This window comes from Mustela putorius, unplaced genomic scaffold (assembly GCF_011764305.1).
Source record: "Mustela putorius furo isolate JIRA1106 unplaced genomic scaffold, ASM1176430v1.1 tig00537227_pilon_pilon_pilon, whole genome shotgun sequence".
Lineage (NCBI taxonomy): Eukaryota > Metazoa > Chordata > Mammalia > Carnivora > Mustelidae > Mustela > Mustela putorius.
In genome coordinates, this window is record NW_025422368.1 from 1,532,354 (window position 1) to 1,593,301 (window position 60,948).

General features: G+C 52.1%; 2 protein-coding genes and 1 long non-coding RNA gene across 5 annotated transcripts; 2 read left to right on the top strand and 1 right to left on the bottom strand.

Annotated features, from left to right (window-relative positions):
• The first annotated feature begins 20,822 nt into the window (after positions 1-20,822).
• PPP1R1A (protein phosphatase 1 regulatory inhibitor subunit 1A) lies at positions 20,823-28,761 on the top strand. Its single transcript, XM_004774525.2, has 7 exons — positions 20,823-21,088; positions 24,796-24,856; positions 25,879-25,916; positions 26,269-26,332; positions 26,928-27,083; positions 27,981-28,087; positions 28,630-28,761. The coding sequence occupies exons 1-7, from the start codon at positions 21,005-21,007 to the stop codon at positions 28,633-28,635; spliced, it is 516 nt and encodes a 171-aa protein (XP_004774582.1). The 5' UTR covers positions 20,823-21,004; the 3' UTR covers positions 28,636-28,761.
• A 967-nt stretch (positions 28,762-29,728) lies between these two features.
• PDE1B (phosphodiesterase 1B) lies at positions 29,729-57,569 on the bottom strand. 3 transcript variants are annotated; one of them, XM_045073036.1, is made up of 16 exons: positions 57,401-57,569; positions 57,189-57,311; positions 40,069-40,182; positions 38,998-39,180; positions 38,728-38,794; positions 38,278-38,394; positions 35,888-36,028; positions 35,398-35,498; positions 35,165-35,290; positions 34,928-35,029; positions 33,770-33,890; positions 33,373-33,454; positions 32,933-33,041; positions 32,331-32,461; positions 31,641-31,760; positions 29,729-31,127 (listed from the first exon to the last, which is right to left on the bottom strand). In XM_045073036.1, exons 2-15 carry the CDS (start codon positions 57,296-57,298, stop codon positions 31,657-31,659), a joined length of 1,608 nt encoding a protein of 535 aa, XP_044928971.1. In that variant the 5' UTR covers positions 57,299-57,311; positions 57,401-57,569; the 3' UTR covers positions 29,729-31,127; positions 31,641-31,656. The 3 variants fall into 3 exon arrangements, with proteins under 3 accessions (XP_044928971.1, XP_004774585.1, XP_004774586.2); XM_004774528.3 differs by lacking the exons at positions 57,189-57,311; positions 57,401-57,569 and adding an exon at positions 45,432-45,752; XM_004774529.3 differs by lacking the exons at positions 57,189-57,311; positions 57,401-57,569 and adding an exon at positions 41,983-42,011.
• Positions 33,036-33,627, top strand: LOC123389959. Its single transcript, XR_006604635.1, has 2 exons — positions 33,036-33,134; positions 33,222-33,627. It is a non-coding gene; the product is annotated as an uncharacterized LOC123389959 (long non-coding RNA).
• Positions 57,570-60,948: the final 3,379 nt, after the last annotated feature.

The following is a 60,948-nucleotide window of genomic DNA, read 5'->3' on the forward strand; positions in this document are numbered from 1 at the left end:
CACTCATACCCAAATGTTAGCAGGTGGAGAGTGTCAGCTCACCCTGAGATGAGGAAGCTGGTGAATTTGCTAGAAGTGGAATTCCTATTCAATGCCATTCAGAATCAGTGATGTGCCTTTCAGGTGCTCATAGATTTGGATGCAGGTGTGGGACATCAATTCTGGTCTATACTGACTGGGCAATGGCTCTACCGTGACCTGCTCTGTGTGTTAAGGGATATGGCACAGTGCCAGCTGGCTGTTCCTTACATGAGCTCTTTCTCTGCCCCTCACTCCCTCTATCTCCTCGGTCCCCGCTGCCCAGCTGATCCCTAAAAGGGACCATGTCTTCCTTGAAAACCCTTCTAAGGAAACTCCCATCTCCAGCGAAGAGCTGGGTTTCAAAGGGGAAGGTGTGATCAGATCTACGAGAGGAGACTAACAAATCAAAAGCTCGAGCTGCTTCACCCCATCCCCCAGGAGGCCAGTTTCAGAAATGCTGCCCCTCAGTCAGAAGAAACTACGGAATTCACTCGGAGGGCTGGTAGGAGCCTGGGCGGAGGGAAGAAGCTGGGAGGGAGGCCAATTAACCGGAAAAGGCCGGGGCCCAACAGTGCCTTGGCGGGGCGGGGGAGTTGGGGTTAGGAAGAATAAGGAAGCTTCAGGGGAACAAGAATTAAAGGTAAATGAGACTCAAAGGATCCACTGACTGCCTATGATGGCACCGTGGAAGGCCGTGACTTGTACATGGAGGAGACACAGGGTCACTGGCCTCAACTCAACATTTCTTTCCCAATATTTCCCAGCAACCACCCCAGAGGGAAAACCGGCCAAGCTCAGCCATAATATTGGGAAGAACCTGGTCAAAACCATGAAAGAGACCATAACCTACCCGAAAAGACTACTCCCTCATTCCTATGAAGTCACAAGGCCCTAGTGATAAGGAGGCCCAATCCCAGGCTGGGCGAAAGCCAGTGTCTGCAGCACCCACACTCCACTCACCCTGACTGCCAGCTCTCAGCCCCTCACACTCCTCATTAAAGCTTTGCATCCCAAGCTTGGCTCTGTGGTGGCTCTGTTGGGCAGGAAGCAAGGCTGGAGGCTTGCACTCTCCTAGGATTCTTCCTGAGTTACCCCGTCACTCTAATTTTAAACCTCTCCTCAGCTTACAAACCCGTTCAGGTCTTCATATCCCAAAATATCCTCCGTGAGGTCTTGACTGGCCTCAAACTGCCCCTCCTCCTCCCCGTGCTCCCGCCTCCATGCTCCCTCCCCCTTCTGCCCTCCTTGTCCCCCTGCCATCTCCCTTTTCACACCTGCCAGCCCCAAATCACCGACAGCAACAAGCCTGGTGGCTACTTCCAGTCCCTACTCTCCTGGCTACCTCTGCAGAACTGGACACAGTTACACTTTCTAGAAATTTTCTCCTCGCTGACTTCCAATGTGCTGCACTTGATTGGTTCTCTGAGCCCCCTCACCTTCCTTTCTGGCACATTTCCTGACTGTGTGCTCTATGCTCCTATCCTGTGCCCCCTTGTCTTCTCTCCGCCGTCCTTCCTCTACATCCCCATCATCCCCATCTGTCAGTGCGTGGCTCCCACTGACCCACTCACCAAACATCCACCAAGTGTCTATCTACCACATGCTATCCTCGTCTACCCAATACTTGCCAAACTCCCCCCAACCCTGGCCAGTGTTCACTGTAAAGGCATATAGGACGCAATGGGGAGAAAAGAGAATGGGAAAAGAAGAATATCTTCCCATCTTGCAAATGGAAGAAAGACTGCCCATTCAAGAGAAGATAGGGTGGCAGAAAGGAAACGGAGAGATAACAGAATATAGATATAATGGTCTCTGCTCCCCCCTTCTTGGCACAAAGCTTCAAAACCCTGAGTGTGAATAAAGAAAGACAGGGGCATGACTGAGTTTTTCCAATTCTGGAGGCACCTCTGAGGTCTATTGTCCTACCCCCAGAGCATAGAGAAAGACGTACTCCAAAGACCCAAAGAGTGACTGATATATTGCAATGCAGGCCTGGGGCTGCCCCAGCCCAGGGGAATCTGGAGGTGGAGTAGATAAAATGATCTCCTTCCTTCCTTTGCTTTCTTCTGACACAGAAAGTTTCCACCTGCCTGTTTTCCCTAGTTTACCTACCCTCCCCTCCAGTACAAAGACACATTCACAGCTCCACCAAGAACATCTCCCAACCTAGATGGGAAGTTCTATGATGGGCCTCTCACAAGCTATAGCTTGAGATAAGACATAAATTCTTGCCAAAATAACAGCGGAGGGAGATGAGAGATTATGCTGTTTAGAAAGGATTTGGGAGGAGAAGTTTCCTGAGAAGATTAGATTAGGAAAATGGAAGTGTATTGGAGATTAAAAGCCCCAGACTCATCCTTCTGACCCTCCAGCCTCAGACCAATACAAAAAATGAAATGAAGGTCATGATGTAATGGGGATCAAAGAAAGTATCCCCCTTACTAATGGCTGGACAAATGTTCTATAAACCCATAACGCAGGGCTCTCTGTTAAAACTGGATAGGAGAGAGGCACCTGGGTGGCTCAGTGGGTTGGGCCTCTGCTTGGGTCGTGGTCTCAGGGTCCTGGGATCAAGCCCCACATGGGGCTCTCTGCTTGGCAGGGAGACTGCTTCCCCCTCTCCCTCTGCCTGCCTCTCTGCCTGCTTGTGATCTCTCTCTCTCTCTCTCTCTGTCAAATAAATAACCTTTAAAAAAAAAAAAAAAAAAAACTGGATAGGAGATCCCAGGCCAAAGGGGCCTTCTACTCTGACCCCAACCTCCCACTCTCACCCCATCCCACCTCACCCCACTCCCAATTCACAGACCGAACAAGAGGCAGAGCTGGAGAAGCTATTCAGGGGTTCTCACCCATAAAATCATCTACTCTATCACCAAAGGAAAGTAAGCAACAAATGAGAAAATGGGCTGTGAAATATTCCCTCCAACTTGCTCCTCTTGTGGGGAGGGGACATCTAAGAGGGAAAGCCCTCAACACGGAGTAGCCATCTCTTCTCTCAACCTTTGAGGTTTAACAGGTGGGCCTACAATCTGCAACCAAACACAGGTGTGCCTGGAGGCGTGGGAGGCAGGGGGTGGGGGATGGGTCAGACCAGCTGTGCATCAGAGCAGTCTCCCAATCACAGATATTTGGCCATTTGTGACCTACAAAGTGGCTACATCACATGATCCACTGATTCTTATAGCCCCCACTGTGGCAGGGAATACATTTCCAAACAGGAAATGAAGAAAGAAGTTTCTAAGTGCTTCCCGAAAACCTACCCACTTAATCCTTGCAAAAGACAAAACAAAAAGAAAAAATGTTATCTACATTTTCAGATGAAGAAATCAAGTAACAGTTTCTCACCACTATTCTGTGTATATCCTCCTGGAATCGGTGGGGTGACCAGAATACTCTTGCCCTCCAAGGCCTCTCAATGGGATCCAGAAAGGTCAGAGATGGACTCCAGGACCGTTCTGTGCCCTAAAACTCCATTTCCTCCCTCTGGCTGCCTGCTGAGGACTAAACAAACATGAGCTGGCACCATAAAATATCAAATAATTCAGTTCCAGCAGACAAAAACTGCACTAAATTTGAACCTACTCCCCATCCTAATATCAAAAGTAACAAAGAGCAAAATTTAAATATACTTTCTTTTACATGAAAATGCAAGAAAATGAAAAGTCCAAAATTTTCCCTTTCCAATGTCTATTCTGCTCATTCTTAGCCAGGAGGTCTTACCCCAAAGGAACTTAGCTTTGTTCATTTGCCTGGCCATCTTCATCCTTAAAGACTATCCACTGGCCACCAGGTCAGTTCTCCATTTCCCCCAGATGCCTCCTGTGCTCTGGCTGGGCCTCCCCACCTGAAAAAGTTCTGTGGCCTCTTGGGATGGGATGGAAAGGGTGTCCCTTGAAGCCAGCTGTTTGGTGGAATAAGGTCAGGGTGTGAAGGGAAGGGTCGGTACACACACTCTCCCTGTGATTTCAGCTTCCCAAAGTGTGGGTAGGGGTGAGAACCTGCACCTCCCCCCCTGTCTGGCCTTAGGGGGAGCCTTTCTCCAGACCTGGAAGGGATGGACAGTAGGAGGGACTGTGGGAAGATCTCAGGCCTGGTGAGGATGAGGAAGGTGGTGAGCCTGAGCTTGGTGAGTGTTTCCCCAGAGTCAAGGGCAAGGCTGTGATGTGTGGAGGCAGGGGGCTAGCCTGGCTTCCCCTGACCTATAAGCAGTTCCTCCAGCAGCTCCAAACTCAGAGTGACGGGGACACAGACTAATACTATGGCACCAGCTCCACACCAACAAAACTTAAAACAAAAGCATATGGTCAGGCCACAGGGCAATTAGGTGCCCAGAACCCAGTGCACAAAAACCCTGTGGGTTTTGGGGGGGAGGGGGAGGGACCTTTAATGAGGATTCAAAGTTCAAGAGAAGACAATATGGAAGAGGGCCCCTCAGCCCCAGCAGCCTCCCACGTCCTACATGTCCCATCCCATGGAGAGGTTAATTCATACATTGTTTTCTAGACGTGAGGAGCATGACTACTGCTTCTTTTGTCAAAGCGGGGTGGTTAATACTTTCTGTCATCTTGTGATATTTAAAAATTTAAAATAGTGCTCCCAGTCATCCTAATTTGACTCAGATGTAGCGAGATGGATTACTTTTCTGCATGAACCCGCTTTAGTGTGTGTTTTCATCTTTTCAGTAACTACGTGTGGGGGAGGAGGGTCCTGATCACGGATTGCTGGCCATGTACCTTCAGGGCATGGGCAGTACCTCCTCCAGCCCTCACCCCTGAATAACTGTGCCGCTTTGAAACTAAACTAACAAAAGTCGCAGGGCTCGACACTAACACACACACTCCCTCCCACACACACACCCCCACCCGCGCCAGCCGCGCTTCGCGCTAGTTTCCAGATCGGCGCGCCCTCTAGCGGCCGCACTCCGCTTTGCATCCTTATTAAATCCAACTCACCCCCAGTCATCCTCCCTGATCCAGAAATGAATAAATATTCTGTCTGTTCTAGTTCGGTTTTTAAAAGCACTTAGATGGGGAGACGTTTCCTTTTTATTTTAATATACCTCAGGTATGGCCCCTACGAATTCAACCTCTTTTCCAAGAAAATCCTATCTTTTTCTCCAACTCAGTCAGCAGAACATCCTTCTCTTTTCTTTCCCTTTCATGCTGATTTTTCTCACTCTCAAACTAAAACTTGTATCTCACATGCACCCCATGTCTCCTTCATTCCCTAAGTCTGATGTCTAGAGACACAGTGTTCCAGGTACAAGATTTGCTCATTTTTCTCCTATCCTTCCGGTTTGTAATAATTTCATAGATTTTTTTTTTTTTTCATCCACATTGGTGTTTCCTCCACATAAGGGGTTCTGGTCCTTTTTACCTGCATGAAGTCCACCATATTCATGGGGTTAATCCCACAGTGGGCCCTGAGGTCAGAGGTCAGGGTCGACTTAACAAATGTACAATCCAGAGCCAACTTGAGACTGTGTGGTAGGAAATAATTTCAGGATCTTGTTGGCAGGCCATAAATAAAATCGCTCCATGCTTCCCTCTATGGTCCTAACCATAGTTTAAAACAAAGTAGACAATCAAGATGTGGGACAGCCAAGTGAGCATTGCTCACCAAAGATTAGCACAAATAATCTGAAGCCAAAATTTAACTGTCTCGTGTTCTGTGCCCCCATGAAATCGGGGCAATTTCATTCCCACTTCAGCTGCACCTATAAAGCTGCAGGTCAAAGTTACCTTCAAACCTTTTGCCTGTTAAAATCCACTGCACTGGAATGCCCCTAGGCCAGGCCTTGATTTCAGTGCCAAGGCCCACTAGCATGTCAACCCTTTGCCCCTCTGAATCAGGCCAATGTAGAAGGTGCCCCCAAGAACAGGAGCAAAAGGGAGAGAAGATACCAATGTTATTACTGGCCAGACAACCCATAGCACTCTCACCTCTCTGGCAAACCAAACTAAAGAATGCAATCGAGACACAAGTCCAAAAGGGGCCCCTCTACTTCCTCTCTGCCTGAGCCACTAAACAGATAGGGAAAGAATAGACATGCCCCAGGGGAGGACAGGGCAAGGAAGCCTTGCACAAATTTGTGTGTTTGCATCATGGGAGGACGGCAGAGACTGGAGTGGTGCTATTCAGGAACGTTCCCGTTAACACATGAACAGCACTCCCTGGCGAAATGCATCCAATAAGTGTTCTGTCTCCCCAGCTGCCATACCACCCCACCATGCAAGAGGGACCGGCTGCCTGGAAGAGAAGACCCTCTCAACTTGTAGTAGTTTCCAGATTATGATTTCTAAATACAAATTACTCAAATTTTCTGGCTAAAAACAACACAGATTTATCATCTTGTAGTTCTAGGGGTCAGAAATCCGAGATGAGTCTCATGAGGCTAAAATCAAGGTGTCCAGAGGGCCATATTCTTTTGTGGAGGCTCGGGGGAGAACCAGTTCTGTGCTCCTTCCAGCTTCTAGAGGCCATCCACATTCTACGGCTCTCGGTCCCATTCCCCTGTTTTCGGAGCCAGCCACAACCAGCCAAGCTCTTCTCACTTTGCCATCCATCTGGTACTCTCTCCTGTATCCCTCTTCCATATTTAAGATTCCTTATGATTACACTAGACCCATCCAGAGAATCTAGGATAAGCTCCCTATTCTAAAGCCAGCTAATTAGCAACCTTAATCCCATCCCAAACCTTATTTCCCCTTTACCATGAAAGCCAACATATTCACAGGTTCTGGGGACTAGGACATCTTTGGGGCTATTATTTTGCTAATGTACATACCCTACTCCCATGGGATCAGCTGCCACCCATACCCCCTTAGGCCTTGGTATCACAGGAATCGGTTGCCAGAGGCCACAAACCATCCAGTTAGGTACTAAGGTCTATACTCTGTCCCCACTGTTCTCAGAAGAAGATGGGCAACCAAATCCCTCCTGCCACAGCTGGTCTGTCTTCCTCAATCATCGCCAAGACCAAGCCAAAGCCTCCAGGACCCAGTTATCCAGACTCCCATCTCCCTAACCCAAACTAATTCTCTACTCAGCCTCTCTCCCAGAACCTTTTAGTGTGCCTTCTAGAATTCCTGGCATATGATCAGCAAACTCCTTGGTAGTGACAATGTCTTGTTTTGAGTGTTCTCTCTATTGGCTAGTCTTAAATTTAGAGAGTTCCTGAGAATCCCACAACCTCTACAAGGCTCTCAAGTGGGAGCTGCTTTCCCTCTTACCACCAATTACCTCAGAGCCAGAACGTGGGAAGGGGAGGTTGCTTCTGTACCACTGCTCCTCCTTTTAACTTCTAAACCTCCCCTCCTTGGAAGCTCTGAACACAGGCTACCCCTCCTCTTAGCCCCATTCACTGGTAACCTCAGCCCCTGCTTCCCCCCACCCCAACATTCCTGAGGATGTTCCACATCCACACAGATAACCTCTCCAATACCCTGGCTTCTCAGTCCTTGACCTTTGTACCTCCACTTACACTTTGCCACAGTAACCGCCAAAATCTCCAATTCAAGAATCCCATCTTGTCTACAACCTCCTGACCTCCCATCTCCTTTACTCTAGAAGTCCAGTGGTAACAACGCTAATACAATAAGGGCAAGTTATGCGTGGTATCCTCCCCTGCTCTTCTCCCTCCTCCCTACCAACTAGAATGAGATGAAGAGGTGGGAGCTGGAGCAGCCATCATAGGCCACTAAATGGAAGCCCCATCTTGAAAAGAAAGAGTTACAAGATAGAAAGAACCTGAGTCTCGAATATTGTGAAGCCACCGTACCACTGCTGTTTAATTCCCATTTAAGTCATGGTATCAAGACCTTATTACTGGCACCTGAACTAGTATCTTACTATACTCATCCATCTCATCTTCCTGTTTCATTAAGTATGACCTCATATACTCAATTAAAAGCCAATCTTGATTTCTGCCTTTCCCTCAGTCCCCACATCAACAGAGTCTTAGACTCTCTCTCCAAAATATACCATGACTTCATCCCCCTCCCTCCATCTCTATACCACCACCCAAGTTTCACCAGAACAATCTATCACTTAGACCTCTGTAATAGCCTCCGGACTAACCTCTCTGCTTCCACCCTCACGCCTCCCAACCCATTCAGCATTTAGACAAGTGATCTTTTAAAGTATATCAAATTGCGTCGGTCCGTTTGCTGCTGAAAAAGTCTTAGGTGTTTTTCAGTTGCACATTAAATAAAATCTTAACTCTTTTTTTTTTTAAGATTTTATTTATTTATATGACAGACAGAGATCACAGGTAGGCAGAGAGGCAGCCAGAGAGAGAGGAAGGGAAGCAGCCTCGATGTGGGGCTCGATGCGGGGCTTGATCCCAGGACCCTGGGATCATGACCTGAGCCAAAGGCAGAGGCTTTAACCCACTGAGCCACCCAGACACCCCTAAAATCTTAACTCTTTACCAAGGCCTAAAGGTCCGGCTTGGTCTGCTTCCCACCTATTCCTCCAAGCTCGTCTCATTCCACCCTCCTGCTCAATACCTCATGGCCATGCAGGCATCCCCCATGATCCTGGGACACACCAGCATTTCCCAGCTCAGGATTTTAATCCTTGCTGTTCCCTCTCCTTAGAACCTGGCTCCTCTTGCTCTTTACTTAGGTGACTCCCTTTTATCCTTCAGGACTCTGCAGAAATGGCACCTTCTCAGAGAGCATTCCCCTGGCCACCCACTCAACACCCTACCCTCATCAGTCACTCCTGCCACCTCACCCTGTTTATTCCCTCACTGCACTTACCACGTCCTGAAAGCATCTTATTTACACATTTGTTGACCTGTTTATATACTTTCTATGTCACAAAAATGTAAACTCTATGAAGCCTGGGAATGTGTCAATTATTAGTTAGTATTCATCATTTCTCTCTAGAATCCTGAACAGCAATTACTGGGCAAGTGGAGTTCAGTGAATAAATCCGAATTGAAATTATGAGTGAATAGATGGAAGGAAGGAAGAAAGGAAGGAAGGAAGGAAATAAATTAGCTGCTCCTTTCCTAGGAGGAACAAGTTAGGAACAGAGAGTCTTGAAGCACTCACTGCCACATTCACCCCCTTGTGAAGAAGGGAACAAAGTCCTCTCCTCCAACAGACAGGGGCATGGGGAAGTGGTGGCAGATGGGGCTCCAGTCCTCAGAGTGGTTGGGAAGAAAAAGTCCTGGGCAGCTCTTGCTCAAAGGCCCAGGGCTCCCTTCCCCAGAATCTGTGGGATTAATGCAGAGGCAAGGAGAAGACCACCTTCACAGAAAACATGGTACATATCAGAGGTCCGGACACTGCCATGAGGAAGCATGAGATTATGTCGCAGGAAGGGCTTCTCAATGCATGCCCAGGCAGGGGATCTCCAGAATGGGGACTTTTTTACTGGAAGTCGGGGAAGGGTCTTAAAAAAAATGTCTCCCCACTCCCAAACTTCCAATACAGAAAATGGAGTTCTATCACATGGAGGCAGTATGAGGGACTGGACAATCTTCACAGAGACTCCCACATGCCCTCCCCTCACCTGAGGAGAAAGGATAGCTAAGGCCTTGGGTAATCTGGCCCCAGCCCAGGAGAGTCACTGATTCTCTCCACTGCCAGCTCCATCTCCCCTGTCCCTGGGGCCCTTCAGAGTGAATCACAGAATCTTCCATTCATAGCCTCCAATGCACAGTTTCAGAACAACCTATAATCCCAAAGAATCGAATTGGAAAGAGCCCATACATGTCAGACTTTGGCCCCCAAGGGAGGATACCCCGGACAGTCTCTTGGGTACTTCCAGCCACACGTAACTCCTTACACACAGCCCCTTCCAGGCTTGAGTGGCTCTGATGCCGAGAACACCCTTCCTCCCAGCCAGCCCAAGTCTGTCTCCCTTTCGCTTGCTTGGCTGAACTAGCACAAATAAGTTGCTTGTTTCCATGTGACAACTGAAGGTAATTACCACCCCAGTAATAAATGCTACCATTTAGCCAATGCTTACCGGGGCACTGTGCTAAGCATTTTATGTATATTATCTCAATCCATACTTGCAGTACCCCTAGCATGCAGGGGTTATTATTCCCATTCCACAGATTAGGATATAAGCTTGAGATGTAAAGCAATCAGCCCCGGGTCACTCGGCTATTGGGAGAACCAGGATTCGTTCCAGCACCCATCTGACTCCTTCCCAAGCCCATGCCCTCACCTCTCCCGTTATACCAAAATCACCACACCCCTGAGTCTTCTTTAATTGCAGCTAAACCACATGAATTCCTTCAAACATTTTTTTTTTCTCTGAGAAGCTCAAAGCACCCATCCTCCCCTTTTTCTCCAATCCTCCATGTTCACTAAAATCCTGCCACTATGCAGCCTCAGGCCAGCTTCCTGGAGACTGGGGAGCGGGAAAGGAAGGTCTGCTTCTGCCAGTATCAGAAATGGAATTTTCCCTTGGGGCGCCTGGATGGCTCAGTGGGTTAAAACCTCTGCCTTCTGCTCAGGTCACGATCCCAGGGTTCTGGAATCGAGCCCCGAGTCGGGCTCTCTGCTCTGCAGGGAGCCTGCTTCCTCCCTTTTCTCTCTCTGCCTGCCTCTCTGCCTGCCTCTCTGCCTATTTGTGATCTCTCTCTGTCAAATAAATGAAATCTTTAAAAAAAAAAAAAAGAAAGAAAGAAAGAAAGAAATGGAATTTTCCCAAAGGTCCCTCCCTATACTCCAGACAGCCCCACCACCTCCTGCTATCCTCCACCTCCCTTGTCACCTCTCAACTCACTTGTCCCCCAAGATTTGTCTAGCTACCTGTCCCTATTCTCACCTCTTCTTCCCCAAAGTCTTATTCATCCTTGGGGGGAAAAAAAACCCAACCCAAGGGGTGCCTGGGTGGCTCAGTGGGTTAAGCCTCTGCCTTAAGCTCGGGTCATGATCTCAGGGTCCTGGGATGGAGCCCTGCATCGGGCTCTCTGCTCATCAGGGAGCCTGCTTCCCCATCTCTCTCTGCCTGCCTCTCTGCCTACTTGTGATCTCTCTCTCTGTCAATTAAATAAATAAAATCTTTAAAAAAAAAAAAAAACCCAACCCAGCCCCAATTCCCCTCCTCCAAGAAGCCTTCTCCAGCTCCTGGTCCTTCCTCAGTGCTCCCAAAGTCCTTATTTCTTTTCCTCCCGGCTTTATTGATATATAATCAACATTTAGCATTATGTATGCTCAAGGTGTTCAGTATGATGATTTGATATAGGCATGCACTGGGAACCAGTCTCCAAAGTTAATGTAGTTAGCACACCCATTACCTCACAGTTACAACTGTGTATGTGTGTGCCTGTGTGTGTGTGTGATAAGAACTTTTAAGATTCACCCTCTTGGGGGTGCCTGGATGGCTCAGTCATTAAGCATCTGCCTTTGGCTCAGGTCATGATCCCGGGGTCCTGGTATCCACATCAGGCTCCCTGCTCCACAGGAAGCCCTCTTCTCCCTCTTTCACTCCCCCTGCTTGTGTTCCCTCTCTCTGTCTCTCTCTCCACCAAATAAATAAACAAAATCTTAAAAAACAAAAACAAAAACAAAAACAAACTACCCTCTTAGCTACTTCCAAATATACAATATCCCCAGAACTTACTCATCCTTCATAATGGAAAGCTTGTACCTTTGACCACCTGTCCCCGTTCCCCCCAGCCCTGTTCCCTGGCAACGCCCACATCTGTGTTCAGTACAAAGCCCTAATTTCTGCCTCCCCAACAACATTTGCTGTTCTGCAGCTCATGGTGCCTGTTCTGGGTTCTCCCTTCCTGGCTGCGCTTCTCTGGGGCAGAGAGTATGGCCCAATATTCAGGCCCATTACAATGCAGGTGTTTAATGAATGGCTGTTCCTGCTCAGTGTCGACTGACATTTTTGATACTTCAGGCAGAAGAAGAGTGGTTAGACGGTAGAAAGTCAGAAGGCAGGGCCACCTCTGGGGAACCAGTTGAGATACCAGGAAAGCTGAGCCCCTCCACGTGGCAGACCACTGGGCACTACCTGGCCTCCAGGAACTGAAGGAGAAAGTAATTCCAGCCAGTAGGAGGAAGAAGCCAAGTTTGAAGTAGGATCTGCTGCCCTCTGGTGGCCAATCGGCCTCCAGGCCATTTGTTTGGTATCCTCACCTTCCCCCCTTGCCCGACATAGACAAGTAGCCCCTGTGGATTTTGGAACTGATGCCCCACTCTCCTGGGACAATCTTAACTGTCCCGGGTGCTTTTGCAGCAAGATGTTAAAATTGGAATTTCAAGTAAGCACCAAGATACAATAGATGAAATATTTATTTATTTGAGAGAGAGAGAGAGAAAGAGCGAGCAAGCGAGCATGGTGGGGAGGGGTTGAGGTGTCAGAGGAAGAGAATCCTCAAGCTGACTCAAGCACAGAGCCTGACCTGACCTGGGAGTTGGGGTGGATGCGGGGATCTCCAGCCCCTCACCTATGAGATCATGACCTGAGCTGGAATCAAGAGCTGGATGCTTAACCTACTGAGCCACCCAGGCACCCCCAATAGATGACATCTTTTTATTTTTTTTTTTAAGGTTTTCATTTATTTGACAGAGAGATAGAGAACACAAGTAGGCAGAGAGGCAGGCAGAGAGGAAGAAGCAGGCTCTCCTCTGAGCAGGGAGCCCGACACAGGGCTCAATCCCAGGACCCTGGGATCACAACTTGAGCTAAGGCAGCTGCTTAATCTACTGAGCCACCCACGCACCCCAATAGATGACATTTTAAAGTGAAGGCCAAATCATCATATGACAAATTTCAAAGGAAAACTTTAAGAATTACTTTCTGACTGCCTCGGCCAGATCAAAGATTTGAAAAAAAAAAAAAGAAAAGAAAAGAAAAAAAATCATAGTATAGAGAGAAGGGAGGATCTTTTGGGGAGGCAATGTATGGATAAAGCTATACTATGAAGCCCTTCTCCCCCCTCTCAAGGAAAAGGAAAGGAGCTACGTACCTTAGAGCAAACCCAGTGGATGCTAAGTGGGTTACCCCAAGAGCTGAGTATGTGGCCCCTAGAGCTGAGAGCAGAGTGTCCTGGAGCCTGGGTGCCACCCCAGAAGTTTAGAAGGAGAGTGAAGGACCAAGGAACTTCCATGTGGGCGGGCTAACAGGGCTGGTGCTCTGGGATGCCCTGGGTTCATTTGCCTGAGAAAGAACTGATCGGCTCTGGGTCCTGGGAGAGAAGCAAGCATATCCCCATGCATCCCTTTTGGGTGCTGTCCAGTAGTGCCCCCTCAAGGGGCAGAAGGCTGCCAACAGCTGAGGAAGGAGGCTTAAGTTCCTGAAGTAAGGGAACACAGGTGAATGGGTCTGACAGCAAAGCTCTGAGGGTCCAGGAAAAGGCCCACAAGAGAACAGTCACCACAGAAGACCAGAGAGAAAGGCGCCAGGACAGTACCAGCTGATGGAGGAGGAGGCTGAGAATCACCCCTTCAGGTCTGCCCCACACCACCTCCAAATCCTCCCCAGCACACTTCACCCTACTGAGAAATGGCATACAATGAGAGTGGGGGGGGGGGTGAGAGGTGGTGGGGGGTCTGGCCTGGAAGGGGCAAGAGAAAACATGACAGAGAGACAGGCAAAAGCTAGACACTCGCCCCTTTCCCAGGGTACAACTAAAGCAGGGCCCAACAGGCTGTCCAGGAGTGACAGTAAATAGTTGTGAGTCTTGAATCTTGCACCGGCCTGGTTGTTCTAGTTTCTGATCAATGCTCAATGCCTGTCTCTTATTTGAGCACAACCAAAAAAGTTAAGAGCCATTCCTGGGTTTTTACTCAAGAGCAAGGGAAAAAATTACCCCTGCTCAGCAGCCCAATAAAATAGAAAGGATTGTGTCATGAATCAAACTCACCAGGAAATCAAACTGCAACTTTATTTTTTTAATCACATGACATGTTGTGGTTGTCAAATACCATAGAATATAGTATACTATCTAATATGTATAATAGCACATAATTTGTGCGATACACAATATAATGTGGGTTACACTCTCCCCTCCAATAGTACTAAACTCTAGGAACCCAGGATTTTCCCTTCAAAGGCCCTGCAGTCTTCTTTTCTCCAATCTAGAACACCCCTGCTCCCATCCCTTCACCTCTTTCCACCAATATCCCCCCTTTCTAGGCCTCCCAGAGTTCCTGAGCATTCGCTCTATTTGGGGAGAGGGAGAGGTAGGCGGGGGCCCCAGCACAGGGTAGTTGGGGGGTGGGGGCGGTAAGCACAGGCTCCCTGCCTACCAGGCACTCTCACTATCTGCCATGGGGCCAAGAACGTCTCCAAAAACCTCACGTCCCTGCGGAACCTCAGATGTGACCTTATTTGGAAACAGCGTCCTTGCAGATGTAATTCATTAAGGAGCTTGTGATGAAATTATCCTGGATATAGGGTGGAGCCCCAATCCAAGGACTGAAGTCTTTGTAAGAAGAAGACACCACACAGAGAGGTGCCGCGGGAAGGTGGCCACGTGAAGACAGCCACAGACATCGAGGTGACACTGCCACAAGCCAAAGGATACTGGGGGCCATCAGAAGCTGAGAGAGGCAAGAAGGGATTCTTCCCTAGAGCCCTCAGAGGGAGCCTGGCCCTGCTGACACCTTGATCTCACCCTCCTAGCCTCCAGAACTGGGACAAAGTAAGTTCCTGCCACTTAGTGGCCCTTTGTTCTGGCAGTCCTGGGACACTGATACACCATCTCCTGCCTGTCCTTGCTCTAGCTGCAATCAACCAACCCCTAGCAAGAGGAATGCCAAGGCTTGGGCTGGGGCCCAGCGTGCTCTGCCAAGGCTGGGAAGAGGAATGGGGGAGGAGGGCTGACTATAACTTTCAAATGACCCCCTCCCTCCACACTCCCCTGCTGAGCAGCCCTGAGAAAAAACCCAGGCATCTGTTCCCCAGCCACACCCATCCCCAGCCACCAACCCTCAACAACATGTCCAGATCTCAGGGGGGCCCTTAACTCCTACTCTTGGTAACCTACCTTCATCCTGTCCTATGGCTGGGGAATTTTCCATCACATCCCCAAGTCAAAGTCATTAGATTTAATCATTAACAGGACTGGTGTTAATTAGCAGGGCAGGGTAATCACCCATGCAGATGAGGACACAGGAGGACATCTGATCAGACAAGGTAGGGAGGAGAAGGATCGGGCTGAAAAGGGGCAAGGGATAGCCCGCAGATACCCAACCCCTAATTCTGAAAGCTTTGAAATCCCCATTTTTCTTCCCTGTTTTTCCAGAGCCAACAGAGAAAACATTTGCTGAGATGAACTCCTACCTACTCTTGTCCATTTCTCAAATGCCTGACGGGTGCCAGGCACCGAGCTAGGCTCTTTCTAACAATAAAGCCCTCTCTATAACAATAGGGATCGCTGTGATTTACAGGTGGGAAACCTGAGCCTCAGAGAGGTCATACAGCTTGCCCAAGGTCACAGAGCTATCAGGTGGCAGAACTTGAACCGGGCGGATTGCTGCAGGAACTGGGTGTTTAACCACCATGCTGGAAGGAGCTCATATGTGGGGGTGGGGGCTCTCAGCAGTCAGAGATTATGTTGACCTTCTTCCTTTCTTGTATTTCCCCCTTTGTAATAGTTATCGTTTGTGATTCCTAGGTCAGCCCACCACCACCCTGACCTCTGCTATGCCCATGGACAGAGACTACCTGTTTTGTTCTCTGCTATATCCCCAGCACTTAGCATAATGTTTGGCCCCCAATAGATACTGATTGGAAGAATGAATCCAACCCAACTGTTAGAGTTGTGGTAGAAGAGGCTAGCTACGGGTTGGTTCTTCTGGACCGATGATGATCATAGGGTTAAAATACATCTCAAGAGGTCATCTGGTCCACACTCCTATTTCAGGCTCAGCCATCGCCCTGCCAAAACCACCAAATCTGGATTCTCAGGAAAAGTGCTGGCATGGGTTCTAGTCCTGAGAAGAGCTGCTTCCTCTCTCTGGGCCTCAGTTTCTCCTCTCTAGTTCAAGGGGGATGGATTGATCTTCAAGTTTCTTCCACCCCTGCCAGTGTGTGGTTTCAGAAGACACAAAGCACTTTGGAAATGAGCAGCCCCTGTGTTTGAATCACCAGTGTTGGCCCCGTTCCCAAGAGTGCCAGCTGCAGGGGGGTGTGTCCCTATGCCTGGCAGAGTGGCAACGATGGGCTTTTTCACAGGCAAACCAGGACATACACAGTGAAGGGTGGCGGAGGCTTTCAAGTCATCCCCTGAGAGGCCAACATCTACTCCAGTGGTGCTGCTCATGCCCACAAGAAGCTCTGGAAACTTCTCTCGCGGAGAGGTCTTCTAGATAGGTGTTGGAGCTGCAAGGGACACAGGCCTCACTACAGGGTACCCACACCTCAATTCCTGGTCAAGTTCTGCTCCCCAGCTGGCTTCCCTCCTTCATCACAAGGCATGACCCCCCAGTCGTTTCCACCAGAGTAAAGCCACTCCAAAGGACAAAGAGTCACTCCACAGTGAGGATTTTCAGAGCATATGCCACAGGCTCTGAGATGCTTCCAAAAGAGTTTCCAGAAATGTTTGAGAAACTACAGCAAATTGGTGTGAACATATGGTTTCCTGGGGGGACCACTTGGATGGGGTCGTTGCTCCTTTGGGTGGATAAATCAGTCTCAAGCCTCACCTTGTCAGAGCCAAGTGTGTGAAAAAGTATGAGTGCGTCATGTATCCAACAAGCAGAAGTTCACCCCCACCACAACAGCCAGGTGGGGAGAAATGCAAAGACAGACATATGATCCCTGCCTCTGATTCCAAGCCTGGGTCTGAGACTTCCCAGGATGTGGTTGGAGCACCCCTAACTCAGGATGACAACATTTTAGAATGGGAAGAAACCCACGCCACTGCCTAGTCGCCCTCATTTTACAGATGATTAAACAGAGACCAGGATGCATTCGGTGTAGGGAGGAGGTCACTGCCCCACCACTGTGGCCCAGAGAGTTGGTAGCAGAGGCAGGAATTGACGCTCTAACCTTCTAACCTAGCGACCCATTCCAGCATCAGCTCGCTCTGTGACCTCACCCATAAGAAGTAAAATCAAGATCTAACACAAGCCTCCCTCCAGGTCGGTTGTGAGGTTTAGTGAATTAATGCATGAGAAGATTTGTGGAGGTAAAGAGGACAGCTAAATAAAAGCAGGACGTCCTGAGAACGAAAAGAACAGACCCATCAACCCAGAGTCCAGCTCTAAGACAGGGCTGGGGGGGGGGGGGGCTGGGGAGAGCAGAGATGAAGTGACTGCGTCACCAAGTCACATCCCCGTGGCCTTAAATATTTCATGGAACCAGAAGTGCCCTGCGCGGAACAGCTGCTTCTCCTCCAGCCAGGGCTGTAACTGCAGCAGCAATGGCAACATTTGCACCTGCGTGCCACCTCCCAGCAGGCACCTGCAAGCCGGGGAAGGGATTCGGGCAAGGCAGGCTCCACCTCCAACCAGGGGGCTCCAAGAGCAAGTAGTGGGCCCTCCACGCCTCGCCAGCCCTGTGTGTGAGCAACCCATGCCTTCTTCCACCCACAAGCTCAACATACACTCACAGCCACCGCCCAGCTCTGGGCATGAATGAAGGTCAAAACAGGATACCCAGACAGCCCCATTCTAGCCCATGCAGAGACCCTAGCCCCATAGGCGAGAGCCAGCCACACTCCACCTCCCCGCTACCCACAAACACTTCGCCCACCTGCACCCAGCCTCCATCTCTTGAAGCCAAGCCCATACGCAGAGCTGTCTCCTCCCTCTCCCTGCTCTCTCCTCCTCTGCCTCCGCCCCAGCACCGGCTGCTCCTGGGACCCTTCTCCCCACAAAGCCCTCATCAGCCATCTCTCCAAAGCCTGAGCAACCTGGGCCCCTCTCCTTTCCTGTAGCTTTTGGGGAAAGGGGTTTGGAGAACCTGGAGCTTAAGGAAGCAACATGAAGGGTGGGTGTAGGACTTTGAGAGGCATCTCCATGGCCAGACCACAGTCTGAGGGGGAAAAAAGGAATATGAAAGAGGCCCAGGCAAACTGGCTTTGTGGGGGTCCGTGAAGGTTCTCCTGATGAGAGTCTAGAGAGACGACTCCCCTCACGGCTGCCCTGCTGGGAGATGACAAGACAGTAACAATAGCAGGCACGGATTGATCAAGGGTCTTCTATGTGCCAGGTACCTTAACTCATATGAGACTCAACCCTATCAGGCAGGGTCTCTTCTCCCATTTTACAAATGAGGCTCAGTGAGGGAATTCTGAGGCCCCAGAGATGCAGGGTGTGAGCATCCTGACTTTAAGCTCCACGGTCCTGGTGGAATGGGGTAAGGGATGGACAAGTCACCTATTTGGAAGATATTTGGGACCCTTTCCTGTGTATGTGTGGTTAGGAGGTAGGCAAGTGGGGCAGAGCCAGAGCAAGCGCCTGCATGCTAATGGACCCTGCGTTCCCCTCCCCATCTGCCTCCCCTTGGCTTCAGTGTCTTCATACCCCCTCCCTCCTCGGTCACTTCTGGTTGGGGGGGCAGTGCTGGGGAGCAGCTTCAGGGGAGGGGCTGGGAAATACAACCAGTTGTTTTCCTGCCTGGCCTTGCTACATCAAATAAAGAGTAAAGGCAAAAAGATATCTATCTGCACCCCCATGCTCCTGGCAGCATTCTTGACAATAGCCAAGGCATGGAAACAACCTAAGTGTCCGCTGAGGGATGAACAGATGAATGGAGACAGTTGTGATAGACACAGATAAAGACATAGCTATAGAGATGTATGTGTATATACAATGGAATATTATTTGGCCTTAAAAAATGAGGAAATCCTATAATGTGGATGGACCTTGAAAGGATTATGCTAAGCAAAATAAACCAGATAAAGACAAATCCTGTATGATCTCACTTGTATGTGGAATCTAAAGCAAAAGTCAAACTGCTAGAAAAGATCAGATTTGCAGTTATCAGAGGCAGAGGGGAGGTGGAGGGAAAAATGAAGGAAGGTAGTCAAAGGGTACAAACTCCAGATCTAAGATGAATGGGTGCTGGGGTGTACTGTACAGCATGATGACGGAAACTAACACCAATGTGTGTTACACAGGAAAGTTGCTACAGAGTTAACTCCTGAGTTCTCATCCCAAAGAATTTTTCCCCCTTTTTTTCTCTTCTTTCTTTTTTTTTTCTTTGTTACTGTATCTTATGAGAAGATGAGTGTTGCTGAACTTATTGTGGTCTTCATGTCACAATATATGTCAGTCAAACTGGTGCTGTGTGCCTTCAATTTATACAGTGATGTATGTTGCTTGTTTTTCAATAAAACCGGAGAGGAAAAGTTTTTTTAAAAAATCAGAGGGACCCTACAAGTGCAGACTGAGTGTAGGGGGTCATTTCTAGAGTTCAGGTGACAGACCTAGAGTCAGGTGACTGACACCCAGCAAAATGGGGTCGGTTAACAAGCAAATGGAGGTCTGGCTGGCCCACTGAGTCCCTATAACCCCAGGCCTGCCCTGAGAAAACTGAGCTGGGCCTGATGTGTGTAAAGAGATATGGCTAGGGGGGAGGACAGGGGAGGCTATTTTGGGAGGTAAAAGGGGAAGGGGCCTTGATATCCAGGTCAGGGAAGGGCTGCTCAAGGGAGGAGGCAACTAGGAAGTAAGGCTGAGCCCTCAGAGGAGAGGGTGATCATAGGGACCCCAGAGAACCAAGCATAATCTGTGTGGAGCTTGCCAGTTGCTGGTCTGAAGGCTAAAGAAACAGATCTCTGGCCCTGGCCCTGGCCCAGCCCCTCCCCCAGAACTCCCTGTCCCTTCTCCCTACCTCCAGTCCTTCTCCTCCCCCAGTGATGCACCCAGCCCTGCACCCCCCTCAGGGCCACAGCACCTCTCCTCCCTCTATCCTATTGCCCCCAGACCCTGGCATGGTACCCACCAGATCCTAGGAATAACCTATCTGCCTCACTCACAGGTATTGACTGACTTCTGGTCATATACCAACGTAGTAAGTTCTTCAGGGAGTCTAACCTCCATCCCTTCAGTTACAGCAGATCATTTTCATCACCCTGCCAGTAGCGGAATCAGAAACCAACCCCAGCTGTAAACAAGCCACCCCACCAGGAGCTCCCCCCTCCATCCCCCAGCCTTCTCCCCTTGCAGGCCTTTCACCTGCTTTGCAGCCCCACAGTTTAGCAAGCAGAAAGAGAAATCTATTTCACAAGCATTATCGGCTCCCCACCCCCAACGCTCCCTCTGCTGATTCCCAGATGGTCCTTTCTCCCCGAGCCCTCCACCCACTCTCATCGGCACTTCAAGAGAGGGAGGCTCTGGCCTCTGGAGACCCTTTAAGGTCTTCAGTTCTCCCTCCCGGTCGGCCGAGGGAACTGCCAGCGCCCGGACCGCACCCCTCCCCTCCAAGTTTTCACCTTCGTCCTAGTGTTTTCCTCTCCAAGGAAAGTCCCTCTCCGTATCTAGTCTTCATCCCTCCTGCTGCATGCCTAAATCCCCTTTCCTTCCTCGCTCCATGAGACAACCCGTTTTAAGATCATAAATGAAATCTTCCTCTCGCGTTTGCCGCCTCCTCTTGGCAGCGCCCCTCTCTACCTTCCCACTCATAAAACCTGTCCCAGCCTGAAGAAGTTCTCCGTCCCGCTCCCCACCCCCACTCCCTGCCCGGATCTCTGAGGACACCTGGATGCCGGCAGGGGCCGCCGACCACGACCCGGACCCAGCCACACCCGGCTCGCCCGCCCGCGGGGTGGGGACCCCCGCAGCCGGCGGAGCAGCCACGACGGGGTTAAAGTTCCGGGCTGGGGGAGGGGGAGGGGGCCGGGAGGGGCGGGTGCGGAGCCAATCGGCGGCCGCAGAGTCCCCGGGGCCGATAGCCGGGAGCGCTGTGCCGGGAGCCGGGAGCTGAGCGCGCCGGGCTGGGGCCGGGGCCCGAGTGGAGCGGAGCAGAGAGGGAGCGCGCCCGCCCCAGCCCCGAGTCCCGCCGCCTGCCCTCCCGCCGCATCGCGGGCTCAGCGGCCGCCGCCCCAGCCATGGAGCAAGACAACAGCCCGCGGAAGATCCAGTTCACCGTCCCGCTGCTGGAGCCGCACCTTGACCCCGAGGCGGCGGAGCAGGTGCGGAGCAGGGTGGGGTGGCCGGGGACTCGCCCAGCAAAGGACGAGGGACCCCTGGGCTGAGAAACCTTCTTCGTCTGCCCTTGGCAATGCGCCCCTGTGAGGGCGACCGCGCTCAGTTTGGGGGGCTTCTCTCCCCTCCCCCACCGCTGGAGCCACATCCCCCTGTCTATGCTAGGGCGAGCGCCTCCCCTCGAAGCCTGTCCCTGCAGAGGGTCGCTCTCTGCCTCCCCAGCCCTGGGGGAGGGGGCCTGCATGAGGACACGACCCCTCCCCCCCCCCTTCGCCAGTCTTGCATCCCCCACCCAGTCAGCCCCCGCCAGAGTTTCTGAGCTCGGTGGGGGCGCCGAAGGGTACCGGCAGCCTTGCGGGAGGGGTTCGGGGAAAAGGTAGGTAATGGAGGGGAGCCTGGTGCTGTCAAAGGAGTTGAAAGAAGAGAAATAGCCCTCCGGGTTCCTCCCCTAACCAAAGGCCACCTTGCCTGACTCCAGAGAGTGAGAACAAGAAGGAGCTCAGGAAAACTGAAAGGGCTGGGGCTTTGGGGAAAGGGTGGTCGGGTCCACAGGCTGAGGGTCCCCTCTTCTGTAAGTCTGGACACGTGGGTCCCTATTCCCAACTCCTGCCCTTTGGAGCACAGGGAGTGGGGATGGCATGGAGAGATGGGCCCAGGGAAGCCAGAGGCAGGGGCTTTCTGGGGGCTGGGTGCAAGGAACCCCATGGGCAGGGGAGCAATCCTGTGCTGGCCTTGGCTCAAGGGGTGGGAGTCCAAGGCCCTGGCCCAGCTCAGGGCCTGGTCTATTTTTAGCTCAGAGCCGCCTGGCAGAGGCGGCAGTGGATGAGAGTGTGTGAGCAAGTGTGTGTCTCAGGGAGAGTGAGCATTTGTGTGGAGACGGTGACCCCCCCATGATCACTACTACCGCCCGTTTACGAAATATTTGTTCTTTTGCTCATTGCTCCATCTTTTTTTGTGTTCTCTGTCCATTTCCCTGGACATCCCCGTTCCTAAGGAATATCCATTGGCCACAAGGTCAGTTCTCCATTTCCCCCAAATGGCTCCCAGGACCCTGGCTGGGCCTCCCCACCTGAAAAAACTCTGTAGCCTCTTGGGATGGGATGGAGAGAGTGTCCTCTGGCTTGCTCCAGCTGTTTGGTGGAATAAGGTCAAGGTGTGAAGGGAAGGGTCGGGACACACACTCTCCCTGTGACTTCAGCTTCCCAAAGTGTGGGTAGGGGTGAGAACCTGCACCTGCCCCCCGCCCTGGCCTGGGGTAAGCCGCTTCTCCAGACCTGGAAGGGGTGACAGTAGGAGGGACTGTGGGGAGACCTCAGGCCTGGTGAGGATGAGGAGGGTGGAGAGCCTGAGCGTGGGGAGTGTTTCCCCAGAGTCAAGGGCAAGGCTGTTACACCTGGAGGCAGGGGGCTGGCTAAGATAACCTCAGACTCAAAAAAGGGCCCATGACTGTGGGCTGGTGGGGTTAAGGGTGAGGTGCCAAGAAGGACTGCCTTCCACCAGCATAGACAGGTCTCACAGCCTGACACCTGCATCTGTTTGGTGTTGGAGAAGGCAGGTGTCAGTGTGTGTTGGGAGGAGGAGGGGGTAGGCCAGCTTGTTCAGGGGTCGGGGAAACAGAGGAGGAGAAGACAGTGGTAAGGCGCCAGAGGGAAAAAAGAACTGGGACTTCCACCTGCTTTTCTCTAATATTCTGAAATTGGTGTCCACTAGACCTGAAATTCTACCTGCAGTCTAACTCGGCCCCTCTAGCTGGGTCACCCAAGTGTGTTACCCAATCCAGAAGCTCCAGGCGTGGCAGGAGCTCCTAATCCAGACTGGCATGGGATAGCAAAAGAGGTTAGAAGCTGTGAGTTATGGAGCACAGAATGGCAGCGGGTGGAGGGGTGCCCACAGCTACCAGGTCTTTGGCATGACTGGTTTGGCAGCAAATCAGAGGCAAAGGCACCAGGTGTCCTTGAACACTGGGATTGAAGATAGGTGCAAGAGAAAGAAGAGAGACCATCTATTTGCTACCTAGTAGTTCAGGTGCCTGGAAGGTGCTTTGGGAAGGCTGATTTGACTCCCTTCAACTATATGATATCGAAATTCTCAAAGACTCTTGAGTGCCTAGAAATCTTATCCAAGGCAAGGAAATGGGCTAAGGAAGGGGCCTGTCCAACATCGCAGAGCCCTGCTGCCCTCTCAAAGGCCCTTTCTGTCCTCCTTGTGGTCCCTTCTCAGCCTCCCACCTTCCACTAACATCCCCATCCTCTCCCTGTGTCTCTGACTCCTCCACAGCCAGCATCCCCCCTCCACCCACAGCAAGAAAGACATAAAGAGGAGTCCTCCCCAGGAAGGGATTCCCCTCACCCCACAGATGTGAAGCCCACATGCCAACCTGCTGGCGCCCAGCCCCTCTGCCTCAGGAACGGCCAGTCAGACTCACAGCAGATGTTTGTGTAGTGCCTATGTGTATGTGCATGTGCATGTGCATGCGCGCGTGTGTGTGCACACACACGTGCGCACGCACACACACACACACAGAAGACTGGTACTGCCAGGGACCTTGAAAGGTCACCCCAAACAGATGTTGCTGGAATCTCCAGAGAAACAGTGACCTACCCCCACAATGCCCCCATTGGATGCATCCCATTTCTTTGGGGAGAGTCCCCCTCTCAGACTAACCTCTTGTGAGGGCTGAAATCCATTTCTGGGCATAGAGAAGGGCAGGCGTCTTACCCCACCCCCAATGGTAGTGAAGCTACATAATGGACACAGAAGATAGGAAGTTGATCCTTCAGTATCCTCACCCTACTGCCCTCAGCCCTGGATAATTTTAGCCCCTTTCCCAACCCCTTTAGACTTCCCTCCTCTCTCCTGCCCTGGAGGGAGCTACGGGGACTCCAGCCCCACGAGACCCCTCGCTTCTAAGCCTCTATACCCTCCAGAGAAAGGGAAAAAACCCACACGTCCCAGGAGTCCTTGGACTGACTTCAACAACAATCAACTTTATTGGCAGCATGGCAAAGGAACAGCAGCCACCCTGCCCGCAGTCTGCTTTTATATGTTAATTTCTTAGAACGGGACCCTGGAGCCCAGGATAAGATTTTTCAGGTAACTTTAGGCCCTGATTAGACTCCTGCCTATGGCTCCTGCTAGTATTTTATTTACCATGACAAGGATTTCCCCAGACCGCATTTCCTGACAAATTAGAAAGGCAGTGTACCCAAGGATAGGGAGGACTTTGGAGAATGAGCCAAGGCATGGGCGTTGGCCGGGAGAAGGCACCTTCATCCCTACCTTCCCTGTGCCATTCCCCCAGCCTGGGCGGGGACCACAGGGTGCTCTCCATTGATGCCAGGGCACTAAAGGTTAATGTCTGTCTGGGGCTGTGGGCTGGAACACTGAGGGAAGAGCCTTGGACCTCCAGGGTTATTTCTGACCATTGATCAGGATGAACGGAAGGACAGCCAGCCAGAGATCAATGCATGAGAGCAGATAAAGCTGCTAAGATGGATTATGAGGGAGATGCAAAAACAGAAAGGGGTTGGGGGTCTTTTGGGTCCCCAAGGGAGAGGGGTGGGCCCGAGAATGTGTAGGTTCAGTGTAATGTGGCATTTTTTGAGATGTATTAAGCCAGGAGCCTGGATTATGTTGCTGAGTGGTATTGGGTGGGGCTTCGATGCTTCCACGTGCACTTGACCTCTTCCCTCAGATTCGGAGGCGCCGCCCCACCCCTGCCACCCTCGTGCTGACCAGTGACCAGTCCTCCCCAGGTAACCCCAGGGATGGGTCGTTGAAGGGCATGGGTGCTGCTGCGGACAGCCAGGTCCAGTGAGAGCAGGCGGGCACTAGCGAGAACAAGTGCAGATCCAAGGATTCAGAGAGCTAGCTCCGCAGCCCCCCGGGGATCAGAGTCGGGAAAGTGGTGGCTGTATTAGCAGGAGCATTTCCTTTGCTTTGGCAAGATGGAGCAGTTCTGGGGAAGGGGAGGGAAAGCACCTGGTTCCTAAGCCCCCCAGGAATTGGGGTGGTCAACTGAGTGCTGGTTGCTGCGGCAACAGCTTTCCAGATTTCTCCAGCAACGGAGATGCTGCAGGCCCCCCACCCCCAGAGGCAGTGACAGCTGTGAGGGGGAGGGACCGCCTCCATCAGCCATCTTCCCGGCCCCCAGAGGGGAAGGGGAAGGTTAGACACAGCTCAGGGAGCAGCTGGCATTCCGGTCACCCATGTGCCCAGCAAGGTCTGGAGAGAGAACCAGGTGTTTGAGAATATCAGGGGAGCTTGCCAGGACAGTGGCAGAAAGGCGGTCGTGCTCATAAGTGAGCCTGGAGTTCAAAAGGCTGGAATCTCCAGCCTGCACCCAACTACCAAAAAGGGTTGTTGTACCTCCCTGCCCAGGGGAAACTTGCTCTCCTTTATCCCGTCTTCCCTCCCGCGCAGGATTCAGTTCCTGAATGCTGCGCAGGGTAGGGGGACAATGGTTGGGAGGAGATGGAGGGAAAGAGCCAAAGGACCATGGATTCTACTTCAGGAACCTCCAGGTCCAAGGCAAGGATGTAGACACAGACTGACCACAGAGTCAAGAACAGGACTCCGCGCAGGGAAGAAAGCAGGGCAGGAGGGAGCCAAAGGGAGCGGGCCTGGGGCAGCCATCAGGGCCAGCTTCCTAGGGCAGATGTGAGGGACAGATCGGAAAGCTGGTGACTGCTGAGGCTTCTCCCCTTGGGAAGTCAGCTCCATAGGGACCCCTCGGTTTTCAGTCCTCTTCACATTATCCTTTCCCTGTTCCCCTCAGAGATAGATGAAGACCGGATCCCCAACCCGCTTCTCAAGGTGAGCCGGTCCCTCTCGCTCAGCCCAGCCCAGAGAACCCAGAGTTTCTTCAGAGGATTATTCCTAAGACCACCCCCTCCCCAATCTGTAAGGCCTTTTGACTCCCTCTCCTCTGCCTCCAAGTGAATATGAGCGGACACACACATACACATACACACACCATATCCCCCATACCCAGTCTCCTTGCTCACCACTGTGTGGGGGAGGGGAGCACCCTGGGAAGCAGGATATTTCTCCCCTCACTTTCTGAAGACCATAGCTGACCCCCAATCTCCAATCCAAAAGCATGGCAAGGCACAGAAGGCAGGGGAGAAGGGCTGGCCCCCCCACCTATGCTCTGTGTCCTTCACAGTCCACGTTGGCCATGTCTCCACGACAACGGAAGAAGGTGACAAGGACCACACCCACAATGAAAGGTTAGGAAGACCCCCCCACCTTCCCATCCCTTTCTTCCCCTCTGTGCCTAAGACTGAGCAGTAGACCTAATGACCCCTTTTTGGAGGGAATCCTTGGGAAGTCCTTAAACCCGCCTTTATTATAATCGAATTGCTGCTAGACAGTCTGGGCTGGGTTCCAGCTCTGCCTCCGACTAGCTGGGAGGCCTGGGAGAACCTGCTTCACCCACTGAGCCCTGAGCACCACCTCACTATGGCAGCTAAAGAGACAATGAGTGCTCACCACACGGAAGGTTCTCAAGTATTTCTTGAATCTAAATGGAGTCTTTACTCTTTCCCCCCACGGGAGATCAAGTATCTCAGAGAGTTAGGAAGATCTATGGTTCCTGAAGGCCCTGCCCCTCCCCTCCCTTACTTTCGAAGGAAATGTGTTTTATTGTATACCTTTAGGCCCTCCCTGGTGCCCAGCAAATATCCCCTACCCCCACCCCATTCAGGTCTCAGAGGGTGGAAAAGTCACACAGGATCCACTGGCCCTTCCATGGGGCTGTGGAATAGGACAGTCCACAGAGGAGACTCTGAGCTATCACATCCCTCCCTTTCTCTGTGCCCCCAGAGCTCCAGATGATGGTTGAACATCACCTGGGGCAACAGCAGCAGGGAGAGGAACCCGAGGGAGCAGCTGAGAGCACAGGGGCCCAGGAGTCCTGCCCGCCTGGGATGAAAGACACAGAAGCGGAGTTAAGGCTGGGCTCGTCTGGGAGAGCACAAAGTACGTTCAGGCTGGGGAGGGACTGGCCCAGGAGGAGGCAGACCTTACCCATCATGGGGAGGGGTCTCATCATAGCCAGAAACTGCCCTGAGAATATGGATCCATTTCTATGGACCACACGTGTTTGCCTCTGTTCACGTTGCCTCACTGAATGATCCCAGCCCCTCCCTGCTTGGATGGAGTTGGGGGGTGGTGCTCCCTGCTGGGTGGTGCGAGCCCACCAACAAGGGACCCACACTCACAGGCTGGAAGCTGGGCTCTGTCATTCCACCAGCAGTTTTGTTTTGTTTGTTTGTTTGTTTTTCACTGCCCTCGGTCTGTAAAATGATAATGACAACGCCTCTAGCCTTGGGTTGTTTGTGGAAATGGAATGAGACCCGTTCTTAGCCCAGGAGCTGACACATACAAAGCTTGCAGTAAATGGAAGTGCTGTTAACACGTGTCTGCAGTCCCTTATCCCACGTGGATTCTAGAATCCAGAGTTCTTCCAGTTACCCGAAGGTGACATCATACATGTACTGTGTATTACATACTACCTAGCAGAGCACCCTGTAATCAAACACGGTAATAGTTCTGCAGTGAACTGAATGGTCTCACTAAATGACATCAATGAAGACCATCAGTAGTCCCATACAAAGTCAGGTTTAGCCAAATTGTACCCAAACTTGTTTTAACTTTCCTTTGTTTTGTTTTATTTTTTAAATTTCTGATGGCAAATAAAAAAAGAAAAATGGTCCTATAGTCATAGCTGTGATCAGAGAACACACCATGGGTCTTATCTGATTGCCCCCCCTCTCAAGGGTCACTGGAGTATCAGATGGGGTAAGAGGAGCAGCAACCTCTACCAAAATTCATGAATACTGCCTTTCCCTCCCACCGCCCATTTTCCCTCCTTAGAGCCTGCAGAACCCATCCCTAAAGCTCAGGAGAGGGGCAGTGAGAAACCCAGCAAAGAGGAACCCACAACCCATATACCACCATTGGATTCCCAGGGAGCCAACTCGGTAAGAGCCCAGGACTGGGCGCCCCCGTCTGCAGGAAAGCAGGCTGCGTAGATAACGGCAAGGATGAAGATCTGGAATCAGGAAAAGGGGGAATAAAGGACCAGCTTCAGTCACTGAAAAGCTCTTGTCTCAGGCAAGAAGATTTGGGGGTATTATGTATCCATGGACAAAGAGAAATGGGATTAAGCTACAGGACAAAGGAGTGAGGTTAGGCTCAGTACTAGGGTGTTTGGCTCCTAGAATGGGTGATGGAAGTCTGCCATCAGCTTTCTGAGAAAAAGTATTTGGAACCCAGAGGAAGAACCTCATGTCCAGGCTGTGTGAGCTGTAGTCCTGCCTGGAGTGGAGGCATTGATGAGAGAGCCTTGTGGGCTTTGATTTTTCCAGTTCCTCCCTCCCCTGCATGAAGCTGGACAAGTTGGGGGGACTGGTGTCAGACATTGGAGGTTAGATGCTTGACGATGGGCAGAGCAGCAAGGGTGGGGACAGTAGGCCCTCTGGTCTCTCACTCGCCCTCTCTTTCTGCCCCTCCCCCACAACAGGTCTGAGAGTGGAGGAGGTATCCTGCAATGGAGACTGCGGTTGGGAATGCATGGACACTGGATCAGTTTCTTACTCTTCACTTTTGGGAAAAATCTCTTGTTTTTAAAAAGTGATAAATTTGGTGTTAGGTCCTTGGCATTTTCCTTCTTTCCCGGCATGGAGAATCCTCTTTCCCTCCCTTCTTGTCCTGCCCTCTCTGCAGCCCCCTCTCCTGCCCAGCTCCTCTGGAAAAGAGGAAATAGAGAAGCTGGACGGGAGCCTTGGGGGAGGGGAGAGAATTCTCCCCTCAGCCCTGCCCCTACTTGCTGTGGCAAGAGAGATGGGGGGGGGGCAGTCAGACAGGTGTAAGGACTAACTTCCAGGGCACCAAGAAGGAAGGAAAGGCTTGGGTTCTGGGTTCTCTTCCCTTAATTGAGGAAAAGATACCAGCCCCCTGCAGGATTGTCCCAAAGCTGAGACTTGGTTCTACAGCCCATCCAGCTGTGCCTGTGCTGTGGCCGCCGTCTGCTGGGCAAAAGGGGGAACTGTATCCTGGCCCTTGGCCCAAGGGAAAGGGGTTGTTGAGTTGTGTGGATGCCTCCTTGACTGCTCGCTCTCCAAGCCTCAGTGATTCCCGGCTTCAGGATGTGGTCCCTCCTCCAGAGATGAGGAGACCACCACCCCTATTCCAACCCGATAGCAAAGCTGGGTTGAGAACACAGTGGCTATTAATGACGAGGCCCTGGCTGGGAGCCTCTCTCTCCCTGGTCTAAGACACGGAGGGGCCAGGGCAAAAGACAAAAACCCAGAACAGGGAAAGAAACTTCCCTGGTCAGCCAGGCCTCTCATGCCCACTGCTTTTGATTTTTGCAGGTGGTGGAGTGGGGAGGGGAGAAGGAAAGGCAAGAATCGCCCTTCCTTACAGAAGAAGCACTTTGGCAGCGAGAGTCTCAGGGGTCCCTACTATGTGCCCTCAGGAAAGACCTCACCTCTCCGGGGGGCCCAGCATCCCCACCCACATACACAATAGGGAGAACACCACACCAGGATTTTTTCGAGCTTCACAGAGACAGTATACATGAAGATGCTTCCATCCAGTGAACACGAAACACAACCAGGCCTGGTCTCCCTTCTTTATTGATCTCTGGCTATAGCAGGGTTCTGGGAGACCAAGGGCAGGGGTGAGTCACATGCGTCTCTGCCCCACTTGGGGTGGGGGAGGAGGGACAAGTGTCAAGGTGGTAGGTCTAAGAGACCATGGATATGGACTTCACAGGAACAGGGCCCACTGTACAAATGCATGGTTGGTATTTACAAGATAAGAGGAGGGCAGTCACCGGGACTTAGGCCTTTCCTGGGACAAGGCTGCTCAGAGAGTCTGAGAAGAAGGGACATAGGGCCTGGCAGGCTCTCTTCAGGAAGCACAACAGCAGCAGCCGCAAGTCCCTTCCATCTGCCTTCTACCCACCACTCCGAACTTGTCCCAGGGGAGGGGCCTTTTGGTGCCATCAGCAGTGGCTGGGCAGGTGCTGGAAGGGGGAGGGCAGGGAGTGACCCTCTGAGAACACTACAGGCTTCCTGGATAACATCTCACCCTCCCCGTGCACCCTTAGCCCCAACCCAGCTGGTCTCTCCTGCCTTTGCTCATAAAATGCATCCTGAAGGTGCTTTGCTGGGGAGACCTCAGAGCACTTTACAGACATTGGTCGGATGGGAGCCTCCCAGCCCGAGGGGAGAGGAAGGAGGCAAAGGGCTCAGGACAGCCAGGGTAGGTGACAGGCCCCAGAGGCCCAGACCAATCCCAAGTTCTTGTGGACCCCAGGAAGGCCTCCTCTCTTCCCCCAGTCCACATTTCAGAATGGGAGGGAAGGAAGATTGGGATGCGGAGAGGGTCTGGGGATGGTGCTGAAGCAGTGTAGGTCTGGGGTAAAGAGAACACCCCCTGCATTCCCAGGCCCTAGAAAGATCCCATGCCCTGAAGGAGCCCCTCCCCTCTCTACACACAGGGCTCTGAAAACCCCCAGCTTTCTATCCTATTCCAGCTCCTCCCAGGGGAGGAAAAGGGGGACCCAGACCTGCCAGCTAAGATCTGGGGGGGCTGAGGAAACCCCCTAAAATGTATTGCTTAGAAACTTGGAGGCAAAAAAGGATGGGGGAGGGCCCAGGGGCTGGCATCTCTGACCCTCCCCCCTGGGCCCTGGGAGGCCTCCAAGAAGCTCCCCTCTCCCAGCCAGCCAACTGGCTATAAGAGTGGGTGGGGGGGGAGTCCAGAGGCAGGGGAATGGGCACAGTGACCATTGGGAGCCTGAAGTTTCCCAGACTTGCTGCTGGGAAATTAAAGTGCGCCCCAATGGGTGTCAGGTGGGGAGGGGCCCTTCCCCCAACCCCACAATCTCTGGCATTCGGCCTTTGGGTGGGTTGTCTGTTCCTCAACCTCCATGCTCCCTTGGAGCAGATGGGGGAGCCGGTCCCGATGAATGGTGCTGATGACATCGAACACTTTGGACGCATTGAGGACCTGGGAAAGAGGGAGAGGCCTCAATGCTCCGATCTTTGCCTTATCTCCAGCCTGATTTACCTTCTCCAAGGCCCGCCAGACCCACCCCCCACCCCAGTCCCACACACAGTTGTGCCAACAATGCCTGCACAGGGTGCTCAACCAAGCATTTGAGCAGGGGGCTGCTCTCAAAGCCACACCCAACCGACCTCTCAGAGTCCTGCGCCCTGGCTGGGCCCTGTTCCCGAACCCTCACAAAGGTGCTGTAGCCTTGCTCAGGCCCTCCCTGTTCTGAGGAGCTACCTCCTTCCTGCAGGGACCGGATAGAAGGGGTGGAAAGATTTCCCTGCTTCCCACTCAGGCCCTGGCTCAAGTATGTGTTCACTTCCATTTTCCTCCCTCAGAAGAGCTAGGAAGAACCTTGCATCCACAGAACCCCAGACATGACCCTTCAGAGACTCCATGTTGGACACCCAGCTCTCTCTACTCCCTACAGACTCTCCAGACCCTCCCCCCTCCAGCACACAGGCTCACGTGGGCCAGCCCCAGGCTAGTCCAGATTCCCATTCTGGTTGTGTTCATCCTCAGCGGGGGAGGGCAGGGCCTCTTCCTCACAGGGGGACAGTTCATCAATGGACATCTGGTTGGTGACACCTGCAGGGGGGCATTTAGGAAGTTGGGACCCAGACAAGAAACATTTTTCCCCAAAATGCCAGGAGCATGTGGAGAAAAGTAAAGGATTCTCATGCATCCTCCTGCCTTCAAGATGAGCTGCATTCAACACATGACAACTTAGGGAGAGCCTCCCCAGCATTCTTTCCCAGCCTTGCTAAAATTCATAACCGTCAACTCACACCTAAAGAAAAGAGATTTCCCAGCCAAGGCCACCAAGTCACCCAGATCTACTGGGTGACTTTACAGACCACAGACCACAGACCACCATTTACAGACCACAACATGCATGGGGTCCTTTGGGCTGTGGAATATGGCTGTTCCTATCTTCTCTCCTGTCCCCCGTCTCCTGTCCCTGTCCCTAATCCAGGCCAATCAGCTTGACACTCTTTTCTATCATCTTTAGTCTGATCAGCTCCATTCTCAACTCTGGAAGTCAAAGGGTTGCTCCAGGGGTTTAAAGAAAGTAGACCTGCTCTGGCTCCATCAGCCACCCTCCCCACAAGGCCTCACCCTCACCCCACCTCAACCCCTGGGTCCAACAGCACCCACCACTTGCTGCCCGTTCCTTCCATTTCTGCTTGTTCTCCTGAATGTATTTGGTCCAGGTAGAGCGGAAGCTGACCACATCAGGGTTGGGGTCTCCTACTTCCACATCCAGAGAGGGTTGGCGCCACTGGAAACTAAAGCAGCCCCCCACCCCGACTCCAGAGGTGAGACCAGCCCACTCCAGAACTGCCTTCCATCCCTCAGCGGCAGGGATGGAAGACCAGGAGGAAGCTTAGGGAGACTTATCCTCCCCCTTTCCCACTGCTGGGTACCCCCAATTCCCTGCCCCTTTTCCTATAGCTTCACCCCTTCCTCTCCACACCTTCCCTACTACTAGAAGGAAAATAAAAACAACATTAGCAAAAGGGCAATAAAGACAGAGCAAACAAAAATGGCTGGAGGGGACCACAGGTGCAGGTCACAGCCTTCTGGCCCCACCCCCTCACCCCTTTGTGTGACAGGCAGCAGAGGGTCTCAAGTTTTGGGTAGCCAAGTTTCTCCACTCGCCTGCCATGGCTGTACCTCCTCCCTGCGATCAGTGCTCTCTGAGAGTCCCTCTTCCCTCCCCCCGAACCAGGAGAGACAGCTGCCCCAGCCACCCTCACCTGGGCTGGCTCTTAGACTTGGAGTCCTCATCCGCCAGGGGCTGGACGCTCTTCTCGGCCACATCAGTCAACACAGAGAAGGTTGGCTCCACGATGAAGTCGATGAAACCTGCAGTAAAGGGAGAACACAATGGAGAGTTCCCACACACACACCCAGAGGGCTGGGCAGAGGCACCTGTGTGGCTGGAACGCCTGGCTGCGGGTAAGACAGGGTGACCCAGGCTGAGAAATTCCCAGAGGGGGAAGCCTTTGCAACGATGTCTTTGTGACCCCACTTTTGCACCCCCAGGCCTTCTACCCAGGACCCCAGGCCCCAGCACAAGCTTACTCCACAGGAAGACTGGTTTTAAGGGATGGCAACTTGGAGAGGCCTGGCCTCAGCCCAGAAAGCATCCTGTCCCCTTGCCAGGACTCTCCTCCCCACAGGAGAGGCCACTCACCAATCTGCGACTGTGCCACCAGAGTGGAAGTGCGATCACACAGCGGAGAAAAGGGCAGCCCCAGCTCTGCCTCTTTGTCACCCTGGGGAGAAGACAAGGTGGGAAAGCTGGAGGCTTTCCTCTGAGGCTTGCCTCAGACCACCCCCACTCTGGGGTGCAGCTGGGGGAGGTCAGGGGTTGTTGTGGGAGAAGAGGCATCTCGGTGCCTTTGACCTGGAAATGGACGATACGCAAATGCAATGCTACCACAGTTAAGCTTTTAGGAAAATGACCTCTGTTCCCAGGGCTTCGGGATCAGGTCAGAAGCTACAGGGAGCTGAATGAAGATCTGGAAGTGGAGTGGGAGCCCGGAGAACAAGGGGAAGGGGGGCAGGCATGGGTGAAGATGCCCCGCTACCTGACGGAAGAACTCCTCCATGAGGGCCTTGGTCCAGCGGCTGTGGACCGACCACTGCTTGGTTGGGTGGCTGATGTCGGCAGCATGGAGCAGCAGAGACAGGGCCTTGGACTTGTCAATCCTGGTCAGTGCAGGCAGCAAGGGAAGGGAGACTCATCTTTTTAGGAGAAGAAAAACTGGACCATTCCTAACTTCCCATCACAAGCCCTGGGATCCTTGCAGGGAATTTCAGCCACCCTCTGGGGCAACATGCACACACACATGTGCAAACACACACACACACACACCTATAGAGGTGGAACCAGGCCAAGCGCTGAGAATCAAGGGGCACAGGTTCAAATCCCCACTGTACGTATCACACACTAGCTGTGTGACACAGAGCAAGTTATTTAAAATGTTCATATTGAACTTTCCTCAATCCTAACAGGAAATAGGAACAGAACCTGCCACGTAGCGTTGTTCTGAAAATTCAATGACACGCAACACAGCAGTATTTAGTAGAGTGTCTGGCCCACAGTGCTGACAGAAGATGTTATCTATAATCTCCATCATCCTCATCATCATCATAAGTATTGTCATTATTCCCCAACGGTGCCACACTGCATACTGTCCCCCAGAGACACTGGACATGAACACACACCCTGGGGATCCCCCCACACATAGTCTCCTCTCTCTTACACAGTTATATTCTCCCACCTATCTCTAAGCCACATTCAATGTCATCGAGGCATTTGCTCTGTGCTTTTTTCCTCTAACCTCACGTGACTCTCAGGCTAGCCCTACTGGTGTTGGAAGTGGCTTCGAGCTGTGGTGGGGAGGCCTCTCATTCTCACATGGCACAATAAGGAACCGAATCCAAAAACGTTGCAAGGTTTTCCCAACATTGCAGGGTCAGGCTATCCCATAGTGAAACCGCGCATTTCAGACCCCTGGCCCCATGTGCCCTCCCACAGTGCCCCAGATGCAAATCTGGGCCCGTGTGCCCACACGTCTCCCGCGCACACACACACACATTGTGGAGATGGGCTCTGGCACCTGGAACCAGGAGAGTTTCTCCACCCAGGTAAAAGCGTGGCATACCAGCTACCCGCGTACGTGCGCCCGATTCTCACAGCCCCCACTCTGGCCATGACCCAGCCACATCCCCCCAGATGCCACCTCTCCAGCTGCTGCAAGGCTGTCTTCATGCACTTCACTTGCTGGAAATGGCAGGACATGTCGGTGGCCAACACCATCTCGATGACCAGGGCCCGGAGCTCTCTGGATGGACAGAACCAGACAGCAATCAGCCCCCACCACAGCGCTGATGGGCCGGAGGTCCAGCGCATGAGAAGAGAGGGTCAGGGGGAGTGGAGGGAGGTCTCTTCGGGAGGCCCACTCCGGCCTTCAGCTCACACAAACTCATCCTTGGTGAGGTTGATGAAGATGTTCATCTCGTCATCCTGCATCATTCGGAAGACAGAGCTGATGTGGTGATTCTCCAGCACTGAGCGGTCATTGTACAGGATGGCACACTCTGACCTGCAGAGCCAAGGGTCATCGCATCCAGCCCCCTGCAAGTGGGGGCTCTGGCAGCCTCCCCACCCCCGCAGGACCCCTCCTGCCCCTGCCACACTGGCACCCCTCACTTGGTCTGGATGTGGAAGCTGTTGGTAGTGCCTGTGTGCTCGTAGTCATGGATGGCTGCAGCAAAGATGATGGCTAAGACCTCGATCTCCGATAGGCAATGCTGGCAGAGAGAGGGGGGGGAAGAGAAGGGCTTCACCCTGCCCATCACTGCCCAAAGACCTCCACCCCAGGCTATAGGACTCAGCCCATCCCTTCTGCTCTTCAAGGCTAAGATGGCCAGGTTTTTCAGCTCCCAGAATGGTGAAATACGCCCCTTTACCCCAACCTGACACATTCCCACTATATCCCAGAACACGCCCCCAGCACTGCCCATGACATTACGGTCCACCCAGGAATTCTCTGGAGTAAGTAAAATTTGGCTCTGTAAAGACTCTGGAATACCAAAGGAGAGGAACCAAAGAGAGACAAAGGGAAATGGGAGGAGAGTCTAGACTTCCCAGACCTGCAGCCAGAAGACCCTAAATCACAGAATGATCTCTGGGCACCTACCACCATCCCAGTGCGGAGCAAGAAGCAATGGACTGTCTGGGTCACATCAGCTGCGTGGATCTGGTTGTGGTAAGGGTTCTTATACTTCCCATAGCCTGTCTCCAGGGCCTCCAGGAAACTCATCAAAAACACAGTGGGAATCTGAAGTGGGAGGGAGAAAATCGAGATACACGGGGTATGTGCAGGAAAGGCAGGCAGCCGAGGACTGATAATCAGCGATGCCACCTTTCTTTAGAAGGTAGAATGACGCGGGTAGAAAGCACCAGCTGCAGTCAGGTGGACCTGGGCTCACATCCTGGCTCCACCACCTGCTGGCTGTGTGACCTTGGGTTAAATCTTATGCCTCTGATACTTAATCTCAGGATGAAGATAACACCACCTCCTTGAATTTAATGAGGTAAGTACAAGGCACTTAGTAAGTGCTCTCTAAAGAGTAGCTATAATTATTTGCCTGGAGCTTTTTAAGAAAAGCAAACTTCCCTCCTTTCTTCCAATCACCCCCTCCCATCCCCAATCCAGTACCATAAAAAGGGGTTCAGAAGCAGGGGAAAGAGCAAGATGACTTAGAGAGGATCCTTCCAGGCAGACATGGGTCATCCCCTCCTCTAAGAAGGCTTTCCCTCTACCTACACCAACACACACAGAGAGACCACACCGAGGGACACCAAGAGCCAGAGCTCTGTCCAGCTCCTATCAGTTGTCTCTCTCTACCCCCTTGCAGTCTGCCTGCCTCTTTCAAAGGCTCAGGCTCCCAGAGGGCAGGGCTGGTGCCTGCACCAGTCCCTGGATCTCCTGAGGCTGTGAGGAGAGCAACATGCAAGACTTGGGGAAGCTTCTGTAGAGATGAGCAGTAGTGATGAGACACAGAAGATACACCACTGATCAGTCAGACCCTAACATCTCCCACCCCCACCTCGAAGGGCTATGCCCCAAATTCAGGGAATTTTAAAGGACTGTTTCCATGACAACTGCCCTTGCTTTGGCGTTGCCATGGTATCCCCGGAGGGAAGGGAAGGGAAGGGACACAGGGGAGGGGCTGGGTGCCCAAGACGGGAATGTGGAGCTTGAGAAGGGTGGCTCCAACAGGAATCCCTGCCATGAGTAAACACCAAAGCAAGAAGTGCTCCCCCCCCTCTAATTGCCTCAGAGCAGGGCGAACTGGGGCTGGGCCAAACCCAACCTGATGCTTTCACTCTCGGGGTCCTCCAAAACCAGTCCTTCCAGGTAAGGAAGCAGAGTTTAAGAGAAGCTGGTGTCTGGAGAATGTCTGAGAACCACTTTGAAGAAATATGAGCTGGAAAAGTCTTAGGAAAAGGTGTACGCTGCTGTTCTCTGTCCTGGAAAGGGCAGGACTGGAAAGATGATAATGAAGTGCAGGAGAGGCCTCAGGAAGGCACTGAGGGAAAAATCACAACTGAGCATCTCGGGAAAGTTCTGGAAACCTTCTCGGGAGTTGGTGTAAGACGAGGAGTCAAAGGTTGAGGAAAAGTTCACAGGCACCAACAGTCTATTATGATAAAGTAGAGGCTGAGGATGGCTTCATGATCTTCCAAAGCCCTCTGAGAAAGGGTCCTCCAACTGGACTCCCTTGACTTCCCCCATAGCCCCCTCAGAACAGATATGTTTTCCTCTACTCTAATATCTATGTCCACCCCCCATCTAAGTGCTGACCAAATATTCCCACTGAGACTCTTCAACCCCTTCACCCTCCACTTCCAAGTGTGGTTTTTCCACATGGAAGTGGTTTTTTCCAGTCCCTATTCCCAAAAGACACTCCCTCCTGGCATAGAATCTGGAGAGGACTTTAATCCCATATTCATGGCCAGCCAAGCTGAAGAGCAAATGGAGTTTGCCTCCCCTCATACGGTCATATCCAGCCTTGCCAAGAGCCCATCCTCTCCATAAAACTCCTCAGACAGACACTAGGGAGGGGAAGGGGAAGAGTGACCAGTTTTATCCCTTCCTCCCCGCTCCCACCCCTCCATCCCAGAGAACAAGTGGAGAGATTCTAGTCCCAACGGCACAGGCTGACAGCATGTGAACTCTAGGCCTCGGGTGTCCACAGGCGGGAGGCAGGACAGCTGAAATCAGAAGGCGAACTTCGAGCCAGCCTGAAGAAGACAAGTTATGGGGAAGAAGCAAAGCAGGACAGAGCAGAATCCTAGGCTGGGGGATTACAGACCTAGAATCTTCTGGAAAGCAATAAATGAAGTCAGAAGCTGGGGGTGCACAAGTGACAGAAAGACTAGGCAGATGGGCACGGGGGAAACTTCCCTGACAGTGAGACTGAGTGAGGGAGCTTGTGGAACCTGCTTGCTGGCAATCTTGTAGAACAGGAGTGATGGGAGTGGAGAACCCTGCCCAGAAACAGGGGTAGGATGCTGCCCAACCTTAAAGCGGCTGATGAGGTTATGCCGAGTCAGTAACTCAAAAACAATGGTCCTCAGGGCGTGGTCATCTGCTGCCCGGTTCAAGGAAAAAACATCAAAGCACCAGAGGTCCAGGTTCTGTGGAGAAACAACAGACTAGGCAGTGAGACTCCCAAGGGGAGCTTCCCAGCAGCAGCAAGGGTTACAGTTAGACTTCAAGGGGGACTTCCCAGTGTTTACAGAGACCTGGGAAAAAGGAACAAAGAAATGCTGGCGTGGGCCTTTTCCGTCCCAGTGCAGGGGAGACAAAAAGACCGGAGTTTGCCTCTGGAGGGGGCAAAATGTTGTTTTGAGGAATAGGGGGATGACAGTTAAAAGGGAAGGCAAAAACCACCCCACAAAGAATCTGAAAGTCCCAGTGACCATTCCTTCCCCCAACCTTCTCCTCTTTCCCGAACACCCAGCACTCACCTTGAGACAGTTGAGAACCACAGTGGAATAGGTGGGGCTCACAGAGGTATATGTTCTCCGGAACATCCTAAGGGCAAACAACGAGAAGCAGCCCACAGTGAAGGTCTGGGAAGTGGGGTCTGATCAGGTGGAGCTATGGGGATGAGCTCTGGGGGACGGGGGTGGGGGGAACACCATTGGGGCTCTGGTGGGATCCCAGAAGCCCCGAGTGTCTGGGAAAGGGGGAATGCAACTAGAGGCAGATGGAAGCTGAGCAAGGGCAAGCCTCACCGTTCCACGAAGATTCCAGCCTGCACCGCGTGCACGATGCTCCGGAACTTGGGCTTCTCCTCGGCGCGGCGGCCTTTGGCCCGGGCCTGCTGGGTGAAGGTCGAGGCCAGCCAGTCCCGCACCTCCGAAGGCACGGCATCTGACCGCAGCTCCTGCAGCTCATCCTCCGTGTCCAAGATTTGCCTGAGGTCCCAGAAGGGGAGTCACAGAAGAAACACAGCAGGTGCTTCCACAACCTAGGGACGCTGGGCCCAGCCACACCCCACAGCTCAGGAACACTCAGGCCAGGTCTCTCCCTTCTCTGACCTTCCCCTTCCTTTCTCTCACTACATGTTGGTGTTGTTGTTGTTTTTAATTTCTGTCTCTCTGATGCCTCCCATAATGAAACAGGCCACTATGTGAGGTATTGAGTGACCCAACAACTCTAGAAGCGCTCAGGCAGCAAACAGAAGAGATGCCACCTGTCAGGGAGGCTGAGACGAGCAGCACTGTCCCACAGAAATAAAATGCAAGCCAAGTAGAAGTAATTCTAAATTGGTTAGGAGCCACATTAAAAAAGTAAAAACAGATGGGTGAAATTCATTTTAATGATAAGTTTTCTTTAACCAAATACACCCAAAATAGTATAATTTCAATGTGAAGTCAATACAAAATATAGAAAGAGATTTTACATTCCTTTCTCTCGGTTTTGAAATCCAGCGTGCGTGTCACCCACAAATCCACGTCTCAGTTCATCCTTGGGCTCAGCAGCCACATGAGACCAGTGGCTCCCATGCTGGGCCACAGAGGTCTCGAGGGATTCTCCACTGGCCAGAGGGTTAGGACTACCTGAGCCTTCTGGTCCCTTCCAGCTCTGAAACGGTCTTCTCTCCTTGACGCCTGTGTTTGTCTCTGTCTCTGCAACCCCCTATCTGTTCCTCTGCCCCTTTATCTCTGTGGTATTTCCATCTACAGCTCTTCCTCCCTGCTCTGGTCCTGTCGAGGGTCTCTATCTCCAGCCTTCTGTCTTATTCCCACCCACCCCCATCACTATGTCTGCCGGGTGTCTTACTGCAAGAGCAGGTCTCTCACCGTGTCTCATCTATATAGACGGCCTCCAGCAGAGAAGCTGTGTACTCCAAGTTTTTCTTCAGCTCTTCAATGTTTACCTCCCCATTCTCCAGCTGCTTCACCATGTAGCGCAACCTGTGGGAGTGGGCACAGACGGTCTGCTTAGGCATCCCTACCTGGTCACAAGAGCAGAACACCCTCGGATAAGGTGCCTCAGTCTTCCAGAGACAGGTATTCTCTCCAACAGGGGTGGGATCACAGCTAGGGTGTTTCATCCGGGCTCTTGCCACTGCCTGTATTAAATTTACATACCCCCAAAGTTTAACCCCAGGCCTTTTTCTGACACCACCATCGAGACCTACCTCTGACCTCCCCACACCTCCCCTGGGCCAGTTCCCAGAAAACCTGTTTACACTGCCCGGGGCCCAGCAGACTGGGGCAGGTACCAGCCCCTGGGTTGGTTTTCTGGGGATGATCTGTTTCATAGCCTGAATAACCAAGAGCTGAGACTGCCAATTTCCCCCAGCAAAGTGAGCTGTGGGGTCAACAGCAATCAAAAAAGCACCCAAGATGCTTCCATTATATCCATTGGTCATTGCCGGGAAGGGGGCAGGGTTGGGGGGAGGTACATGTCCACAGCTTCTCTGTCCCTGGCAGGGATGTTGAAGATACAGAACAAAGACCAATCTGACTGAATGCTCTTCGCCTGGCCTCACTCCATTCAGGCAGAGCTAATGGATTATGATTCCAGAATCCATCAACCAGGACAAAGCAGGATTAACCCCTGCCTCTCTGATGTGGTGCCCAAGAGAACCTCTGGCAATGTGTGTCTGTACCCATCCCTTATCTCCGCCCCTCAGCGGCTTCCCCCAGAGCCCAAGTGGTGGGGTGAGGCCAGGGGGTCTCACTTCCAGGACGTTCTGCCTGAGGGGACAGTCCCTCATCTTTTGCACTCAGGAATGCTGGGGGTCAGGGATGAAGCCGGAGACTTCTTAGAAGTCTGAAGTCTGGCCCAGGCAGCCACTAAGCAAACAAAACTCTCTTGACTTTAGATGGTGATTTTAAAGAAAGCAATTAAACATTCCCTGCTCCCTCTTTCCCCCAGCCCTGCCCTGCCCCACCTAACACCCGGGTAGGGGTGAAGTGGCAGCCAGGACAATTCCCCACTGAGAGGGGCTTCAGAAATCCAAGGTCACCCTATGAGTCAGGGAGGAAAAAAGAATGAGTCAGGGACCAGAGGCTGAAATTAGCATCAATTCCCAGGGATGCTAGGGAGGGAGAACAATGGCACTCCTGAACAGAAGCAGCTCCAGAGTCCCGGGGTCTCAGCAGCTTTGGAGTGGGGGTGCCGGAAACAGCCAGCCTCAGGAAGCGTTGCAGGCCAGCTCTCACCTCAGGGCCAGCAGTCCCGCCCAGAACGGTCTGAATGCAAAGGGGGCAGAAGGGCAAAGGGGAAAATGGGAGGAAAGGAGCTGAGGGGGACCCTGCAGCATCCTCAGTGGGTGATCTTCAAACCCCACTTCTGGCCTTCCTGCTGCACCGGCAGCAAGTGCAAACAGCGGTTGTTCATCAAGAAAGAAGCCGACTTCAGTAAATCTCTGCCTAGCAAGGGCTTCATTAGGGAGGTGGAACAGAGGCCAGACAACATAAAAGGCTTCCCAGCCAATGAGCTGGGAAGGGGGACTGAGCCAGCATCTCCCAGGGTGCTGACCTAGAGGTCACAGAACAAAGAGGTTAGTTCCACCTTTGGGGCCCAGGTACAAACCAGGGCTTCTCTCTCCTGGTCAGTCCCTGTGGCCAGAGACCCTTGGATATAGGGAACACACAATCCAAAAATAAAGAAAAGCCTCTGGTCCCATCTGTCTCCCAGATTCCTACCCTGGCCCTCATCTTCCACGTCGGTCAGCCCTTTATAAAACCCAAACCTAAACTCACCAAAGTTCTTCCACATTCTCTCTCGACCCACATCTTGAAACACACATCCCAGCGCGGGCCCCCAAAGTGAACAGCCAAACCCACGGGTGTTCATTTGCATGTATTCGCATAATCCTTAACAATGCTGCCAGCTCTGCATTTTAAAAAGGGATTTCTCCTACGTTATCTCAGATTATCCTCACAATGGGCCTAGAGGATGGGAGTTGGGAAGAAACTGCCACTCCTATTTTCAGTGCAGAAACCAAGGCTCCGGCCACAGTTCTGGGAGGCAGGGATCCTGGTTCAAAAGTATCACTTCCTGGCCCTGAGCCCTTGGGCAAGTCACTAATTCTCAATCAGCACCTCTCAAAAGGTGGCCTGTAGATCACTGGCATCTGAATTACCTGGGATGCTTGCGAAAAACCGAGATTTGAGATTCTAGACCTCGTGGCACACCTACTACTAAAACAAAATTTCTGAGGGTAGGATTCAAGGATCTGCAAACGTGTAACAAATACCCAGGATGATTCTCCTGCACATGAAGCTTTCAGGACCTTTCTTTCAGGACCTGTTCCTTCCTCTGTAAAACAGTGAAGATGATGACAAACCACCTACAAAGGGCCTGTTAATAAGAATTATTATTTATTTTATAATTTATTTAATAAATAGAATAATGTATGCAACAGGCCTGACACACAGAGTGGGACTATGTAAATGTGATAGGAATTCAAGTGAACTGACCAACAACACCCCGGCCCCACCCAGCTCACACCTCGTGGCCTCCAGACCAACAAGTGCCTGCCTTCTCCCTCCCAAGTCCAGGTGGAGAAGAGTTAGTCTAGCTTGCATGGAGACTGATGACTGGGAAGCCCCCTAACAGAGAAAAAGTAGCCACGATCTCTCCTTCATAATGACAAACCTCATTTGGGCCACATAACCACCTGAGGAGGGAGGTTAAGCAACTGGCCCAAGGTCACACAACTTGTCCATCTCAGTCAGGCCCGCGAGCCTATGACTCACACTGCTGGCGCCTAACTGTGCCCTGTACACCAAAGGTGTTGGGCAGAAGGGGCTCGATCGTGTAATTCACTTGGAGGGAGACTGGGGCCTGTTCCATCACAGCTCCTCAATCTGTGGTCTAAAGTTCTGGTGTCTGGCAGCTCATAGCAGACTGTGAGCGTCTTGATGGGACTGACAGTGACTTGTTTATCCTGCTGCTGTACTCGGAGCACTCAGTATGTGCTCAGAGAATGTTCCTTAAATAAAAGGGAGGGGGCGCCTGGATGGCTCAGTCTGTTAAGCGTCTGCCTTCTGCTCAAGTCTTGGTGCCCTGGGATCAAGCCCCACATCAGGCTCCCTGTTCAGTGGGAAGTCTGCTTCTCACTCCCCCTCCTCCCTCCCCCTGCTCACACTATCTCGCTTCCTCTCTCTTTGTCTCTCACATGCTCTCACTCTCTCAATAAATAAAATCTTTAAAAATAAGTAAATAAATAAATAAATAAATAAACAAATAAAAGGGAGAGGGGGCAGACTAATCAGGTGGGGGGCTATCTGCCAAAGCTCACAATGGAGATCTCTGAGGCAAGGTTTCAGAAACTCTAATGGAGAGCCTGCGGAGGAGGCGGCTGTAGCTGGCCCTCCACACAACCTTTCCTCCAAGTTCCTCCTGACTCCACCTCTAGACCCTGCTCTTTCAGAGTTCCTATTGAAATCTGACGTGGACATGATCCAGACACCAGAAGTGGAGATCAAGGGGAGAAAGATTAAAGAATGAATTTGATAAATGGGGAGTCTAAGAAGGGAAACTGGACTCCGGCAGCCAGAAGGATCCAAGTGCTGAATGAACGTCACCCTCCTCTAACTCCCCCACAGCCGCTCCGACCCAGCACTGGCCTCTCGGATTCTAAAGTCATAAGGACTTTAGAATCTGTGGCTGGAGCCTTGGGATAGGAGTTAGGATCCCCCATCCTCTCCCCCTCCCCTGCCCTGACCCACCCACAGCCCTCCCCTCAGCATTCTCCTGCAGGAAGTCCTACTTCCCATCCACTGACAGGTCCCCATCCAGGCCTAAGGAAAACTGGAATCTTCTACAACAATCCTTCTGATGAGGGAGCAGGAGGCTGGCTGAGGACAAAGCAAGAGCTGGCGCCTTGCACCCCCCCCTTCCATCCGCTCCCCTCCATAGGTGTAGCATTCCTCAGGCACCCCTGACTGCCATAAAATGATAAATAGTTAACTTGCTAAGATCACAATCCTACAAGACAGGAGTCTCCCTTGGTTTGCAAATGTCCTTGAGATTTACAAACAAAGAAGTTACCTTATCAATAGCCCAATTTCCAAAGACACAGAACTCAGTTCCTCAAGCCTAATGTTACCCTCCCCTCCATAAAAACCGAAGGAGGTGGAGGTAGAAGGAAAAGTAAATAAAGTTAAATTTCTTCTAAACCTAAATCTCATTAACAAGGATGCTTGATGGCAGGAATGTAACATTCCACCAGGAGACTCTCAATTGTCTTTACTTGATAGTAACTAAGCCTTCAATATCCTGATAGTATTCTTTGCCCCAATAGCCCTTCTGAATACCCCTTTGTCCTCACCTACCCAACTCCTGCGTATATAACCAACCACCCCTCACAACCCGGGGCAGCAGCAGCTCTTCCTGCCCACGGGTCCTGTCCCCGTGCTCTAATAAACCACCATTTTGCACCAAAGATGTCTCAAGAATTCTTTCTTGGTCATCGGCTCCGGACCTCAGCCCACCAAACCTCACCTAGGTTCTAGAACTTCATCACTTCCACCTCCCTCCCAGTCCTGTTTCACCACACCCACTGCTTTCTCCTCTACCCTTGGCCCCTGCACCCCAGGAAAAGCCTCAGACCCTGACCCCTGGAAAGCACCTCTCCCAGCTCTAGGCAGCCCACTGAACGAGAAGGCTCAGGGTAGTAATAATCCCAACAGCCCAGAAGAGTTCAACTTCCCCACCAGTTGGTTTCTTTGGGCCATCATGGCTGATGATCTGGCAATTTCCAAAGCCCCTGTCCTACTTCCAGCACCCTAAGAGATCACTGTTAAGTAGGGCGCTTAGTGCAGGGCAGCCAAAAGCCAAAGGGCTAGGAGTTGGGAGAAGGATGGGATTTCCCTTTCGGGTTCTTAAGATCAGATGGGGAGATTTCAAGGGATATGAAGTCCTGAGGATGCTGGTGTGAGGAAGGAGAGAAAGGAGGGGAATCACAGCTAAGTCACCTGCCACAGGCAAGAGGAAGCACTACAAAGGAAAGGGAGATGGGAACGGGAGGAGAATAAGAGAAAGGGCAAGATAGGCAAGGGAAAAGGTGGAGAAGTGGACACACATGCACACACAACATACGGGGACTGTCAAGCCTTGATCCCTCCCCTCCACCAAACTCCTAGTGGTGGCCCCACAGCAACTTGTCCTCCTCCTCCCCTCTCCATGCCTCCCCCTTGCCTACCTGAGGATGGGGCCCTGCAGGTGACTTCTCTGCACAGGAACAGGCTTTGCCATGGGAATCACAGTGTCCTACTTCAGAGTATTGAAATGCCGCGCCCAGGCCCCCCAGGGCCCCCGCGGGGAATGACTCCCTCCTGGGCCCAACTTCCTCCTCCAGGTCTCTGAAGAACTGAGCTACTGACCAGAGAGAAAAGCTTTGGGGAAGGGAGCAGGAGGGGCCTGGCTGGAGGAAGAAGGGAGTGATGAGACAGAGCGGCAGCCCACAGCAACTGGGTGAGAGGCCACGGGAAAAGTTTCACATCTGAATCAGACGGAAAACAAGAATCTGTTCTCAGAAGAATCCCAGAAAGGACAGAAATAGCACAGTCCAGCCCCTTGCTCTGAGTAGGTGGGGCTCCTCTTAGGGGAGATGGGGTTAGCAGAAGGCTTAAGGGTGCAGGGACAGGAAACCACCCTGAATCTTCTGTGGGCGGACGGTCCACCGTTGAAGGGGAAGGGGCCCGCAAGAGCCCCCTGGACGGACTAAAGCAGATTCAGCTCCCTCCCACAGTCTTCTTCAGGAGCCATTTTTCAAAAGGAGCTTTAGCCCACCTGAAAGGGCCGAAGCCAAGAGGGGAAAAGAACCAGAAACCACATGGGAGGGGCTCACTGAAGCTGGGGTTCCAGGGCTCCTCACCCAGACACCAGCTCACAGGGAGGGAAGGCCCCGCCCAAGCAGTGAATGAAAGTCGGGATGGCTCCGTTGAACAAACCAAGACGTTGGGCAAGTTACTTTCCCACTCCCAGCCCCCTTTTTTTCATCTGGAAAACGAGCACTGGGGGATACTGGGCATTAACTGGGAAGAGGCCAACCCAGCCCAGGCCAATTCTCATTGATGGGACAGCCTAGGGCGAGCCTGGGGACCAGGACCCCCCCTCTTCCGCCTCCAGGCTTTGCCCTCGCTCAGGTTGGGGGACAGAAGCCAGCCTCTGCAGCGCTAAGTGGACGTGCGCATATAGCCCCTGCCCGCCTCCGGATTGGCTGTGATATGACGTCACCAATACAAGCGCATCGGGGCCACGATTGGTCAGCTGAGAGGCTGGGCGGGGCTAAGGAGGAGAGCCCGGGGTGAAGAACAACGCATCCAGTGGAGAGTTCAGCGCCACCGCCTTCTCCTTCATCTAGAGTCTAGGGCTGGGGATGATGTGGAAATGAGGAAAGTGGACCCGTGGGGATGAGTATGACAGGAGAAAGGTAAAAGAGAAGAAACAGAACAAGCACCAGAATTTTATGACGGGAAGCCTTCCTCCCCGCCTCTATCCTACAAAAGCAGAGAGAAATTTAAAAAGCTTGTCACTGTGCCAAAGCCTTGAATGATTATAAACAAATGAAGTTTGGGATCCTGCTGTTTCTCAGCTTCAGTGAGTGCTGGGACAAGTGGAAGTGGGCTTCAACAGCAACCAGAGGGATGAAGTTAAATATCTACAAGTTGTTTTCCAGTGAACTCGTGGTAGCCATGAAGCAGGGCTGCTGCAGATTTTGGAAGAAAGGAAACCCTCCCTCTCTGGGTCCATCTCATTCTCTCTGCGCCCCCAGCACGCGCGCGCGCGCGCACACACACACACACACACACACACGGGTTCGTGTTTTTTGGAAGAAAAGAACTAGAGTCTGAATCAGAAACCCAGAACTGACACCCAGGGGATGAAGGACAAGATTCCCCGGTTCCGTGGCCATGCCTGCTTGGATGGACCAGGGTAGGACAGAAGTGGAGGAACGCTGGCTGCATACAGCCTGAAACCCCAACAAACACCAAGCCAGGGCAGCTCCCGCCCCTCACCTGACTCCAGGTCCTCACTCTAGGCCCTGCCACCTCAAGCTGGCACTCACCTCAACCCACCTCAAGGTGGAGATTTCTTAGTCTAGGAAAGCATTGCGGAGGATATCTTGTCCATCCCTCTGCTCTCTTGCCCAACGAAAAGCTGGTTGGACGAATGACTGCTCACCACCTCCCCACACACCCATACCTGCTGCACGGTTCCAGCATGCAGCCCACACCTGCTCATCCCAGTCTAGTATTATGATTAACTGTTCCTAACAGGAAAGGATATTGGCCAGCCACCAGCCCTTCCTGGGGATCTCACACATATCCACTCACCCATGCATATACACACACACCACACCCCTATCTGAGCTGGGGAGACTTCCCTGAATGGGGGACAGGGCAAACAGATGATGGCCCTAGCAGAGTCCATCATGGATCATCCTCTAGTCTTTAAATTTAGTTTAAAAATAGCAAGGAGCACAATCATAACACCTCCCTCCCAAGTTGATTCCCAGTATTCCCCACCTTCCTGAAGAATAGGAGTTGGGATAGGGGATGAACAAAGGATAAGAAACCCTGACTCTGGTTGGAGCAGAGAGGGCGTGGGGATGGGGGAGTAGGTAGGAGTGGGGGTGGAGGTAGGGGGTGTTAGGGAAGGGATTAACCAGCTGATCTCAAGGCTCCAAAATCTCAGAAATTGAAAAAACCAAAGAAATCACCTAAATCCAGTGGAAAGAGGATATGAATAAAAATCGAGAGACTTTCTAAGGTTGCCTGGGTGGCTCAGTCGTTAAGTGTCTTCCTTTGGCCTCAGGTCATGAGCCCAGGGTCCTGGGATCAAGCCTCACATCCGGCTCCCTGCTTGGTAGGAAGCCTCCCTCTCCTTCCCCGACTCCCCCTCCTTGTGTTCCCTCTTCTTCCTAAGTCTCTCTCTGTCAAATAAATAAAATCTTTAACTAAAAAGAAATCAGGAGACTTTTGCCTAGAATTTATCACTAGGCATGACCTTGGGCAGGACACCCTGAGGTCATTTCCTTGTCTATAAAATGGGTAAGTAGTATGTGCTTCACAGAATTCACACAAGGATCAAATGAGATCACATGGGAGCACCTTAGGGACCATAAAGTGATGCATGAATGCAACAGAATAGTCCTTCTCCCAACCTTTCATTTAGTTTGCTCCACAAATGTTCATTAAGAATCCTCCATGAGGGGAGCCTGGGTGGATCAGTGGGTTAAAGCCTCTGCCTTCGGCTCAGGTCATGATCCCAGGGTCCTGGGATCAAACCCCGCATTGGGCTCTCCTCTCTCTGCCTACCTCTCTGCCTGCTTGCAATCTCTCTCTGTGTGTCAAATAAATAAATAAAATATTTAAAAAAAAAAAAAAAAAAAAGAATCCTCCATGAAAAAAGTCTCCTATGCCCACCCTTGTATCCAGGCCCTCTGGTGCAGAAAAGCCCTAGTCACCCTGCCGCTACCATTCCAGATGTCCAGGGCTTCTCCCTGGCTCCTTATTCCACAGGGGCCATGAGGCAGTGGAAGGAGAAAGGGGAATGTGCACAGCATAGAGCTCCAGAAACCAAGAATAACCGGCTCCCCACCTTACCCTAGCCCTGCGCTACCCTCACTCCACGGGCTTCCCATTGCTATAGAGCAGCCTGGGTTCTGGCAGCTGGCTGGGCACGGTGGCGGGGGTGGCTCTGGAGATAAAAATAGCCCCCTTGGTGGCAGAGCTGGGGTGCCATTCTGGGAGGCGGCAGGCCCCGGGTGGACACAGCAGCGGTCCTAAGAGATCTCTAGGCACTGGACTGAGGAGCTGAGCAGAGGGAGGGTAGTGGAGGATGGGGGTGGTGGGTAGTGTGGGAAGAACAGAAATCAAGAGAGTGGAGGGAGAGGAGGGGGCAGGAGGTATGAAGCGGGTAGGGAGGAAAAGAAGAGAGATTTGAAAGATGCTGCAGAGGGTCTGGGAAGCACAGCAGCAGAGGCGGTGGCGGGGCGGGGGGGGGGGGGGTGGGACAGGTAGGGAATGGGGGGGTTTTGGACGGGGAGGGAAACTGTTAGAACAGGGGATTGGCTCCCACCCATGCTGTGTCTGAAAACAACTCCCCCTCTGCCTCCTGACCAGAAGCTGTTTCTAACAGGTGTTCCTAGCAACAGCCCAGCACAGCTCAGATCAGATGAGGAAGAGGGTACTCTCAACAGCTTGAGCCTTAGCCCAGACTAAAAAGACTCCAGATATCCCAGCTCCTAGCCCAGCATGCACCAGTGTCACCTCACTCTCAGACTTCAGCCCTGAAGAGAAGGAGGAACTTGGGGGCAGAGTGGGGGCAGGGGGCAAGAAAATCCAAGGAAGGCTAAGGAGAGAGGAGGCTCCCAGGACCCAGGCCAGAAGAACACTCTCTCTCTCTGGTTCTCTTGTACAACCCTCTTCTCCCCTAACCCCCCAGCACTGTTTAATTCTGCTCATTAACCACCTCCACATGGACCACCCCACCAGCCCTCCAAATCACATCCCAGCAGATGTTCCAGCAGATGCCCTGTGTCCAGGGGGCCTAGCAGATGTGGAAGGCGGCCTGGGATGGGAAACAGAGTTGGAGGCTTGGCAAGGGACTGACTGCAGGATGATGGCAGCAGCACAAGAGTGTGGACCAGTGCGACTGGGGTCTGGTCCCAACCCTTGTCCCCAAACCTTACCAACCACCTCTAGGCAACACTTTCCTCCTCTGTTCCATTTTATGGTTCTCAGATTCAGTGCTGGGCTTGGAGGCACTAGGGAAATAGGATGCCTGGGTCTCAATACCCTGATTCAAGTTCATCCTTTCTGACTCACTCACTGTTTCCCCAACACATCCCTAACCTGATGCTAAAAGGAGGAGGAGGGCTTTCTTCTTTATTACAGGAAGGTCACATTCTAACCTCCATGAAGTTTCCAGGAAGTTCTCCCGCATATCTATCTTTATTCCATCTTGCTTATTCCATCTTGCAATCAAAACAACAACAAATTTTCTTGGCGTTCCAAAAAAGAACAGATAGGAGGAGGAGAAGCAGGACAAAGAAGTCTTTTGGGTGAATCTGGTGCAATCTGATTTATAGTATTTCTCTAAGTCTGGAATTTCTAAAGCTACTGCTTAGAAAAGATACAGTTGGCAACACTGCTGGCATGTGTGCTCCCTTAGCCCAGGCCCCAGAAAGTTCCCAAACATGGTGGGCATCAAGAGCCAGGGAGATGTTGCCACATTAGATCTGCAAGAGCAGACAAACAGGGGAGGAGGGAAGCCAAGGAATAGCAAGGAGAGAAGCTTCTCCAGCCCCCAGGTCTTGCCTGCCAAAGAACCACAAAGCCCCCTGGAAGCCAAGCTCCCTTCCCAAAACTAAATGGTGCCAACACCAGCTGGCAGCCAAATCATGCTACTGCAGCCACAATAATTATTTGCAAATCTGACTTCTCTTTGCAGCTGTGGAACCCACTAACCCAGGAACCTGGCTGTATCCAACAGCACCCCCTGGAGCACCTTCTTTCTAGCTCTTCTCCCAGCCCCATGCCCCTGAGCCTATACCTGGATCTCCCCTGTCCTTTCCCTACCAAGCCTGCTTCTCCACCACAACCCCATCCCAGATCACTCAGTGGACTCCTGCCAGGTCTGGGATGCTGAAGTAGAATCCTAACCTGATGTTTACTTCCCTGATCCACATGGATGCAGCCGGAGCTGAGGAGAGAGAGAAGCAGCTGCAGGAAGGTGGTGGGGTGGAGGGGGGCAGGATATTCAAGACAGGCGAGAGCACTGGCATTAGGGACTTCCCAGCACTGAATGGACAACAACTTGTTTTCCTCCTTTTCCCTTCTCAGAAGCTCTCCTTCCCCCTCAGTTCCCGTCTTTACCCCACTCCAAAGCCCCAGGATGCTCTACCAATTCTGGAGGACCATTAAGCCTTCCTCCCTTAGGGCACAATCTCATTATCTAACAATTTCCAGACCCTGGGGAGGGGGGCTCACCTGCACCCCACCTGCTGCCCTGGTTTTGTCCCTCTTTGCTGCTGTCCTGAAGAGAGCTGGAAAATAGCTATTCAACTTCCGTACCTGAGAAAATCAGCCCCCTGAGAGCGGAAGGCAATTACTGGCTTCCTCCCCAGGGGAGCTGGGAGGATGAGGTCCCTGAGAAGGCAAAAGAAAGGCCTTGCAGAATGCAGCAGTTGAGGCTGGACTCCTAAGGTGGTCCCAAAGGGTCCTCCCACAGCAGGCTCACCCTGCACAGCCACCACCCCCAACACCTGGGGGTGGAGGAGGGAGCCCCCAGGGATTTCCTGGCTCCCAGCCAAGGTGAGAAAGGGGTAGAGGCACTGAAGGCCAGAGAAGCCCAGTCGAAAGGAATAGGGATAGAGGAAGTGGGACAAGAGAGAAGAGCAAAATGCAGCCCAGCAAAGAGAGATGGGAACAAAGGAGGAAAGGGACAGAGAGACAGGATTCGAGAGGAATCAAAGAGAGGAAAGCAGAGGGAGCAGAGAGGTTGGAAACGAATCCTTGGTGATTCCTTTAAAAGAGAGGAAAAGGTTCCCTGCTCCTCCATCGCAGTCAGATGGAAGTGGCCAAAAAAAGAGGGGAAGATGGGAAACACCCGCTCATTTCAGTGCCTTCAGAAGCTCCCTAGACAGAAGGCAGGTGGAAAGGGGTCTAGAGAAGTCCAGGCCCCTCCCCTCCTGGGTCTCTCATCTGGCCTTCCAGAACCAGAGCATCCCCGGCCTACCTCACTCTCCTCCTGGCAAAAGGGACAAATGCAACTTTCCACTGTCAAATTTCCTCTCAGTCTTTCTAACTGGCCTCCTGGGGCTTCTGGGCAAACAAAGTGATATTTGGGTTCTCAGGGACTTTAGGGATTCCCTAAAATAAGATGTGGCATACCTGATCATATTACCCCCAAGGCCTAGAAATGCAGGATAAATGCTAGAGAGTTTCTCCAACGCTTACAGAACTCACCAACGGCAGTCCTGGAGCTCCCCACACCCTCCACATCTTAGAACTACAGTTGCTCTAACCACTGGGAAAAGAGATGATAGGAGTAAAGTCCTTCCCTTTTCTTTTGACTTCAGTGGCCCACATCCTTTGTAAGACTGCCCCACTCAAGCTTCTAGTCTCTCAGCTCAGACACCTGTCTCGCCCCCTCCAGACAACCATTCATCAACAAGCCTCTTCTGAATCATGCCCCAGACACCAGGACTTAAACCTATTAAGTAATTCATATTCCTGCCTCTTGAATCTTTATCATTCTCCCCATCCAAGCCAATGGTCCCCCATTCATTCCCATTCCCCCGCCTCTTCATACAGCAAGCTCTCCAATGCTGAAAGAACTCCAGACTATATCATTTCAAAACCACTTTCATATGCATAATATCAAACGAGGAACTGAGATTCAGAGAGACAATGTGACTTCAAGATCATGCAGTTAGTAATTCGCAGCATGGGAACATGAACTCAAACTCAAGTCTCCCACCATTCCCTCTGTTCTTCCCCTCCCACCACCCGGCGACCCTAATCCCCTCTTCTGACCAGAGCTTTGTGAAATTCTTCCTTTGGTCTAAATTGATGTCCCCTCTCTCTGCAGCTCCCTTCACCTTACCGCAAGCATTTTTTACCCTCTCCCATCCAGAGATGCCCCATTCAAGACACAGCTGATAAAAGAAATGTGAAGACAGAAGGCATTGATGGGAGAGGGGATCTAAAACCCAGGGACGAGAGATCCCCTTGGCCATGGCTGGAAATGAAAGAGGAAGGGCTGCTCCACGGAGGGAGGCACAAAAACTCATCCCTGCCAATGCCTGGGAGAAATGGTGCTCCTTTTGCTCCAGAGACCCAGGGGGCCACAGTTTACCTTGCTATGTTCACAGCAGCTCCATGACCATATGCAGAAAAAGGGGAACCACTGTACAGCTTTCAAAACCAGTGAGAACCACAGAAGGTCACCCCGTGGGGCATACAGAAAATGAAGACAAAAGGTGGACTAAATCAACCGGTAAGGCACCCAGTCCAGTCCCTCAGCTTCCTCCTCCTGCCCATTTGATCTCCCCAGGATTATAAAAAAATGTTGGTGTGTCATAAACACATACACAAGATCACAGGTACATAATATCCCATTACCTACATACACACACACTCACACACATGCATCATCTCATTCATATATAAGGCAATCTCAGGTATTTGAGTAAGTGCAAAGCTTCTGAACCTATTCATTATCACATGTGCCATTTATAAACATGAAAACAAAGAGACATCATTTTGGAGCTCTGACTCCATGAGCTGTCCCCCACCCGCCTGCCAACCTTCACCCAGACACATATGTATACACGTCAGGCATTCACGATTTCATCCTGAAACATCTCATTCACACGTCCAAATAACGTTTCCATAGCCTCTCTGTAACTCCTTCAGTTCCAGGCTCTGTCCTGAGGTCCTCAAACCCTGTACCTTTTAAACATCACCCTCTCAAAACACCACCACCTCCTTTCCTTCCCCCATCCCCTCCCCCGCCCACGCACAGGAGCACACGCACCACAGAATCAGACAGAACTGGGCTCCATGACATATACACGGATACTCATTAATTCATTTGTCCATTGCTTTATTTAACAATATTTCTTGAGTGCCTATTATGTTTCAGGTACCACACTAGACTCAGATGAAACAAAGAAGAGCAAAAAGAATCCCCAGCTGGCTCCTTGTTCCCGCTCAGCTGTAATGACCTTGAACCACAGCCTAGGACATAGAGCCTAGACCTTGGGAGTCCTGAGTCCCATGTGAAGAAAGGAGAAGAGAAAGGGATTGTGTTTATAGTATCCCAAAGGAAAAGGAAGTTCTATCTGTAAAATTCCAGGAGAAACTGGGGCAGAGAGAAGAAAGTGATGTTTGTACAGTCCTGGGAGAAAGAGAAAGAATTTGTTTCTATGCTTTTCTTGTGAGCATACCCCCCACCCTCCTGGTCCAAAGGAAAGGATCAGGCAGAAACCAAAGTGGTAAAGTCTTAGCATTTGGATGGGGGTAGCAAAATGAGGAACTGGGTGCCTCACCCACTCGCAACTCCCCCTGAGATATGTGAACCAGATTATCAACTGTGTCTGTGTCTACTTTGCCCATAACCATACCCCGGTCTCCAGCACATCACCTGACCCTCAGGAGGCACTCAATTAATAGTTGCTGAATGAATGAATGAATGAGCTAAGGATGCCAAACCAATCTCCCTTCACAGATTTTCTTGACTCACAAAAGACACAGGAAACCCTTTGCTCCTGAGCCTCCTCTAGGCTTCTCAAGGTCCTCTGGTCTCGGAGAAAGGCAAGCAGTCCAGTCAAATCCTTCATCTTAGGGCCAGAAATGCTCACCCCAGTCAGCTCATCATCTCCAGACTCCCTATTCCAGCCACTCGAATGCCTTCACTTCTGAGTCTGCTTAGTTAGGAAAATTTTCATGCTAGGTAGAGGTGAAATCCCATAGCTGGAGACTCTTCAGCTCAGATGCTCCAGATTCTGAATTAATCTTTGGCAGAGACCTGCTGTGGGAAACAGAATTCCTGGATGCCCTTCCCAAGAAGAAATTGCCCTGCAAAATTATATTAGTATGAGCTTTTTAACTGGAGGCAAAAACACCAAACCCAGCCTCCCTGAAGACAATCTAGATGTCCTAGATTAGAAATTAAAAGGATAGTTGGAGGAGTGGGGGTGGGGGGTTAGGACGTGTTGTGTGGAGGCCTTATATATCTTCATTTCTATTCAGTACACAGCCATGAGATAATCGTGTCTATCCCCCTATTCTCATTAGAGCCTCACCAGTATTCAAACAGGGCCAAATCCAGTAAGCCATCAAGTGGGGATCTACCTTGATATCAAAATCTTTCTCTGCTTTAAGAAAGTGAGAATCTATTCCTGGTGATTAACAATATGGAAATGGGCCTTTTCTGGTTAAGTTATTACATGCAGCTAACACTCTTAAGGACCAGACTGCTGAAGTAAGTGAAGACCGGAATAATTTAATCAATAAGATTAGTGCTCCTTGTCCACCATGATCTCCTTAAGGACATCTCAGCTAATGCACTGTGTAGGGGCAGCTGCCTCTACTCCCTTCTTTCCCTGGGTTGCAATGCCTCCTCTGGGGATCCTCTTCTCTCACCATTGAGCACTTCTCATACTGAAGGAAGAAATAGTGATTTGCTTCCAAGGAAGACTTTTGGTTAGAAAGGTATGGGAGACATTGAAACAGGGAAAACCTGCCCTCTTGCATGGCCCACTCATTACCGGGAATGGAGGCAAGGAAAATATATGATGGGGGGAAGCTGTCCTGGGACACCTTGAATTCTCTCATTTATAAACCCTGAGCCCCCTTCTTTGCCTTTCCACCACTTCCTTACCTACCACCACCACCACCACCCCAGCTTAGTTACCAGTAACAGAGCATCATTTTCTATCAAGAATCACTCGGTGCTCCTCCCAACAAAAATCAATTCAATCCGGTTTTCCATTTCTTCATCCCAGAACTCATTCCAAGGCTGCGCTTCACAGAGCCCAGCAAATTGCATTGGCTAAAGACAGCAAAGGACAGGAACTGAGAAGCACATTTGGATGCCAAGCCTTGTTGCCCATTGGGCCTCAGTTCTCCCTAAGGCCTCGCTAAGCAGCTAAAGTATAAATCAGACCCACCCACCCAATATCAAGGTGTCATCTTATTACCACAGGTGAAGTATTTTAAAAAACAAAACAATCGCTAGCATCTATCCATCTCCTACCACCATCTCTTCCTCCACTGGACCCCAGAAATGGAAAGCTTCAGGGCTCACTATTGAGGATAATGGGAAGGAACTGGGTTTCAGGACTATGGTTCCTGCATTGCATCATTGAACATCTACAGTGTCTTTCCTGGGACTACTGGGAGTCATATCCTGGACAGGGGAACCTTCCCTCATTCTCTGATCAAGAATCAACAGACTGCGGAGGTTACCCAATGATGGCTGACTGGGAGATAAAGGTGCTGCCTGGTTTGTCTTTGACCCACTCCTTTCCATCTCTGAAGAACAGAAAGAAAAGTTGCCTCTCTCTCCTGGGACTGGAGTAGGGACACCCAAGTCCCTGGTTTTCCTATTTATCCAGCCCCCACCCCCATGCCCTCCTCCTGCCACAACAAGAAAAGATGCCTAAATGTGCTTGGAGATCCTTGGGAGACGCTACAGCAACAAAAAGATTTGACAGTTGCCTTGCCCTTGTCAATCAATCTTTCTTCACCACCACCCCAGCTCCCAGGTAGGGGCTCCACCCCAACTCTCCCAGATCCCAGCTACAGCCCCCAACATTACTGTGCACAAGGGGTTTCCCGGCCCCCAGTGTCGAGCAGCTCAGGTATGGAGCGCCCTCCCCATCCCCACCCCCTAAAAGATGCAGGAGGCAGAAACCACCAATCCCAACAGGGATACATATGACCCACAGGTTGGCACAAGTATCCCCGCGCACTAGATCTGCAGCTGTGTGCGATCACTCTACACACATCTGTGTGTCCCACGGACACTCGCGCACACACATGTCATGTGTGTCTCACATCTGCACACCCCTACACACGGATACGTGTGAGTCAGCCCGGCACCTCCTGAATGCTGCCCGTCTGCAGCCCTGCCACACCGCGCATAATGTGCCTCCTGTCCGCGCTGCGTGTGTCACCTGGGGGGTCCACGGGCACTGGCACAGCGTTAGCTTTGCAACTCCTGTAAACCCGCTCCAACCAGCCGGCTTGCTCCGCACACGCCTTGCACATGTGGCCTGACCCTGCGTGTCAAGGCAGCTTATTTCCTCGCACCTGCCAACATGTGTGCAGGAGACAATCCACTGGCCGGGCTCCGGCTACTTCCCCCCCACCCCGCCGCCACCACCACCACTTCCAGGCTCCCTGAGATCCCTTCCCCCCACTCCCGGCCTGGGACTCACAGAGACCGAAGCTTAATCCACATCTTCTTGCTGGGGGCTGACTTCAGCTCCAGGGGTGACGGGCAATCCGACTCCAGCATCTCGGAAGGGCTGCGGGGGGACAGCTCCATGCTCACCCTCTGTCTGCGGAATGAAGGGAGGGGACGGCCCCGCGGCTCAGCCTCAGCCCGGAGCCAGGAGCCCCTCGCCCGCCCACCCCAGCCCCTTCCCACCTGCGGCTGGCGCGGAGCAGCCAGGCCGGTGTGTCTAGGCTCGGCCCAAGCTGGCGGAGCTGCAGTTCCTGCGGCTCTTGCTCTCGCGCTGTCCAGCCGAGCTCTGGCTCCCAGTCCGAGCTCTCCGCGCCGCCGCCGCCGCCGCCGCCGCCGCCGCGCGCTGCCGGGGCCGCCTCCTCTGCTCTTTCCTCCTCCCTCGGCCGGCCCCCCTCCCTGCGCTCCCGCCTTCCTTGGCCTGCCGGCTCGGCTCTCGCTCCTCGCGGCCCCTCCTCCCCCTCCCCGCGGAGCTACGGGGAGCCGGGGGCACGCGTAGACGGCGGTGCCGAGGGCGAGCGCACGCAGCCGGGCGCCCGGGACGAGCGGCGGCGGGTGCCCCGCGCGGGGGCCGCGAGTGCGTGTTGACAGAGTGCAGGCAGAGCCCGCGGCCGCAGCCCTCTGCGTGGGCGGCCGGGGGCGTTCCCGGCTCTGTGCTTTGAGTTTCTGTGGATGTGCTTGTGGCTTTGTGTATCCATGAGCGCCCAGCCGCCTGTAGCCCCTTGGCGTGAGGGAGGGGTTGGGGATGAGTTCCCCCACTTCGCCCTGGGGAGCTGGGTGCTGTGGCTGAGGGCAGCCAACCACCCTCCGAACCCGGTCCGGGACCAGAGTCTCCCACCCTGCGCTCCGGCCTTTGAGGGGAGAAGTTCAAGGTCTGCTCTGAGTTGCCATGGGGCCCCATTCCTCCCCTCAGTTCCCTTAACTTGATGGTCCTGATCTGTCTCCAGCGCTGTGGCCTTCCCTCCTGGTGCCTCTTGGCCAGTGGGAGTTTCTTCTACGCTTAAAGCTTTCCGGACAGAATCTGCCAGAGCCGGCAGGACTGCATCGTCTCTGTACGGAACTCCGTTAGAACCAGGAAACCATTCCTAGTGTCTCACCTCGGCCCCTCCTATAGCGGGTACTTTTTATTCCCTCTTATTTTGTCTTCAGTAAAAGAAATCTAATGGCTAAGGGCCCAGCACAGTACGGTCTAGCTGCTTCAAATGTTTGTAGAATGAGGGGCGCCTGGGTAGTTCAGTGGGTTGGGCACCTGATTTGGTTCAGGTCATGATACCACAGTCCTGGGATGGAGCCCGGGGACCTGGGATCTAGCCCAGGGCAATCAGGCCCCCCTCTGGGCAGGGAGTCAGCATCTCCCTCTCACTCTGCCCCTCCCCCGCTTGTGTTCCATCTCTCTCTTTTTCAAATAAATAAATAAAATGTTTTTTAAACTTTTTTGGAGAATTAGCGAACTGAAATTTGAATTCAAGACTTTGTAACAGGGCTAGCCTCCTCCCTCCGGCTGAATCCTACCTAGGATTCTGGCAGGAACCACCTTAGGATCCCTTAGAATTGTTCTCTTCCTTGATAACCACCTACCTTAGTGTTGTGGGGAAATCCTATGTAAACAGAAAGTGGAGCTGTATTCACTAACAGCCAGATCCCGAACAGGCCACTAATCCAGAATCCCAGAATGTGAGTTTTCATTTCAAGAACTCTGGAGGTTGGAAGGAGGGATGATCAGGAGAAAATATTTACTCCATTCTCAATATTGGGGTGAGGCTCCCCACCCCCTTCCCAGGCAATGGAGGAGAAAAGAGCAGAAGGGAAGTGGAAGGGTAGAGACTTCCAGCGCAAAAGAATGGCCTTTCAGGTAATGAGGTTAGGTCGGTCCTTGAGACCTGGCTGGACAGAGAGGTATCAGCAAAACCAGCTCCCAGCAAGCACCAAGGAAGAAGGAGACGGCAGAGTCAGAGATGGACAGAAAGCGGAAAGAGTGTGGGACCCCCCTGTCTCTGTCCACCTAGCTTCTGCTTCCCTTTTCCCTCCATGCCTAAGGAAGAACCCCAGCCAAGACAAAGCTGCAGCCAGACCCCAATCAGACTCCTACACAATCCCAGGTCTCAAACTCTTGAGAGCAACCACCTCCCTGAACAACTGAGAAAGAATGGGCTGGAAACTACAAAAGAATTGCAAATTAGAATCAGAGCTAAGGAGCTGCCCATATTAGGTAGGCATTTAAACAAAAAGAGGTGGAAAAGAGGCAGGAGCTGTACTTCCAGAGGGATCTCGACAGGTCTTGTCAACACGGTGGAATATCCCACCCTAATCTCCCAGGCCCCCAACTCCTTACCCATTTTAAGGGAAGGAAAATTCACCGAAACAAAAGTTATTCATGAATGATACTTCGGAGTCCCTCTAGTCTGACCCTCTCCATTTAACGAGTGGGAAAACTAAGCCCAGAAAAACGATGTGGTCCCCGCAGAGAATAAGCAGCAAAGCCAGAGCCAAGCCTCCTAACCTTTTTCTTGTGCTTTTCCATCCTGTGGCTCTCTTTCTCCTTCTTTAGTCACCAGTCCTGGTGTTTAACCTCAACCTCATCCTTCTTGCGGCAATTTAATCCCGTGTCTGCCTTACCCTACCTCTGCACAGATAAAAACCAGATATGTCTGCTCCATCCATAGGCTCAAAAGACCGCGATTTTTCTCTCCCTGTCCTCTGGTCCCAACCCCCACCCCTCTTCCAGGCAGCTTCTGCCAGCCTCGTTGGTCTCCTTTTCGCCTTCCAAACTGCCCCTACCCCTTGGAGACCCTTCCGTCTTCACTCCCCCAACCCCACAATTCCTCCCAACTAGCTTTTGAGTTTGATAGGGACCAAAAATGATGCTTTGGCAGCAGTGACGGATGGATGTGATGTGCCTCCCACGGGAATGCTATTTAAAGGGGCGGCCTCACAATCCTCTCCTTCCAAAGTGACAAGAGAAAAAGCCTGCTCCTCAATCTCTCCAGAGCTGCAAACTCAGCTCAAGTTAACTTCTGACTTCCTCAACCCGCAGCCTGGCCTGTGCTCCCGCTTCCTATTCAGGTGGGAGGGAGAGGACTTGACAACTCACTGAGGTGTGGGGGCTGAGGGGGGATTCATCTTCGTTTCTTTTGATGACAGGTACTTAGGAGGAGCAGGAGGCCCTGTGGGGGGAGAACTGGAAGAACACTCCTCCCCCAACCTCGTGAGTGCTTTTCAGCCATGTGCCTGCTGCTTCTCAGAGTCGAACTTTGTTGGAGAAAAACAGAGAGAGGCACAAGGACCTACGTGAGGGAAGTCTTAGCCCTAGCTGCGACCTCCTTCCCTCTTGGGCCCCAGGGCTCAATTCGTAGCTGTTCTAGCCTCCCAGGCAAAGGGTCACCAGGTAAGATCCCCTGGGCCCAGCCCAGCCCAACCTGCCCACGGAACTGAACACCATCCTAAGAGGAGCAGACTTTGCATTGCCTGCAGGAAAGGGAGCTCCTGGGCAAGCATCTCACCCCAGGCCTGGTGGGAGGGATAATTCCAGCTCATTGCCGCAAACAAGTTAATGGAGATTTTAATGAAAACACTGCACTAATGAAAATGCTGAGGCTAGAACTTACTCTCTGCCTGCAAGACAAAACAATTGGAGTCAGAATTTCTCCCTGATAGTCATTCCTCATTTCCTTTTAAGGCCTGAATTAAACAAGCTGGGGATCTGAGAGCCTGTTTATGGGTGATTGTGTCCCCAG

Excerpts from the sequence above, each read along its gene's own strand:
- PPP1R1A (XM_004774525.2), top strand. The coding sequence starts at position 21,005 with ATGGAGCAAGACAACAGCCCGCGGAAGATCCAGTTCACCGTCCCGCTG. Across the intron at positions 25,917-26,268 it reads TCCCCAACCCGCTTCTCAAG|TCCACGTTGGCCATGTCTCC; the intron begins GTGAGCCGGTCC and ends TGTCCTTCACAG. Across the intron at positions 26,333-26,927 it reads GACCACACCCACAATGAAAG|AGCTCCAGATGATGGTTGAA; the intron begins GTTAGGAAGACC and ends CTGTGCCCCCAG.
- PDE1B (XM_045073036.1), bottom strand. The coding sequence starts at position 57,298 with ATGGAGCTGTCCCCCCGCAGCCCTTCCGAGATGCTGGAGTCGGATTGC. Across the intron at positions 33,891-34,927 it reads GCCTTGCAGCAGCTGGAGAG|GATTGACAAGTCCAAGGCCC; the intron begins GTGGCATCTGGG and ends TGCACTGACCAG. Across the intron at positions 33,455-33,769 it reads TGGAGGAGTTCTTCCGTCAG|GGTGACAAAGAGGCAGAGCT; the intron begins GTAGCGGGGCAT and ends TCTTCTCCCCAG.